This window comes from Humulus lupulus, chromosome 1 (genome assembly GCF_963169125.1).
Source record: "Humulus lupulus chromosome 1, drHumLupu1.1, whole genome shotgun sequence".
Classification (NCBI taxonomy): Eukaryota; Viridiplantae; Streptophyta; class Magnoliopsida; order Rosales; family Cannabaceae; genus Humulus; species Humulus lupulus.
The window spans coordinates 14,017,721-14,083,738 of NC_084793.1; the positions used below are offsets into that span (position 1 = coordinate 14,017,721).

Consider the following 66,018-nt stretch of genomic DNA (forward strand, 5'->3'; position numbering starts at 1 on the left):
GCGCAAACTTTGCCAATCTGTCAAACTTTATAGCATACGCTGTCACTGTAGATCGGTTCTGAGTTAGGTTGATAAACTCATCAACCTTCGCAGCTCGAACTTCCACACTGTAATACTTCTCGTTAAATAGGATTCTGAACTCTTCCCAGGTCATAACTGATACATCCCTTCTTTGAACCACCACGTCCCACCAGATGCGGGCATCCTCTCTAAACATGTAGCTAGCGCAGGCTACTGTAATGCCCCGAATTCTCCGATGTGGTTTAATGGCGGGATTAGTAGGTCGGGAGGGCCATGCTTGTTTAATTAAGCCATTAAATGATATTATGCATGTGTACGTGAATTATATTATAATATGATGTTAAATGTATGCATGTGAGTCCACATTTTAATTACAGGGGTGTGATGGTAACTTGGCCCGATGAGGGCATAAGTGTATATTTGTATGCATGCTGGTGATATATGTTGAGACCACATTATAGTGTGGGTTTGTTCGAGCCATTCGACATGAGACAATCTTGGAATGTTGATTAGCAGTTTAGTCACAACAGGTTTAAGATCGGGGCTCGGGTTGAGTCTCGGGGTGATTTTAATGATTAGAGCATTACCGGGTATTAAAGGGTAACGGGATGTGAATCATTGGTGTTTGAGATTATCGAGAATAGCGGGAATTGGAGAGCGTTAATTATGATTAACGAGATAGGTGGAAATTTCCAGATATGCCCTTGGGAGCCTTTAGAAACTTTAAATTGACCTAGGGGTAAAATGGTCATTTCACCCCTAGGATAGATATAAGCCATTTTTGGCTGAGGTTGAGGTAGAAAAACAGAGCACGTTTGAGAGTTTTCCCGTACCATCTTCCTTTCAGTTTTCTTTGTGATTTTTGAATCAATCTTGAGGATTCAAGCTTGGGAAGCAGGCCTTGGGAGTTTGGGAGTGTGTTCCTCCATTGAAGGGCTTCATAAGTTGAGTTTTGGGTAAGTTTCTAGCCATAGAATTCCTTGGTTTGCTCTGTTTCAGCTTTGTGTTTGCAGCTGTGATTTCTAGGTTGAGACTTTGGTTTTGTTGGGAGTTTTGGCTAGGATTCCTATGGTTGGGATGTTTGGGGTATGTTATGATGGTTTTTGGGTTCATTTGGCATCAAAAATGGGTTTTGGAAGCTTTGGAATTAGGTGGGAATCGAAGGAGATGAAGAGGGGCGTTTCAGGGCATTTCAGTGCTGGAGGTAGTGCTTGTTAGGAACGAGTTTCCTAATACGCAGCGGAATGGTGGTATGGTTGGCCCAGTGTACAACAAAATTTTTGTAACATATTTAAACTACCTTTAAATATGCGGATCCATTAATATACATACATTAATCATAAGCAAGATAATAATAGAAATCATACCTCTTGAAGCCTATCAAGTGTCCTTGCTATCTTTTCGTATTTAGAACGATCTTCCTGATAATTCTACAAAATAGAGTTATTTTACAACTTTTTATGTGCTAATTGTTGCTTAATTCTTGAGTTTTTAATTGATTTATTAAGTTTTTAAGTAATTTTGAATTTAGTAGTCTTATCATGATTTTATATACTTTTGTGTGTTTTTATAAGTATTTTGTTGTAAAATGTTGTAGTTAATTATTTGAATTATTATTGTTAAGTTAGTGGTAACAAATGTTGTATTATTGAACTTAAATATAAAATATAAATTAACTTATAATTAATATTTTCAAAGAATTAAATTGATCTATTTTAGAGTTGAAAATATTGTATTATGATTTATTTTATATTTATTTTGTAGGGAATGTATGCTCTTGAAAAGAAAGAAAAACAAAGGAATTGTGGTATTTTTAAGGAAAGAAAGGAAGAAAAGAATGACATTTTTAAAAAATCCATAAGAAAGCAGCCAGCAGGCCCGCCTGGCCTAATCTCACCCCAGGCCCACGCCACCTGCCCAGGCCCAGCAGCAGCTACTCCTTGCCTCGCTTGGCTGCCCATTGACTCCAAACCTCCTTCAGCTCTTCATATGCTTCCAACACCAGCCCTCCTGCCAGCCGTGTGAAGCTCTCCCAGCCGAAACCATCAGCTCTTCAGCAAAGCAAGCTGGGCCCATGCCTCTCATCACTTCCTGGGCCTGCCTATTGCATTCAACCCAGCCCCATAGCCCATTCGGCCCACATGCCAGAGCTGCCTAAACTAGCTGCCAAATAGCCACCAAAATGCCAAAAATCATGTTTTTCATTACCAATATTTTACACTCAAATATCAATTCACTCTTCCCTATTTTTCTTACCTAAATAAACATTCCTAATTCATTTTTTTTACCCTAGCTTTTCACTAATATTTTACCCAACCAAACATTTCATCTTTCCAATACTCTTACACTTACTCTATTTATCCTACCACTTCCCAACACAATTAAATTAATCAATTTATTTATTTTAATTTGATTAATTTAATCTCCATATTTTGCCTATAAATAGAGTCTTGTAAGACCATTTGGGGGGCTCTTCTTCATCTTTTCAACATCTTCTACACATATTTTTCTCTCTTCTTTTCAATATTTTCTCTCTACCATTTTCATCTTTTGAAGAGCATGTCAAGTATGTTATTTGTAATTTTTATTTCAATCTAGTTATGAACTTCTAATCTTTTTCAAAGGTTATTAAGATGATGATGAAGCAAAATGTAACTAGATAATATTTTTTGTTGTATGTTGATTTCCCATTTGTACAACATTGTTTATGGATTTTTCTATCAAAAATATGCATTTTTCATCTAGTGTTGATTGTTAAAGCATATTACACTTAGTTCTTCATTATGTAAAAATATGATATTCTTTGATTAAATGTTTTTCATTAAATTATTCACATCTAATTCTTAGAGCATAAGTATCATATTTTGCCTAAACATAATCTCTTTGATTTTTTTGTAGTTTCATTAGGTTGTAACACAACTAATGCTTAGAAATTATATCTTATATAAGTGAAGAAAAATTCTACATTTTTGAAAAAGTAACTTGTGCTTGAATAGAAAATGTATTTTGAAAAAAAATATAGTGTGATTTATTTCAACTATATCTAAACTTGGGAATCAATATACTTATAAATACTATCGAACTTGCATTTTGTGGATTCTAAAATCTTAATAATCTTATTTTACATATCTCATTTGAAAACCATTTTTCTATTTAATCATTAATCTTTTTATTACTGGTCTTTTATTTTTCTAAAGCAAAATCTCATCAAATATTTGGAACTAGGTTAGAATCTTCTTGCTTTGTTTGAAACAGTTTCTTTTGATGTTAGTCAACTCCCATGGGTTCGACCTCGTACTTACATGAACATTATATTTCGAAACGATTCGTGCACTTGCGAGTTTAAATATTAAAACACCCTCTTTTGGGATCAACACTTCATATCCAAGCCGCTCCCACGTACTCACACCAAGATCTTCCAAAGCGTTCTCTACACCTCAAGAAATGTGTGGGCACTTAGAGAATGAAGGATAGTTTATTTGTGATTCTTCTTGATGTTCTCAACACATGAGATCAAGAGAATAGGCTTGAGAATTGGTTTTTTATTTTCAGGGAGAGAAAACTATCGTTCTATTTTTCACAGAGCGAATGTTCAGAGTTGTCTCACATTCTCTTATCTTATCTGAATAATTTTCTGATCAGTCATACTTAACAGAAAATAGTCAAAATTTAAAAAATAAATTTGTAACCATTTTACAATTTACTTTTTAATTAATTAATTATTCTATTAATGAAAAAAATCCAAAAACCAAATTTTGAATTATCCATTAATTAATTAATTAAATAAATAAAATTAAAAATCTCATCCCTAAAAAAAAGTTGGCCCTACACGCCACACACAGTCCTGGACTGTGTGTGAACGTGTAGCTTCCTAATTTCTAGAGATATTGGTTTTTCAAATTTTATTTAATTATTTATTCAAATTACTTTGTCAGATAAGATCTAACAACCTGATAACTAATTCAAATTTGAATTCAAATTAATTATCTTTTTAATTAATTATCAAATATAATTAATTATTTGAATAGATATTAATCTTTTAAATTCAAATCCAATTTGAACTTATCAGATCATTATCTCCCACTCAAATAAAGATATTTAATTAATTCTACCAATTAATTAAATCCAAAATTTTCTAAAATAAATATTTAATTTATTATAATTTCGAAAATTATAATTAATTAATTATTTAATTAAATTTTGAAAATTAATTTAATTATTTAATATAATTTCGAAAATTATACAATAATTAAATATTAATTAATTTTGTTAACTACAACTAATTTGTAATTAATTAATTAATCACTATTATCATATAATTGCATATTTGGCCTGAAGAACAAATTTCTTCTTAAATATGTCTTTAAACTATTTTCCCTTCATATCAACTCTTACCTTGAACAGTGTTGATAGAGCCGCTATGGGGACCTATGGACCTATAATTCCAAGCTCCAATAAATTTGTGATTATTAATTAAACTCTTTAATTAAATTATCTTAATTTATTAATTTCATGATTGTTCCACTATAAATATGAGACTGCACTCTTGTAATTATAGACATTTCATTTACTGAGTACTTTATATTCATAAAGCGTCCATTGATATAATCATTGTATACAACTTTAATGGTTCATAATTAATTGGGAATAAAATTACCGTTTTACCCTTTTAATTATTTCTTGTTTCCTTAAGTACCATTGACTCTACTAGTGAAGGTTAATTCATAACTAAATTATGAATTTGAGCTCAATAACCTTTCAGTCCCAAAAGTCAACCCTTAAGAGAACCATCATTTAATCTCTTGCGAGAAGATATAGATTCCATATCTGTATACTATGTCCCCAGCCATCTATATTAATGAGTTCCCAAAACAAAAGTTTTTAGCCTGATCATTCTGACAGACCCTAAAAAGTGAATCAAAGAACTCATATAACATAAACAAGAGTTCATAGTAACTTCAGGATTAAGATCTATTTGTATATGATCATCAGTTGATATATTTAATTAATACTTCGAAACGGTATTTAACTAAGTATTAATAAACATATCTGGTCCAGTTCTATATATTCTCTAATATATAAAGCACCTCCACTAAAGTGTCCTACCACACTAGTGATCCGGATCTAGATCACATGTATTCATAATACTAGTGGACCGTACTTGCAGTAATTAATCTAAAGATTCCATAACTTTATTTTACTGCGAACTATTCAAGTTCATTTATCTCAAACACAATCCTCCCGTACCAATACGTGTTTGAGATTACATATATGAACTTAGGAATATTGCTGATATTTACATAATATTATCATAGAATAATACAGTCCATAAAATATATGCATAACAAATTCAATTTATATATTTATTTCAAAAAACAATGTCTACTACATATGCTTTCAGGGCACATTTCCAACAGCGCTATAGCGCCCACCTTAAGGCGCTACAGCGCTACTCAAGAGGCAAATGAGCATGTTGGGGGTTCTGAGTATAGCGCTGGGGCGCTAGGGGTTGAGCGTTGTAGCACTACTCTGTTCCTTCAAAGTCCCGTTTTGAGTGCTTTTAAGGGTTTTAGACTTGGGGTTTCAATCTTGACTTAGGGTTTCAATCCTTAAGGCCCGGGATCGAATCTACTCACCGTGTGGGCATGTTTCGAGGTCCCGAGAGTGGTGCTTAGGTTAAAACCCTATCCATGCTGATTCTCATTAATTAAGGTTATAATTGGTTGTGATTAGGTGATTTCTAAGGAAGCAAAGGTCGATCGTTCTCATGAGTCGTTCTTATTATTATTTCTCGCTCGAACCAGAGGTAAGGGAACTGCACCCCATATGTGACATGCATGATGATTCTTGAGGCATGTTGATTGTGTAAATGTGGACATGGATTGATCATCGAATGCTTAGGAAATCTTGCTCACTTGTGTATGGTACTGACTCATTAGTCAGATTTGGCAAAGGTGCTAGTATCAACTGTGAAGTTGTGGCTTATTAGTCAGGTTCGGCAGTGGTATTGGGCACTGGTCACATAGTGCTGACTCATTAGTCAGGACGACCTTAGCGTGTCCCATGCAAGCCAACAAAGATTAGATCTAATCGACTTTCCGCATTGAATGACTCAAAGAGCATTAATGCCGGACCGACCTCAAGTTCGATGAATATAATAAGCGCTTGTGTGGGTTACCCATCAGTCACTCATCTATTAAGTTAGAGACTTACCCATCAGTCTCTCATCTGTTCAAGGCTAGTGGCTTACCTAGCAGCCACTCTTCTGATTAAATTGGTGACTTGCTTGTCAGTCACTCAGTATGGTTTTCTAGAACCTCAAGTGATATTTACTCATCTGTTTAAGAGCTATAAGCTCTGTGTGGTTATAATGATAATCATTTGATAATGTTTATATGCAATACTATGTTTTCTTGCTGGGCTTTGGCTCATGGGTACTATGTGGTGCAGGTAAAGGGAAAGAAAAGCTCACCCAGCCTTGAGTGGAGAGCTTAGGTGGTGATGTGTACATATGCGACCGCTTGACCACCACAGCCAAGGAGTTCTCAGAGGAACTAGGGGGTTTACCCTATTTTTGCCGCTTAGGTTGGCGGGTTTGTAATTTTGGAACAGTAATGACCTTTTTGAGTTGTAAATAACTTGTAAATGTTCTTGTGGGCCCATGAACAGTTTATGTATTAAATAAAACATATCCTTTCCTTTTTGTTGGTTTTCACCTTAACCTGTTAATGACACTTAGAACACGTTTTTAACCAAAGGACTTGGGTAGCGAGTCAAATTTCCGGTTCATCGTTCACCGTAACGGTTCTGGGGTAACCAGGGCGTTACAGCTACCCTCTCATTTTCCTGAACCCTCATAAAATCCAGAATTGAGGAAATCATATTCATCCACTGCTCTGCCCGCAGTGGGTCTGGTCCACCCTTGAAGGTGGGAGGATGTTGTTTCCTGAACCTCTCATACAAATGTTCCCACTTATTCTCCATAGCAGACTGAACTGGCACTGGTGTTGCGAAAATTAAGCTACGCAAGTATACGTAATCGCAATTTGTAATAAATCTCGATAAGAACGAGTATCGTCCCGCGAAGACTGAGTTAACAATTACCAAATAATTAATTTTTAGTTTCTATTTGACTAATGAAAACTAGATTTGTGAATTTTTAAAACAAGAAAACAGAATTAAATAAAAATTGCAGAAATAAAATAATATCAAGAACACAAGGATTAAATTCACTGTAAAATAATTAGGAATCCTAATCTTCTCTACTATCCACTCTACTATTCTTTAATTCAATTATTACTTAGATGATAGGCATGCAAAAGTGTTAACTATTCGAGTTAAGAAATAGAAAACTCGACCTAATGTGAATTCCCTATATTTCTATGGTCAATTCAAACAATAGGAAGCAATGAATACAGCCATAAATCACATAAACCAATTTGATACTCTCGTTCTAAATTGAAATCTATGTCTATTCAATTTTAGCATATTCAAATCTCACTTTTCAGATTTTGATTCAAATTCATAAATCATATGTAAAAGGTGATCAATCAATTACATAAACAATAAACACAAACTGAATAGATTTCAGATGAAGAAGAAATAGATAAATGCATTAAATCATAATAGAGTTTCAAGAGAGCCAATTAGAAAACCTAAATAGAAATTTAGTTCATGTTTATCATTAAGAAATCCATAAACATGAAATTAACATAAACTAAAACTAAAAAGAAAAGAAAAGAAAAGAACTCTAGATGATCAATCCAAAAGCCTCCTTAGCCTCCTCTCTCAGTCCAGATCTCAAAAAGTGTCTCCTTCCTTCTCATTTATCGCATTTAAACCTAATTAGTATTTTGTTAAACATTAAATGACTAAAACACCCTTAATTAAACATCTGCGTTTTTCTCATTTGTAGACATATCCTGCGGTTGCAGGATGTCATTCCTGCGGTTGCAGGAATGCTCTAGAAATGCAAAAAATTCTCTGGAGTTGCGGCCGCAAGACACACTTCCTGCAGTCGCAGGAAGTGCTCCAAAACACCGTTTTCCACCAATTTTTGTCATTTTGTCGATTTTTCCACCATGTTTCCACACCTAAGTCGCCTAAGTCCTTCGACACCTGAAAACATACAAAAACAAATGTAAAATAGAACAAAACAAAACAAAACAAAACACCGAATACTTTACCTGAAAAACACATAGATAAATGAGTTTGAAACTCGTTTATCAATTGGCGCTGCAACCTGCTGCACTGGCAGCCCAGTAACCTGAGGTGGGGCTTGCTGCCTCAACTGTCGCAACTCTTCCTCTGATCGCTACAGTCTTGCTTCCATCTCGGCAAACATCTTTTGCCAATTCTGTGGGGCAGGTGGAGGGTCCTGACCCTAGTTGTCATCCTCGACCCTACTGCTGCAGAGTCTAGTTGATTGTCGAGGCATCTCAACAAATATGCCTGCAACCAACGACGTCGCTCATCAGGCATGATAACAACATCCCACATCTACTATAGTTGGGTGGCCGGCCCACCACGAGCCACCGTGATCCACCGTAGATCGACGGTCAAAACTTAGTTTCGAGGTTTCGGAGTTCGTTTTGAGCTTCAGAAATAATCATTTAACTCGTTTTGAAACCCCGATCATTGTGTAATTTCTTTGACCTATATATTGTGATTTAATCGTGATTCATTAGAGTAATTGTTATTATGTGTACATATAGTATATATTTATATATTCTTGATATACTGAATATTTTTCTGTAATTATACTGGTTGTCTGAGATTATATATATTTCTTATATAGGTTTTGATTTTGGGATTGTCCATTTTATAGCCGTTGTGCTGTTTAATATTTTAGAAAATATTAGACATTAAATAAATTATAAAATACATATTTAATTGATTTTCTATTAATATGGAAATTATTATGAATAGTTAATTTTTATAATTTATTTTTATTATTTTGTTTAGTAAATCAAGAATATAATTTTTATATGTAAAGTGTGATTGTGGTTAAATTATTATTTAACAGTTATTATGGTGTATTAATATTTTGGTTAATATTTGAATACTAAGATATAAAAAAATATATATTTTCATACAGTTATTGATATTTGTAAGAACATTAAATTTTGTAGAAATTATATTTATTTTATCAATGTGATCGATTTTATAGATGATTAATAGTAATATAATATTTATATTTATATTATTATCATTATATCAATAATTACAATTTTATGTTAAAAATATGATTTCTTTTGTATAATGATTATTCGATACATTCACACACATATTGTTAGTCATGTATTTTGTTATTAATATTATCAATATGTTTAAAAGTCGTTTAATATTGAAATAAGTTTATTTTTCACAAAAAATATTATTATTATTATTAATGTATCATAAAAGTACATTATATTATGAGCAAGGTTTAAGGTAGTGTTTTGTAAAGAGGATTATGATGCATGAAGAGTATTAGCATTATAATGATAATAATTATTATTATCATTTATGTGGTTTTTGGTATTATTAATATACACCATCAATAATGTATATTTACGATTTTGATAGAATTTAATAAATGATGTACCTTGAATATGATATGTATGGATTGAATTGATTGACTCTTGGTGAGTAGTTTTAAAATAAGCTAAGGACCTAAGGTAAGTAAATTTCACATTTTGTGCTTAAATGTGATATGCATGACTACATTGATTGTGTATGTCAGTTGAGTTAAGTATGGGATGAAGATGCATATGATGAGTATATGATGAATGGTTATATGAGTTATGTGTGGTATGTATATTTTTATACCCAGATTTCGAGCTATGTTAATTATGACCTCGAAAGTTGGATTCGCAAATAAGTGGACTCATAAGGTTGGAAACATGCTCCAGGATTGTATGTCGAGCTTGCAAGATATAGACGACCTCGAAGTATTCATGATCTCGAAAGTTAGCTTCGGGAACACACTCATCTTCAGGGACGACTTCGGATCAGGGGTCCCGAGCTTGACGCACGTACGATCTCGAAAGCCATGTGGCCTCGGGATATTCCTAGCTCGATAGATGACGGGAAACCTGGGAGGCTAAAACCTTAGAGATACGCGATAACCACCTTGAATATCTACAAGTGTTATAAATATGAGATGTAATCCTCATTTATTATTGTAAATCCCCTAGAATCGTGGGATATTATTTGGTCAGTTATACGTCTCCTGGTCTTCAGAGGAGGTTTCCTTTTATATCTGAATATAGGAATTTAAAGCCATTTATTTTATTTATACAAAAAGAGTAACTACCCAAAATATGTGGGATAGTATTCTACAACCTTCTCTATAAATAAAGAGGCCATGCATCATTGTAAAGGACCGAAAAAAATTATGAACCTTGAGAGAAAACTCTGAGGAATTCATTCTTGAAGAATTCCTAGAGATAATCTTGAGTTTAATAACAAAGACTCGTGGACTAGGCAGATTTAACTGCTGAACCACGTAAAAATCGTGTGTTTACATTGTTTTATTTCAATTGGCCATTATTAACCATTGTTTATGTGCTCTTCTTTCACTGTTTGACGAAAAACGGCGTTAACAGTTTGGTGCTTTCATTGAGAGCCTTAACCGTTCATCCCTGAGAAAATCATGGCCACAAACAATCAGAACACCCCTGATGAAAACTACCCAAGGCGTCCTGGAAAGCAACCAATGGAGAACCCGGATGCTGAGGAGAGAAGTGGGTCCTCTGTTTCCCGGGGACCACCGCCTCCACCAAGGGATGAGGATATGTACTACAATCCTGAGCGTTACGTTCCTATTGTAGAACTGGAAAACCGGCAGTTGAAATAGCTGTTGGCAGAAGCCAACAAACGGAATGAGGAGTTGACTAGGATAACTGCAGAGGCGCAGGTGGCTCAGCCCCCGCCTCCGTGCGAAAACCAAGTCCCTCCTCCAAGGGACGTGCATGTTCCTCCCCGGAGGCCCCGTGGGCGTACACGAAAGGATGCTGCCACAAGGAGGCCGACTCAACCTTCGGCGCCAACAGAGCCATCTGCTCCTCCTAGGCCTCAGAGGAGTACCCGAGCTCGGGTCCCGCCTAACCCGCCTGTGGAAGTGCCTGCAGGAACTGAGAATAACCGAACCCCTGCAGAGGCTCGGACTCAGGTACCTGGTAGCGCACCAAATGCGACTGACCCATCTCGGGCAAATTCAGGACCCTCTAGGCCGCGACAAGGGTGGCAGCCACCGTCGCCTACTCGTTCCCTCCGTCACCCATAAGATATCCTTCGCCGCCCCACAGAAATGCTCAACCTGTTCGAGATCAGGATCAAGGGCGTGCAGGGAATGGACAAGGGAACAGAGAGACTTTCCAGGAGCAGAGAGGTGCTCCATCTGAGAAAAGTCAGACGTCTCGGTCTCGCACCGCGGAGACGAGGTGACGTGGAAAGAATCCATCTCAAAATAACCGCGCAATGAGTTTTACCAGTGAAGATTCTGGAGATACCAGGTTGGTCAGTAAGCATGACCGAGGTCGTAAGAATACTGGAAGTCGCAAGAATCGTACCGACCTGCGCAATCATCTGAATCAGAGTCGGGGGAATGGAGATCAAACAAATCCGAACCTGAGGGATCGCTTGAATAGGCGTAGAGATCCCTCGCGGAGACGCGAGCCTGGAATCACGATCAATGACAGTCAATTCCAAATAGTACCTCCTACTAACCCAGTCCAAGAAAGAATCAATCAGCTCGAAAGAGCTTTTAGGCTTTTAAAGAATGAATGAGGAAATGGTTGATATGAGGAATCTGATGAGGAGCTCGAGCCGTTTGCTCCCCATATTTCTGACACTCAATTTCCTCAAGGGTTTCGGATTCCTCACGTCCCTACGTTTGAAGGAAAGACCGACCCGTGTAGTCATCTGAGCACGTTCAACACTATCATGAGAGCCAGTAACGTGGGTTACGAGCTCAGGTGCATGTTGTTTCCAACATCATTGGCAGGACCTGCCAAAAGTTGGTTCGAAAAGTATAAGATACACTCAATAACCTCATGGGATCAGTTGTCCAAAGACTTTAAGAAGCAGTTCAGAGCAATGGTAGGGGTCAGACCAGAAGCATCCACCTTAACTAACGTCCTGTAGCAACCGGGTGAAACATTGAAGAGTTACTTAACAAGATTCAATCTGGAAGTAGCCCGAGCTCGGGATGTGGATGACAGTGGACACCTCATGGCTATCCGAGCTGGTGTATTACTGGGAAGTGCCCTTTGGGAAGACATGCAAGGGAAACCGGTAGGGTCGATAACCGAGTTTAACAGACGAGCGCAGAGGTTTTTCAATGTAGAGGAAGCGAGGTCGACGCTCAAAGCGACCTCCCAGTCCGAAACTACAACGATAAACATCAACTCTGCCTCAACCTCGGTGGACCCAGCGGCATCAAAACCTGCCTCGGAGAACCCATCTAAGAGGAAAAAGAACGAAGGAAGTAATCCCGAGGCTGAGGGAGGAAAGAAAAAGAAAGGAGAGAGGTATTTTTCCGTGTATAAAGTGCACACCGAGCTCAACGAGTCTCGGGAAAACATATACCTGGCTAATGAAAACCAGGTCCCCTTCAGGCGTCCGGACCCAATGAGAAATCAAAAATCCAAGAGGGATTCCAGTAAGTATTGCCGGGTCCACAGAGACACCGGGCACACAACTGATGAATGTCGACAATTGAAGGATGAGATCGAAGGGTTGATCTCGAGAGGTTACTTCTGGCAGTATGTCAAAAACCAGAATACTGGTCAGACGGCCGCAAGCCAGAGAGTAGCCGCGCCTCCGACGACACAAAATAATAACTCTCGATCTCGGGAAGAGGACAGGCCCCCCCCGATAGATGGAGAGGACGTAATAACCATCTCGGGAGGGCCTCATCTCGCAGGAGGGGGCAGGAATGCCCAAAAGAGATATGTTAACGAGCTTAAGACAGGGGACGGGTCTCCTTATGAACCCGAACCTAGGGCACCTAAAAGCCAGAGGATTGAATCACAACCCATAACCTTCACTGATTAGGACGCCTCCCATGTTCAGTTCCCACATCATGATCCGCTGGTTATTACTCTTCAGCTCGCCAACAAAAGAGTCCACCGAGTTCTCATAGATAATGGGAGCTCAGTCAACATCCTTTACAAAGCAGCCCTCGAGAAAATGAGACTCTCCCTTCGCGACCTGAAGGCATGTGCAACTACTTTGTACGGATTTTCAGGAGAAGGAACTGCCTGCATGGGATCCATTGAGCTCCCCGTGACCTTGGGAGACTATCCAGTCTCGGTGACCAAGATAATGGGGTTCGTGGTGGTAGACTTGCCATCTGCCTACAATGTGTTGCTCGGGAGACCCGCCCTGGTCGGGCTGGGAGCAGTTTCATCAGTAAGGCATCTGGTCCTTAAGTTCCTGACCCCTAGCGGTGTCGGGACATTAAAAGGGGACCAACTGGCAGGGAGGGAGTGCTATAGCATCTTTTAAAGGGGAAAGAAGCAAACGAGCGCTCAGGCACTCGTTATTATACAAAATAAAGATGGAACTGTCTTAGAAATCGACGAGGAGATTGATCTGAGGATTGAGGAGAAAATTGACCTCGAACCTCTAGAGGAGCTCGAAGAAATTCAGCTCGAGGAAGCTGAACCCTTGAGAAAGGTGAAGGTCGGGAAACACCTCCCAGATGAGACGAAATAGAAATTAATTTGCTTTATGAAGAAAAACCAGGATGTCTTCGCATGGTCGCATTCCGACATGGTGGGGATAAGCCCGAATGTAGCAAGCCACACTCTAAACATAAACAAAAGCTTTCCCCCAAAGCAAAAAAAGCAAAGGCAGCTGGACGAAAACAGAAAGAAAGCACTGAAGGAGGAGGTTGACAGGTTAAAGGCAAACCATTTCATTAGGGACGCCTTTTACCCTGACTGGGTAGCCAATCCGGTGTTGGTCCCAAAGCCCAATGGGACGTGGAGAACCTGTATTGACTACTCGGATCTCAACAAAGCTTGCCCAAAAGACTGTTTTCCGTTACCAAGGATTGACCAGCTCGTAGATGCCACGGCGGGGCACGGCCTGATGTCGTTCATGGATGCCTATTCTGGATATAACCAGATTCCCATGCATGCCCCCGACCAAGAACATACGAGCTTCATCACAGATAAAGGGCTATACTGCTACAATGTCATGCCATTCGGGCTCAAGAATGCTGGAGCCACATACCAACGACTCGTAAACATGATGTTTTCAGAGCAAATAGGGAACAACATGGAGGTTTATGTTGATGACATGCTTGTCAAGTCTCAACTTAACAAGAACCATGTTGATGACCTCGAAGAGTGCTTCGGCGTGCTTAAGAAGTATAACATGAAGCTAAATCCTCAGAAGTGCACTTTTGGGGTATCTTCAGGAAAGTTTCTGGGCTTTATTGTAAACTCTCGTGGAATCGAGGCTAACCCCGACAAGATTAAGGCCCTAATTGATATGCCCTCACCTCGAAGGCATAAGGATGTCCAAAGTCTGACTGGCAGGATGGCGACCCTAAGCAGATTCATCTCGAAATCTATAGATCGTGGTCTCCCATTTTTCAACTTATTGAGAGGAGGTAAGAAGTTTGAATGGACGGAGGAATGCGAGCTGGCCTTTCAGGAGCTCAAAAAGCACCTTGCGGAACCACCCATCCTATCAAAACCTGAAAAGAGGGAAATACTGTACCTATACCTTTCAACTACCGAACACGCAATAAGCGCAGTGCTCGTCCGAGAAGAAGAGAGGGTGCAGAGACCCGTTTACTACATCAGTAAAAGATTACTGGGGGCAGTGTCAAGATATCCATTGATGGAGAAACTCGCGCTCAGTCTAATTCATTCATCTCGGAAGCTCCACCCCTACTTTAAGGCACATCTCATCCATGTGCTGACTAATCAACCACTTAGACAAGTCTTATCTAAACCAGAGGCTTCAGGTCGACTTCTTAAATGGGATGTTGAGCTCGGACAGTTCGAGATCACCTACCACCCGAGAATGACCATTAAAGCACAATCATTGGCGGACTTTATAGTGGAATGTACGGGTATAGCCGATGACGAGGTAATAACCACGGCCCACGAGCTGTGGAAAATTTATGTCGACGGCTCGTCAAATGAAAATGGAGCAGGGGTAGGGGTCATTTTGGTTACCCCCACAGGAAGCAGATTTCATTCCGCCCTAAGATTTGACTTTAAAGCATTGAATAACGAGGCCGAATACGAGGCTTTACTCGCGAGACTTCGTATAGCTAACGAGCTCAAAGCTAAAGCTATACATTGCTACAGTGACTCCCAGCTCGTGGTTAATCAAATCTTGGGAGAATATTAGGCTCGCGGCATGAGAATGGCAGCTTATTTGGAAAAGGCAAAATCCGCGTTAGAGTGTTTCAAATTCTATACAATCGAACAAGTTCCCCGCGAGCAGAACTCGAATGCAGATGCCTTAGCTCGACTCGCCACGTCCCTCGAAAACGAAGAGCTGAATGTTGTGCCCGTAGAACATCTATCAGCACCTAGCATTAACGAGCCAGAAGAGGAAGATGTGTGTATGATCGAAACAGAGCCGACCTGGATGACCCCCATAGTTGATTATCTCGAAAACGGAGTTCTTCCAAAAGATCGGAGCCAAGCTCGAAAGTTGATGTATCAACTTCCCCGTTACACAATTATGGAAGGAAGGCTATACTGAAGGGGATATTCCATGCCGTTACTCAGGTGCGTAACCTCTCCCGAAGCTAAGAGAATCATTAAAGAAATCCATGAAGGGTTCTGCGGAGATCACACCGGGGGGCATAGCCTATCCAAGAAGATAATACGCCAGGGGTATTTCTGGCCAACCATTAAAATGGATTCTTTCGATTATGTGAAGAAATGCGACAAATGCCAGAGATTCGCCACGATACCCCAAGCCCCACCATCCGAGCTGACCATGTTGACATCCCCATGGCCTTTCGCGGTATGGGGCATCGACCTCATCGGCTCTCTCCCAACTGGCAAAGGCGGAGTGAAATATGCTGTAGTCGCCGTGGATTACTTCACAAAGTGGACAGAGGCTGAACCATTGGCAACCATAACCTCGAAGAAGATCCTTGATTTCGTTGTAAAGAGCATCGTGTGCCGATATGGAGTTCCGAGGAAGATCGTATCCGACAACGGAACTCAGTTCGATTGCGACCTATTCACCAATTTTTGTGAGAAGAACGGTATAATAAAAAGTTTTTCATCAGTGGCTCATCCTCAAGCGAATGGCCAGGTCGAAGCTGTGAACAAAACTCTCAAGAGTTCTCTGAAGAAAAAGTTGGAGGAAGCAAAGGGACGGTGGCCCGAGGAATTGCCACAAGTCCTTTGGGGATACAGGACAACAACTCGGACCTCGACAGGACATACCCCGTTCTCTCTAGCATATGGCTGCGAGGCAATGTTGCCCATAGAAGTCGAAATCCCAACGATCCGAACTCAGACCTACGACCAAAGTTCAAACCATACTCAGCTCGAGGAGACCTTAGACTTGATTGAAGAAAAAAGAGAAGAGGCCCAGTTGAGAAACGCTGCCTACCAGCAACGAACTACCAGATATTTCAACAAGAGGGTTCGAGATCGAAAATTTGGAATGGGAGATCTGGTGTTAAGACGTGTTTTCTTGGCAACTCGAGATCCCGCAGCCGGGGTGCTCGTGCCGAACTGGGAAGGACCATACCAGATAGAGTCAGTCATCCGACCTGGTGTGTACAAACTTGCGAGATTGGACGGGAGCCTAGTACCGCGAGCATGGAATGGCGAACACCTTAGACCTTACTATCAGTAGTATAGGAAAAGTGTTGCCTATAACCATGAGTTTCTATTTGTATTAGCTTATTTGTTTTTGAATACCATCAAATAAAAGTTCCATTTCGTTCAAATATGTTATTTCTTTTCATTTTTGCAATCTCTCTTAATTTAATAACCTATGGTCACACTCATAGGATATTAAGGGGGCATCATTGGTACATATACCATCAGCTTAAAAAATAAAATAACATATGCAAAAAAAATATATATAAAGTATTTGGATATAACCAAATACGCGAGCCTAGATAGTTCGGACATAACCGAGTTATCAAAAACACAGTATTTGGATATAACCAAATACGCGAGCCTAGATAGTTCGGACATAACCGAATTATCAAAAACATATAGTATTTGGAGATAACCAAGTATACGAGCTTAGATAGTTCGGACATGTAGAGTCCAAGAACTTTACTTAGCTAATTGTTAGTAGTATTATAGTATATTTAGTGTTATCCTTGTTACTTTGGATTTTTGGTTCAGACCGGGAGTTATTTGGACACTCATAGTAGTACTTATAGATTTTCTAAGTTTAACCTATAGTTTAAGAATATTAAGTATAACCTAAGGTTTGATTAATGTGACTGATATTAAGGATTATATTATTATATTATAAGGTTTAGACATCAACCAATAGGATTTTAAGCACATGTTTTGAATGGTAATTAAGGATTAAGTATTTTTGAGGATTAAATTAAATAAGGGTAAAGTTTGAATGTTATAGGGTTAGTCAGCAGCCTTGAGTACGCTGAGGGCTTAGTCAAGGCTGTTTACTTCATTCAAACTTAGCTTAAAATGTGTAAATTCGTGTTTAAATATTCAGCGTATGCCGATATATCGCAGCTATAGGGGGCGATATATCGCAGCACGTAGATACGGAAAACATGAATCGATGCACGGTCGCCTCGGGAACAAAGGTCCAGGCGATATATCGCCTATAGGGGGCGATATATCGCCTCCACCAGCATGTTTTCAAATACTTTTGAATTCTTTTCCTTTCAGCCATTCAAACTCCTTCAACAGTCCAGCATCTTTTGAACGAGTCTTCAGCCTCTGCTGAACGATTATTCAAATGATTTTCACCTAAAAAGCCATTATTTTTATTCAAGTAAAATCAAGATATTTTCATTCCCAAACTCTATAAATAGGACCTAGTACCCAGCCATTATTCACCATTTGCTCTAAGTTCAGAAGCTGCTAGTGTTAAGTGAGTGTGAGAGTGTAAACACTTGGTTTGGGGAAAAACTATAAGCTTAAACATCATAAGCTTATCAAACACTTTGGGAAGTGAGTTCTATAGTATTTCGGTGGAGGTTAGATTGATCTTGCAATCTTTGAGGTAAACCCAAAACTCTAGTTCCTTTCTGTATTTTATGTTATTTCCTTTCTCAAAACCTTCTACTCAGTCCCCTAACCTTATTCTTATTTTGGTTAGGGAATCCAAGCTCTTAAGCATATAAGTCGGTAAGTATGTTTTTTTTATGGTTTAGTCTTTCCATCTCTTTCATTTCATCTCCTTTCTTAGACTCACTCTTTCTTATGGTTTTAGGAGTGTTCCAAAAGTCCCAACTCAGTCCATAATCCCGGTAACTTTGGTAAGGAAAATAGGCTAGAATCAATATGTTATGTGCTTATGTTATTTATATGTTTTATGTTATTAAATGTGTTATGATATGTATGTATGTTTGTAGGCTTGGGCATATGACCCATATGACTAACAAGACCCCAAATGGGTTATGGGCATATGACCTACTTAGCTAGTAGGACCCCACTAATCCCATGGGCATATGCTTGTTTAGTCTATGGGACCCCAAGTAATAATGGCCATTATAATAAGTGTATGTTATATGTATTATGTTAAGTCTTTATGTTTTCTTATGAAATTATGTATATGATTTTGTGTTAGATTTTCCTTGCTGGGCATTAGGCTCATTCCTTTCTGTTTTATGTGCAGGAAAATAAGCTTAGAGGCGGTAAGATTCGTGGCGCTTGGAGGATGTGTATCGATGATGAATGGAGTCAAGGGGTCGAGCGTTAATCGATTCGAGGATGTAGTTTCGGTTTTATGTCTTTTTATATGTATTTTCCGCACTAATTATGTAATGTTTTATTATTTTAAATTATGTTTTTGTTTTAAAGACAATGGGATCCCATATCCGTTTTGGTATTTACTTTGTAAATAACTCTTATTTTGCAAGTTATTCAATAAATTATGGTATTTTCGTAAAAATGTAAGTTTTATGTATAGTTTCGTTAATGGTCCAAATAGTCTAGATTAGTGGGCCATTACAGGACATAACCGAACTACCAAAAACCTAAAACGTTTGGAGTTAACCAGATGTGAAAATTTAACAGGTTTGGAACAAACCAGCCAAAAAATTAATCGATGATAAGTAGGAACCTAAACCTATTGCGAAACAAGTCGAGATCGAGGTTGGAATATCTTAAAGAAAAATAGTTTCGAACTCTTAACCTCAGAGCAAAAACTGAGGATGAGTAAAAGTGACTAAACAAAAAAAGATATAACCAAATCATTCACATTACATACCATATAAGTACTTTTGGGTTCATGGTTAAAGTAATACCCGACTTTGAAAAATAACGAGGTCGGAAGCGGATAACTTGAACAAACTATGCATGAATGCATTGAGCTTCGAACCTAAATCCACGATATGTTTGTATGAATAAATAAACATAAATGATTCATCCATAAAAAATGTGCAAAATATTTCGAACCAAGAAATGTAAAGCACATGTAAGTAATATTTAAAGAAATTGTATCAGCCCCGTGGGCATAAATTAAGATAGTTACAAAAATAGGGGGACGCAGCCCCAATAAATGATTTCCCCAAGATCAGATTTAAGGAAGAGGAGTCTCCTTGGCCTTCTCAGCATCAGTAGCACCGGACCCCCCAGGACGAATAGCATGACTATCCTTCTGAGCCGCCTCTCGAGCAGCTTCACTGGCCTCAAGACGGGCATTCCACCGCTCAACATATGTGGCCTTGAGAGGGCCCAGGAAGCTGGTATTGAGGTCGGCATTATCAGCCCAAAGCTTGTACATGGCTTGGTCGACCACTTTCTCCTTCTGCTCCTTATACTCGTCCAGGAGGCGGGCCTTCTCGCTCTCCATGAAGTTGAAGGTGACAGATTTCTCCTCTTCGAGCTTGGCATTGGCCTTCTCGAGCTCGGCATTCGACTTCTCCAGCTCTTCAAGACGGGTCTTCATTTTTTCAAGTTCAGACTTCGAGTCTTTGAGCTCGTCAGCCATCTTAAGCTCGAGATCCTTCGATTTCTGGGCCAGAGACATGCTCGTTTGCACCTCGTTGGTCAGCTTATAGTTGAGCTATGCCGAAACGACAAGGGCCTGAAACACAAAAGAACGAATTAGATCGCGAGTTGAGGTACAAACATTTAAAGGAGAGTTACGAAGGTTACCGCGACAGTAAGCTCGATACTCCTGTCGTAAAGAGTATTGCAATCCGAGGCCTTGTGCACGAGGTCCCAGTGGTCGACGCCGAAGCCTGAAAAGCTCTGACCCACCCGAGAGAGGACATCCGAGCTGAGCACAGCCCCTTGGGTCCCAGCAGTACCGTCAAGCACGAACTCCTCGATATGAGGTCGGGCTGTCGACAGTTGGACCTTGGAGATAGCAGGTTTCTTCGGGGGCCGACCGACTGTTATTTGAGTATCAGTCGGAGGAAGCGAGAGGGGGACAGTCGTGCCAGACGCATCAACCTGGACAGTCGGCTCTGTGGCTGTGCTCGCAGTAGTCTGGACCGTGGGGGTCGTCTCGTGGCGTCTGGGTACCTTGGGTGGTCGATCAGACCTCCGTGGTATTCTCGGACGTTTGCTCCTCTGGGCGCCAACTCCCCCATCGCTAAAGAGCACAGCGTCGAGGTCGGGATTCATGGCACCTGCGCAGTTACAATGAGTTAGACAATAATAATAAGTTTGGAAAGAGAGGGAAACCAGGTAAAGAAAAAACCTAACTGGAACTCTCCCCCGAGCTCGAACTTGGGGACCATGAAATTCCCCCGTCTTCAGAGGAGGCGGGGGGAGTGCCTTCCCTATATGTGGGTGATAACCTCGAGAGGTCCCTATAATCGTTGGTCCCATACTGAACGACTATCCCGTTCCACATCTCGTCCGTGGTGTACATGGTGTCGTATTTCCCGAGCCCACTATCAAACCTATGGACACAGTCATCTACCCAACTCCATATGTAGAAGTGGTATCTATCCTGTGGGCACGAGACTAACCTATTGGGCCTGTGTTTTAGTAAGGTCGGGGACCACATTCTTGAGGTAAGAAGGACTTTACCTTCATCCGAATCCGAGCTCAAGGCTTCATCATTAGCCTTATTCCCAGACAGCGGGCTCCTTGGGCGAACTGGAAGTGGCGGCCTCGTGTCTCTCCTCGAAGGAAGGGCGCCTGTGGGCAGTGGCACCTGCTCCCAGTTTTCATATTTTATATTGGACCAGTCAAAGGTGGACTGGCCCTCCCCCAAAAGTCCGCACTTTCAGAGCTTATCTTCGTGTAAAAGGTATAAGAGGGACCTCCTGCCATGTGGGAGTTGGAGCAGGGTCTCTCTATGCTCCTTCATTGTATCGTCGGGAGTGGGACGCTGAAAATTGGCTGAAAGACAACATATTTCTACTAAGTACGGGTCTAAGAGCTAAAGTCACGAGCACAGAAATAAAGATAACAAGAATGCTTACGAATTCGCCTGAACGAATAATGCCGAGATGGGGACAGACCATCTGTCCAGAAGAAGGCCCTTTTGAAATCGGGCGGATGATTGGGAAGATCTTCAAAGACCTTCTTCTCCTTGGGATAGCTTGAAAGGTAATAAAAGCCATCCCCTCCCCGAGCTCGGGAGGGGTTACTTTTCAGACAAAAGAGATACATGATCTCTTGAGGCGAGGGTCCTTTCCACCCCATCTCGTGGTATAAGGACCTCAGGGCAGACAGTACCCTGTAAGAGTTGGTGTTGAGTTGGAATGGAGCCAACCCAACGAAGTCGGTGAAGTCTTTGAAGAAAGACTTCAAGGGCAACAGAGCTCTTGCCCTCATGTGTTCCTGGCTCCAGGCCGCATATTTCACACTGGCGTCGCGGCCCTAGGGGCGAAACAGCTCCGTTCATGATTGGCCGGAGCTTGACACTTCAGGGAGCCTGATAGGCTAAGGCCGTGGAAAGCCAGGATGTCACTTATCTGGCTAGTTGTGGTAACCAAGCTCCAGTAGTGCTCGGCCTCAAACATTTCTCTCCCCGGCTGCGAGGAGGAAGGTTCCCCCATTAGTGAGAATTTGAGCTCTCTCGGATGGTATGCGACAGTAACCTTTAACAAAGGATCGAGAGGAATTGGCCTAGGTCCTGAATTGAATTCCGGATAGAGGGCCTCTCGAAGAACTCTCCTTTTCCCCTCTATGACCTCGTCAATCTGGCGGCGGTAGTGAGCTCGAATGTCCTCTTTCTCGAGCGTAAGCTCGTATTCTCTTATCCGACGTTGATTACGGGCGAATAGCGATTCTGGGCTCAAAGATTTTGGCTCCTAAGGGAGTGCCAGCAACGACCCCCACCGTCTTTCTAGATTCTGTGACATCTAACAAGAAAGAAAAAATGGTGAGGGCCATGCATGCAAGAGTTCCGAACTCGAACTTACGAGCTCGGGGTCAGGGAGCAAAATAAGTTGAATATTAAGACCCTTATTGAAGAGTCAGGGCGTGTATTCCACGGGAAACGAAGGAGAGTGGAAAGTTTTTTGAAAATCCCGAAAATCAAGGGAAAAGAGAGTGGCGGTTAACCAGGAAAGGCAACTTTGGGTTTCATGCATTTATCAAGGCCCATGTTTTTTACCCAAAAACTTAGTGTACAAGAAACGTCGCCTAATTTTTTTTTTCAAAACCCAGAAAATTGGAACCTCACTCAAGTATGAAAACTGGGTATAAGCCAGTGGTGTAAATCCAGTATGGAAGTCTAAAAAGCATAAGAGTCTATCGGATCAAAACCTCCTATCGTATTATGCTAAGGATGTAAACTAGTATATACACATACACAGCAAGAACAGTTTGAATAAAAACTGACAAAATGGGAAACAAAGATTGCATACTTACACAATAATGGCGATTGCAGAGAGATTGTCGATTGAAGAAGAGGTTGCAAATAAGAACTCACGGACTCGAACAGACCAGGATTTCTCTGTTTCTTTGACCGAGAAAACAAGCACAGATTGGAAACTTTACAAAGAAGTCTCTGGTTTCGTTGTTCTTCTTTTCTTGCTTTTGGTGAACGAAGGTAAAAATGAAGACGAAGGGTGAGGTCTTGTATATATAGGTGGAAAAAAGGAATTAATCTGGAACGTTGAACAAAATCCTTGCAAAATCCAACGGTCAGGGATCAATGACAAGATGGCGCCGAAAAGGTGTCAGATGGACGATCGTGGGCGTGTTTCCAAAGTACTCAAGTACCAACAATGAGCAATGCCCAATTGACGCGTGTCCATTTTCAAGAGTGTATGACGGTACAGTTCTCAAAGAAAGTAGTTCAAAAGTTTCCTTCTCTTAGGATTCGAACAAATACTTTTGAGGGGGCAAGATGTTATACCCAGATTTCGAGCTATGTTAATTATGACCTCGAAAGTTGGATTCGCAAATAAGTGGACTCATAAGGTTGGAAACATGCTCCAGGATTGTATGTCGAGCTTGCAAGATATAGACGACCTCGAAGTATTCATGATCTCGAAAGTTAGCTTCGGGAACACACTCATCTTCAGGGACGACTTCGGATCAGGGGTCCCGAGCTTGACGCACGTACGATCTCGAAAGCCATGTGGCCTCGGGAGATATTCCTAGCTCGATAGATGACGGGAAACCTGGGAGGCTAAAACCTTAGAGATACGCGATAACCACCTTGAATATCTACAAGTGTTATAAATATGAGATGTAATCCTCATTTATTATTGTAAATCCCCTAGAATCGTGGGATATTATTTGGTCAGTTATACGTCTCCTGGTCTTCAGGGGACGTTTCCTTTTATATCTGAATATAGGAATTTAAAGCCATTTATTTTATTTATACAAAAAGAGTAACTACCCAAAATATGTGGGATAGTATTCTACAGCCTTCTCTATAAATAGAGAGGCCATGCATCATTGTAAAGGACCGAAAAAAATTCTGAACCTTGAGAGAAAACTCTGAGGAATTCATTCTTGAAGAATTCCTAGAGATAATCTCGAGTTTAATAACAAAGACTCGTGGACTAGGCAGATTTAACTGTTGAACCACGTAAAAATCGTGTGTTTACATTGTTTTATTTCAATTGGCTATTATTAACCATTGTTTATGTGCTCTTCTTTCACTGTTTGACGAAAAACGGCGTTAACATATATCATAATGAATTATATGACATATAATAGATGAATTTCGTGATATGTGAAAGTTGTCTTAATTGGTTAAGTTTGATCTGAGTTATGTGCAACTATGTGTTCTCATGTTGATGAATATGTGCATTACCTTCTATGTTCATGATTTTGTTATATGTTATGATATAGGAAGCCTTTAAGTTTTTAGGTTGGAAACCATAGACCTGAGTCGTAGCTCTATGTTAAGGTATAACAATGCCACCAACCCAAAGTTTCATATATTATGACTAAAGATATTTTGAGTTATATGAGATGTGATACAATTCCTTGATTGAATACCATCAAACATGAATCATGAACATGAACATGAACATTGGCATTTCAACATTAGCATGTATGCATGGAATGTATAGTTATGTGATACATTATTATATGATATAAGACCATGCATAATAATATGAGAAAAGTTATGAAATGCCTTGAAAAGTCTTATGTAAAGTTAAACATTTAATAACACAAGGCTTAAGCAAAGTGATAATAAGACGTTTAAAAGGGGTGCCACTGTATCAATGAAGCAATTAAGTAAGTTCAGTAAAGATGACAGAGGTCTATAAGGTTTATAGTGCTTCCCACTAGTGTGGGTTAGGTCACCATGTTCCCGTCTTTCTCCTCCATTTATATGTGTAATAAGTATGACAGCTATGGCAACGATGAAATGAGTAATACGATCAGCCCAGATGCGTTGATGGCTAGCCGGAGAACCCATGGGATTTCATATTATATGTGTAACAAGTCCTGCAGGCAATGGCTAAATCGAACAGTGTGCACATAAGATAATCGGCCCATAACAATGTGAAAGTAAAAAAGAGAAAAAGCACAAAAGTAAAGTTTGAAAGTGCTTGATCAATAAATGTAATGCATAAGTATTATAAGTCAGCATATGAGTATATGTGCACTTCAAACTCACGACATTCATGTGTATGTGTATGCATGAGATTTACTTACTGAGCGTTAGCTCATTATGTTATTTTCCAACATTTTTTCCAGGTGTGGCTTTAGATGTTGAGCAACTTGTGAAGCACGGACTCAGTAGCAATGCAATAGTGGTTTAGGGTTTTTCATATTGCTACATTTAAACTTAAATTATTCATACGTGTAATAATTTCTATTAATAAGTTTATATAAAAGTTTTAATTTTTTTTGTATTTCTTAGTATCATTTTATTTAATTCATTTGGTCAAGTGCTTAACATACTCGTAAACATTGGAATTACGAGTATGTGGCAGATTGTAACGCCCTACCCTGGGACCGTTATGGTGTGCATTTTAAACAGTACTAAACTCGCAAATCGAGCTATTTGGTCATAATCTTGTAACTAAGTATGATTAACAGTTTAGGATTAAAAATTTTGGTCAAAGATACAATGTTTTACTAAAACGTTTACTGTATACATTGGGATCCCAAAATATAATTTAAAGATTAATTACAATAAAATATTTACAACCAGCTGACCTAAGCAGCAAAATAGGGTTTATCCCTTGTTCCTCTTAAAACCCTCGGCTGCGGCGGTCGAGCAGCCACATATGTACACATCGTCACCTAAGCTCTCCTACTCAAGGATGGTCTAGCATTCTTTTGCCTTTATCTGCACCACATAGCACCCGTGAGCCGAAGCTCAGCAAGAAAACTCAATATGCTCATGAACTTGTAATAACATGTTACTAAATCATAACAGGCATGCCTAGCGATAATAGCCTTAGTCATGCATGCAAATAAGTCCAAATAATGATTGTGGGCCCTGCCCTTTGTATAGCTGACTTATGGGCCCTGCCCTTTGTATAGATGACTTATGGGCCCTACCCTTTATATGGATGACTTTTAATTCATAATGAGAATAGATGGCTAATATGTCCATCTAAAATAAATGACTCAAACAAGTGACAATTAAGTCACACACTTGGGCTTTGCACCCTAATCAAATAAGTGAATAACCCTTTATGATTATGATAAATTAAGTATACCTTTATTGATCTTAAATGTCAAAATAGATTAAGTTTTGATTATTATTTTCATTTAATTAATATGATATATTTTATGAATGAAAATATTTGATTATAATTTAATTTATTGTTATTTTGTAGGAATTAAAGTTGCATTTTGGCATAAATAAAAAGAAAGAAGAAAAAAAGATTTTAAGCTGAAAAAGAATTGGAAAAGATGGTATTTTTGAAGAAAATGGGCTCACAATTCGGCCAAATAGCCTAGGCATGTGGAGCCCCAACTCAGACCTATAAGCCTCCATAACCCAATGTAATCCTTCAGCCTTTCACGCCCAAAGCATTCAAGCCATATGCCTTCTCCTCCTGCGTTGACCCAGTCAACCAAGCAATCCATCTCACAACCAGCCGCCCATGTATCTTCTTCCCATTGGCTGCGCCTGGTCAATGGCCCAGCTGCCACCAGCCACCCATGAGCCCAATCTTCTAAGCACTTTGGTCCTTACACATTGCCACTTTGAGCTTTAAAGCTCATCTTTTTTTGGTGTTTTAGAAAAATGGTATTTTGACCATACACCAAAATAAATAGGTTAATTTTTATAATAAGATTTTATTTTTCAAAATCATATTTTATTATTAATATTTTAGATTTATTTTGTAAACCCCAAATTGTTGTTTATTTTTTTAGTCATTTTCTCTCTCTATAAATATGAACTCTTCCTTCACAATTTCTATGTAATTTTTAGGTAGCAAAACTCTACAAAATTTTAGTCTCATTTCTCATATTTTCTCTCTAGAATTTCATGAGAATGTCTAGCATAATAGGCTAACATTCTTAGGAAGGTTAGGATGATTCTATATGCATTATGACTTTGTTTGGTATTTTTGATTCACCATGTGCTTAAAGTTTATATATTTGAGTGCTTTATTTTCTTTCATCTCTATTTCTTCATCTTGTTATCTATATTTATGTTTATTAATAGCATATAGATTTTGTCAAGCACTTTCTACGTATTATCAAATTAGTAAAAATAATATAGATAATATCTTTATCATTTTCTCCATCTCATTCATATATATTTACTTTTGCTAAATCTATATAGAATTAGTCATGCTTTTTCTATGTATTTTATAAATAGTAAGAGTAATATTTGTGTTAGGTTTTATGTCCAATCTTTTATTGCATTATTGCCAATGGTATAATGTCATTTTTAGATTTCTCATAAGGTTTATCTCATCCTTCCATGGTAAATAATAGTAATCACTTGAATACATTTTTGTGAAATATATTTGTGCTTCAATGTTAAATCTTCCAAATGAATAGTTGGGTTGTGAACTACTCATTTGTGTAATTTTTGCGAATCAAAGATCCAAATAAATAAGTATGCATATTGGTGACTATTGATCCTTCCTACTTGTTACCTATTGTTACATCATACTTTATTCTATCTTTATTTATGATCTTTAAATCTAAAAAATAACAAAAATATCACTCATTCTATTTTCCTCATATTATTTATCTTTAACATTTATTTATTGATTAACTTTATTTATTTGCCTCCTTGTGGAATCGACCGCCCGATCTATACTACAACCACCGCTTAGTGGATGCACGTTTTGGGCGTTAAACACTTGGTCCGAAAGTATTTATCTACTCATTTTGATGAGGTTTTATATTATGGTTGTGACTATGTTATCACTAGGGGCTTGGAAACATAATCGTGCTTGTGGCTCATTTATTAGTAACCTGTGCTTGGACCAAAGGTAAGAAAACTGCACCCAGTTTGTGATGCATAAGATACATGTGATTAGGGCATGACATAAATCCTGAATATGGAATTGATCAGGGCTTGAGTCTCTGTAATTATGCATGATCATAGTTATGCTAGTGATTGTTGAGTAAGCATGCTGAATGCCCTACATTTGAATATTTGACATATGATATATGCCTGGTTGCATTGCTTACTTGTGAGTGGAACTGACCTATGAGTCAGGAATCGGCAAGGGTGTCAGTATTGACTGTGAAGCTATGACTCATTAGTCAAGTTCGACAATAGTACTGAGCATTGGTCGTATGGAATTGACCTATGAGTCAAGAGCGGCATAGGCGTAATGAACGCAGAACCGAAAAGATTAGATCTAATCGACATAAGCATTATCAACATAAGCATGAAATGCTTGACCGACCTTAAGTTCGATGAAATCAAAAAGCGCTTGTCTAGTCTAAGGTCTAGTTACTTAGAGCCAAAGCCAAAAGGCTAAGGTGACCAACACGTCACATGGCTAAGGGAGCGGATCCCCAGAGATGGACTCATTAGCCATCTATTCAGGGAGCGGATCCCCAGAGATGGATTCATTAGCCATCTATTCAGGGAGCAGATTCCTAGAGATGGACTTATTAGCCATCTGTTCTCATTATGACTTAATAGTCATCTATATAAAGGGTAGGGCCCATAGGTCATCTATACAAAGGGCAGGGCCCATAAGTCATCTATACAAAGGACAGGGCCCATAAGTCAGCTATACAAAGGGCAGGGACCACAATCATTATTTGGACTTATTTACATGCATGAATAGGGCTATTATCGTTAGGCATGCCTATTATGATTTAGTAACATGTTTTTACCTGTTCATGAGCATATTGTGTTTTCTTGCTGAGCTTTGGCTCACGGGTGCTATGTGGTGCAGGTAAAGGCAAAAGAAAGTTAGACCATCCTTGAGTTGGAGAACTTAGGTGACGATATGTACATATGCGGCTGCTTGACCGCCACGGCCGAGGGTTTTAGGAGGAACTAGGGATAAACCCTATAGCGGTAGTCGTAGTATAGATGGGCGGTCGATTCCACAAGGAGGTAAAGAAACAAGTTAATCAATAAATAAATGTTAGAGATAAATAATATGAAGAAAATAAAACAAGTGATGTTTTTGTTGTTTTTGAGATTTAAAGATTAGAAATAAAGATAGATTAAAATGTGATGTAACAATAGGTAACAAGTAGGAAGGATCAAGAATCACAAATATGCATACTTATTTATTTGGATATTTGATTCACAAAAATTACACAAATAGATAGTTCACATCCCAACTATTCATTTGGAAGATTTAACATTGAAGCACAAATATATTTAACAAAAATGTATTCAAGTGATTATTATTCTTTACCATGAAAAGGTGAGATAAATCTTATGAGAAATCTAAAAATAACATTGTACCATTGGCAATAATGCAATAAAAGATTGGACATAAAACCTAACACAAATATTACTTTTACCATTTATAAAATACATAGAAAGAGCATGACTAATTCTATATAGATTTTAGCAAAAGTAAATATATATGGATGAGATGGAGAAAATGACAAAGATATTATCTATATTATTTTCACTAATTTGATAATACATAGAAAGTGCTTGACAAAATTTATATACTATTAGTAAACATATATATAGATAACAAGATGAAGAAATAGAGATAAAAGAAAATAAATCACTCAAATATATAAACTTTAAGCACATGGTGAATCAAAAATACCAAACAAAATCATAGTGCATATAGGATCATCCTAACCTTCCCAAGAAGGTTAGCCTATTATGCTAGACATTCTCATAAAATTATAGAGAGAAAATATGAGAGATGAGACTAAAATTTGGTAGAGTTTTGCTACCTAAAAATTACATAGAAAATGTGAAGAAAGTGTCCATATTTATAGATGGAGAAAATGACTAAAAAGAAATTAAACAACAATTTGGGGTTTACAAAATAAATCTGAAATATTAATAATAAAATGTGATTTTGAAAAATCAAATCTTATTATAAATATTAACCTAGTTATTTTGGTGTATGGTCAAATACCCTTTTTCAAAAGCACCAAAAAAAGATGAGCTTTAAAGCTCAAAATGGTAATTTTGCAAGGCCCAAAGTGCACAAAACATGGGCTGAAAGGTGGTTGTGGCAGAGGAGGGTTTTGACCCACTCCCAGCCAATGGGATCGCGCCACGTGGCGTTGGCTGAGAGAGGGTTACGTTGGGCTTGCTGGCCACGTTGGAGACTTGATTGAAGATGGTCACGTTGGGCTTCAGGTGGGCTTCAGCTGATGAGGAAATTGAAGATGGCTTGGGCCTTTGGCTAAAGGGGAGAATATGTGGGCCAAGTTTCTTAAAAAATGCCACAATTTCCATTATATTTCCAATTCTAATTCTTTCCTTCTTGCTTTCTTTTTTTCTTTGTTTCCAAATGCCAAAATACACTTTATTTCCTACAAAATAACAATAAATTAAATCATAATTAAATATTTTCATTTATAAAATATATCATATTAATTCCATGAAAATATTAATCAAAACTTAATTTATTTTGACAATTAAAATCAACAAATGTGCATTTTTCACCTCTAATCAAGGTCGGCTGGTTGTAAATATTTTATTGTAATTAACCTTTAAAATATATTTTTGGGATTCCAATGTATACAGTAAACGTTTTAGTGAAACGTTGTATCTTTGACCAAATTTTTTAACCCTAAACTGTTAATCATATTTAGTTATACGATTATGACCAAATGACTCGGTTAGCGAGTTTAGCACTGTTTAAAATGCACAACGTAACGGTCCCTGGGTAGTAGGACGTTACACAGACGTACCCTACCTTATGGTCGTCACATACAGTAAAAAAGAAAGTAATGAAAAAATTGATGTGATTTTTTTTTACATATAATGGAAAAAGCTATAATAAAATACAATAATAAAAGACAATAAATAAAAAATAGTAAAATAATTATGTAATGTTAAAATATGTGTAAAAAAGAAAATAAAATGAGAAAAGAATAAGTACAAAAAATGAAGAAAAAAGAAGGAAAAAAACCTAGGAAAACCATTAAAAAAATATGAAGAAAAAAAAAACAAAAGAAATGATGAAGGAAATAAAACAGATGAATGAATAAAAATGAAAATAAGAAGAAGAAAATAATAGAAAAATGGAAATAAAAAAAAATGGTAAAAAAAAAGAAAAAGAAAAAGAAAAAATGGAATAAGAAAAAAAGTTCATATGTGTGAAAAAAGAAAAAAAATGGAAAGAGAAAATAATAAATACAAAATGAAGAAAAAATAGAAAGAAAAAAATGAAAAAAAAGGGAAAAAAAAAAAGAAAGAAAACTGAAAAAATATGAAAAAACAACAATACAAATAAAAGAAAAAAATAGATAAATGAATAAAAATGAAAAGAAGAAGAAGAAGAATGAAAAAATGGAAATGAAAAAAAAGGATGAAGGAAAAAATTGGTAGAAAAAAAAAAGAAAAAGAAAAAAATGAAAGAAAAAATAAGTAAGAAAAAAAAAACTGAAAAAATAATTAAAAAATGAAAGAAAAAAAAATTGAAAAAAAATAAATAAAATTACCTTCAAAATAAAAGAAATCATAACTATGATAAAAAATGTGGCATTTCTATATTTTAGTTAGCTACTAATTGTATTTTCCATATTTTAATTTTTTTATTTAATGAATTTTCCCTTACAAATTAAGAAAAGTATAATTCCTATATTTTTGCACATTGATAGTATAAAAGCCATATGTTTTTTTCATGGGCTAAACCAATATATACATTTTTAGTTTTTGTTATTCAAAACCTAAATCATAAAACCATTACTATTTTATTAATACAGATTATAGTATGGTCGGAACCTAAAATTATGTTTAGTATAACATTCTTTCAATTATTTTACTTACCAATCAAATTTTTTTGCCAAACTTAACAATCATGTTTTTAAATTCCTAAATTTTGTATTTTTATATTTGTACTATTTTCTTTTTAAATATGTCACAAATTTTTAATATAGGAAATTTCTATACTAGGGGCTTCAGAAAGAGCCATATCGGTGATACTCTTTTGTGTTCTCAACCCGTAAACAGTTTTTGACGCGATTTTTTTATGACCGTGTATATTGTAGTTATTTAGAGCATCATGCAAATTTTCAGAAAATTCTGAATAATTTACAGTACCGAAAATTAGTTTAAAAACAGGTTGTTGCACGCTCGATTAATTTTTTTATGTGCGTGGAAAATAGCATGTTTAAACCTAATTTTCGGCACTGTAAATTATTCGGAATTTTCTGAAAATTTACAAATGCTCTAAATAATTACAATATACATGATTATAAAAAAAATCTTGTCAAAATTTTTTTACGGGTCGGAAATAAAGTTCCTACCATAGAATCCTCCAATAATATAATTGTTGAATGCATCATTAATTACCAAGTATATTTCTAAAAATTATATTAGTTATAAAATTTTATAATTTGAAGTTAATATATAATTAATTTAAATTGAATAATATAATTGTTGAAAAAGGTTCTAATTTGCTAATCGGGCAAATATTTATATTTCTCTGTCCAAAAAATAAAGAAGAAAATTAAACTTCAATAACCTTTTTCGTTGTTTTTTATTATAGTAATTTTAAATTTTCAACAACATACCGTTTCATCATTTTGGTGTACAAAAACCCATCTGTCTTATCTACCGGTGACACAAAACCCATCCAAAACCCCAAAAATCGAAGCGACCCGGAAATGTTGCAGAGCACCATCGTCTTCTCCACAATTTCGTACTCAGTCCCACCATCTCTGTACAGCCCCACTTCCTATCCGAGTCTGTTACCATTACCCTTATACTGCTCTTCAACGCACTCCCACCACAAGCAGCTCTACCTAGGCCTGCAATGGCGACCGAAAGAACTGAAGAAGAAGGCAACGTTTGTGGCCTCTGCCGCCACTTATGAAGTCGGAGGAGGTTACCCAGATGAAGAATTAGATGCGCAAGACAGAAGTAAGGTTCTCCAAGATCGAGGGACTAAGAAATTTGACCCGTCAGAGTGTGAAGCTCTACTTAAAGGAGGAGAGCAAGTCACTTCCGTTCTCGAAGAGATGATTATCCTTGTGAGATCTCTTTCTTGTTCTCGTTTCTATTATTTCATTCCCTTAAGTTTCTTTTTGGTTCCTTGTTAATGGAAGAAAATTGTATGATACTTGAAATAAACTATATGTCGTTTGTAAGTACAGTGGAAAGACGATGTTTATGTTTTGTCAATTCTCTATGATTAATCAAACAATTATGTTTTTTGATTGCCCATGACGTCTTAAGATTATTAAAACAATTATAACTATGCCATTTGATGGCATCAGTTTCTGTTTTTTCTGACGCCACCTTGTAATTGTGCGCGGTTGGTTCACTGAGATGATTTACAGTCTAAGAAATCTGGTTATTACGTATTAGATTTCATTTTAGCTGGAATTTTGATGTTATTTTTGAGTTGGTGCATTGGAACCTTGAATTTGATTTGTAAATTTAACTTGCAATAAGCGGTGTTTGTATGCCTGTGTGTGTATATGCACGACTACAGTTGGAAGATATGAATATGGACGAGGCATCTGAAGAAGTGGCTGTGGAGCTAGCTGCCCAAGGGGTCATAGGGAAGAGAGTTGATGAGATGGAATCCGGTTTCATGATGGCTTTGGACTACATGATCCAACTTGCTGAAAATGACCAAGATGATAAGGTTCTATTTCAGCTTTTTATGTTGCATCTTTCTATTTTTCCTAATATGTAAAATTAATCGGCTGTGTATACTGGAAATGTGTGGAAAGTTTTGGATAGGATATTCTGATGCAAACACTCCTCTAGAATTTTAAGTCAGCTTTAATTGAATGAAACCTATCGTTTAAGTATTCTTATTCTCCTTGCATTGGTATGGTTTTTAGATTGCACATGTTTTTGTTTGTTTGTTATTTATGGGTTGGTGGAGGTTCGGAAGGACAGGTATATATATATAAGTTTTTATGTGATTTATGCTCTCTGTTGGTAATGATGGTTGTTGACAACACAACTTCTGCTTTACTGATGTAAAAATTTATTCATAACATCATTATTGTTAGCTTATTTGTCTGGTTCTCGATCTTTTTCCGTCAGCGCAAGTCACTGCTGGAAGTGATAAAGGAGACAGTATTATCCCATCTGACAAAAAAGTCTCCCCCGCAAGTAAGAACTATTTCTTTGAATGGAATTCATTCTTCTTACCTGTTAATATAGTGATACATTGTCAGCAGTTATGATCATTTAAATTTGATGGGAGCTAATGCTCCTTTCTTCTATTCTTTTGTAGGTCCAAGTGGTAGGCCTGCTGTGCAGAACTCCTCAGAAAGAGAGCAGACAGGAATTACTACGCAGAGTTGCTGCTGGCGGTGGTGTGTTTAAAAGCAAGAATGGAACTAAAGTTCATATTCCTGCTGCAAATCTGAATGAAATTGCTAATCAGGCTGATGATTTACTGGAGGTAATTATCAAGAAAACACCTGCTTCATATTATATTGTGCATTGTATTGAATAATATGCTAAATCATAGGGATAATCCTTATGGCCAGAAATTTTGTATTGAAATTATAATAAAAACGTAATTGTGAATTTTTTTTTCTTGTTTTCTGCAATTACTTACAGAAGTTAGTGAATCAAATAACATATGAGTAGCAATTGGAGAAATTTGGATTCTCTGGTCAAGTGATGGACATGTGTTTATTTCTACATTTGTACAGAATGTCTACTCAAACTAACAATTAAATCAACTCTTGATAAACATAAAGCATTGCAGGTCTTACAGAATTTAGTGTGGTTGTATAGAGCAGATTCCCTTTTTTTCCTTATTGTGTGTTCCACTACATCATATTATGCACGTAGATTTCCTATGAGACTTGTATTTAGTGCTCCCCTTTTTCCCCACACTATTTTTTTTGGGTGTGGGTGTGTGTGTGGGGTGGTCTACTTTCCTGTATTGATTCCAAATTCATCATTTCTTTTGAAGACAATGGAAACACGACCTTTTGTTCCGGATCGAAAATTGCTTGCAAGACTGGTTTTAATTAGAGAAGAAGCTCGGAATATGATGGGAGGTGGCATATTAGATGAGAGAAACGATCGTGGCTTAAGTACTCTTCCAGAGGCAGAGGTATGTACCTATGCATCTATAAGGTCTTAAAGAATTTTCACATGGTATCTAGCTGAGTTTTTGACCTATAAGGCATTGTTGAAGAAAGCTGCTATCATAAACACTATGATGATGGCTATTATCATCTTGACATGGATTAAAAAGCTGTTCTCCCTGCAGGTGAACTTCTTAACGAAACTGGTTGCTTTAAAACCAGGGAGAGCTGTTCATGAGATGATAAAAAATGTGATGCAAGGAAAAGATGAAGGTGCTGAGACCTCTGGCTCTGATGAGGAACATACAACTGCTGGACGGGTTTCAGGTGGACTCACGGGAAGGGTGAGTTTGAGAACTCCGGCATAATGTGTCAATCAAAATTTACGATTTGTTAAACATAGTTAATACTACTGCGAATGGAAGCCATGATTATTATTCTTATTGATTCGCATGAATTATTACCAGGCAAGTGTGTCAGGAAGAAAGCCACTTCCGGTTCGCCCTGGCATGTTTCTCGAGACTGTAACCAAGGTAAAGCCGATTATTGCTTCATGCTTAATGAGTTTTGGTTTCATGGTTTAAAACAATGGACTTAATGATGCCTTGTGAGTGCGGATGGTTTTGTTTGGGGGATGTCATGTCCAACTGAAATTTTAATAAATTTCTGTGTGACTAAATTTGTTTACATATACCTTTTTAGGCTAGTTCAAGCTACTATAGTAAGTTAAAACAAGTATAGCTTCATCCAATCTAATATGGCTAATTCATCGTTCCAAATTTGCCAGGTCTTGGGTGGTATATATGCTGGAAATGTCCCTGGTATCACGGCACAACATCTAGAATGGGTAACTTTTGCTTTTTCTTGGCGCCCTCTCTTTACCCTGTCAAAATACTAGTGCTTCTTAAAATTGTAAATACCAAATGACAAAATTCCCTCAGGTTTTTTTTTTACCCTTTGATTAGGTATTACGTTTCTCATTTCTTTCCGGAAATTGTGTTTGAGTTATGCTCTACAATCTTTTTCTTTGGCATCAACCTTATGTTTTGCTATTCTATGTTTCCTTTTTCAAATGATTCACTCTGTTGCTTTATCTAATCCAGGTTCATGAGAAGACACTTCAGGTGCTCGAGGAAATTGCATTCTAGATGTATTATGGTAGGTACCACTTGATCCTTGATTACATTACAATTGCATTTTATATGACATTTGCAGTTGGAAATGGATATTTTGTAGGTCTAGTTTTGTCCATACTTTAATCTAAGTTAGTACAGAATTACAGGACGCCATAAAAGCAGTTGTTCAGTCTTAAATAGACCTTTGACAAAGAATGAAATATAGTGTTTACACTTTCATTGCCATTTTTTGTGAATCAAGATTTATTTTAAGTAACACTGAATCAAATCTTCAATGATTATAGGAATCAATTGCCAATATGCTTCAAATCACACTTTAGTTTGGGATCAGCTGAAGAAAAATGATGAAGATTCATAGTACTCGTCTAAACAATAGCAAAACACCATGTGAATAAGGGTCCCCACATAAACAAGGTATTTTTATTAGCTATTTTGCAACAAGTAGTAAGTGGGGTGGGGGCTTGTGATGATTTGAATGCTGTGAGTAGTCGAAGCATACACAGCAAGGATTGTTCTACATTCCCTAATTATATAATCTACAGCCTTTTCCCCCATGACCTCTTCATCCCAATCCATAATTCCCTTTTGTTTAAAGCAATAAACAAGCAAATGGGCAAAACCTTCCCACCGACTTGGATTTGGCACCACGCTATCTCATGGCCTCTATAACCCTACATTGGCCTAGAAAATATATGGCTACCCCTCTTATGATCTCTTCTCCTTGTTCTTCTCCATAAGATGAAAACTCCTTTTCAGAAGGAGAAAAGAAAGAGAAAAAATTGAACTATTTAGAAAAGTTTTGAGTTGCCCATTAGCCGTCTTTTCAAACATAATCGTAGTGCCTCACAACCATAAGAAGATATGGAAAATGATGACCCACATGTGTCTAAAATGATATTCAAGGCTCGCTTTTGTCAAGGGATCAAATAGTTTTTGGGTCACTGATTTATCATCTTATGGGTGTTTTCATTTATTTATTAAGTGTAATGATTTTGGTAAAAGGTGATATCAAAGTATGGTCTGTAATGATGACTGTGTTGATACCCTTCACATGAGAAAAAAGATGGGTTTATTTACATACAAACGTAATGGTTGTGTTATTCACTCACATGCCTCATTTACTTAACTTCCACCATGCCAACAGCTTAGTCATGAAGAAGAAAAAGACATTTATTAATGGTTTGTTTTGATCTTGAAAGAAAAAATAGTGCAAGTTTGGAGGAATTCTCATAAAGAGATTGCGAAAGTTGAAAGTAAAAATTGGAAAGAGAAAAAAGAAGGTTCATCTACAAAATCTAAAGAGTTGGAAGTATTTATTTGACTGCTTCGAATGGGTTAAAGGAGACAAAGACACTTGAATAACATAAAAGGTTTAAGATGCTTTTCTCTTCTCTGGACCTGGATTGATCAAATGGTGGGTCACATTCTCATCCCTATCTGATATAGTAATATTGATCTTAATTTGCTAAACATTAATAATAATAATTAATATTTCAATTCAAATAAAGTAAACTAGTCAAATCAGCTTAATTTAATCTATGTTGCTCCTCCACTTTTGTCTCTGAGAGACCTGATTTTTTCACCAAATTTTGTGTATCATTTATTTCTCTTCTAAGCATTAAATCACTACATTTATTGATACCCATGTCTAGCAAATGCACATACTTTAATGGGTTTTTATTTATTTTTATTTTAAAAATATATGAAAAGAGAAATTTGATTGAAACTGTCATAAATCGTAACAATAAACCAATGTGGCATGAGCTGTCTCTGAAAACATGACAGAATTGTTGTAATTATTGGTGAAAAAAAGATGATTAAGTTTATATAAATTGTATTAAACGATTGACATTTCTTACAAGCCAATTCGTAGAGGTAGAATCCCACTTTACTTATACGAAATTTTATTTAAGGGCAAAGAAAAATATTACCAACTTCATAAGGCCTAAAATAATTCATTACCAATATTTGGTGCTACTTATATGTGTTATATTCATAGAATATATTTTATAAGGAAGACTTCAAAAGCAAATGGCTCTATAATAGTACTAAGAAAACTTTTTAAAAAGGCACGCAAGCTTTTATACACTAGCTAGTGGATCTTTCCATTTTTTTTAATTCAAAAACCCAACTGAATTGACTGTTTTGCCCTTTTAAAAATAATTGACTTTTTTCTATATAAATCTTCTAGAACTCATGAATACATTATCCTAACGGTAAACAAAGATTTAAACTAATTATATACTAATTAAGATAAACCCTTTTCTTTAATTTATGAAAGTCATACAACTAATGAGTAAAATAATATCATTCCCAGTGATGTTATAAATAAAATCAGGATATTTATAAGTTTGAAATTTGAATGTGATTTGACTTTGGGTTTATTGGTCATCTTAATCTGTAATTACATTTAATAAAATACTTTATTTTTTTTTCAAAAAAAGTGTTCCATATAGATAGAATAATGAGAAGTCTAATAAAAGTTGTAACGGCCAAACCACAGTAGCAAGGGACACGAGGGTCATAATTTGAATTCTCTGCTAAGACATTGTGGGCCCAGGCCCAATTGGTAGGCAAACTCTTCTTTCTTTCTTTCAAGTTTACTGTGTTATTACTTTGTTAGAGAGAGAGAGAGAGAGAGGAGAGAGAACGTGAACATGGTCATACTCATAATTTGAATTCCTTATCAAATGAACAACTTTGAACACTGACAGCTCGACACCGTCCCAACTGTGTTGGCCCTTCTCATCTCATCTCACCTTCCCTCCTCTCCTACTACTTCTACTACTGTACACCACTGCCTTATTTCTTCTTCTCAAACTTCATTTAAAAATATTAACTAACAAAAGCCATAGAACAATTAGAGTTCAAAGCTTCAAGCTTTAAACAATATCTTTTTCTTCTTCTTACTATAAGAAGAAGAAGAAGAGAAAATCTTTATCTGGGCAAGCTAGTTTTGGAGCTTTTATGATGTCAGGCTACGTGGGCATTCTTGTTTCAGATCCATGGCTTCAAAACCAGTTCACCCAAGTTGAGCTTCGTAGCTTGAAATCTCACGTAAGTCATGGCCTTATTGTTCTTCTGTGATTTTCTTCTTTTGACAGAATTTTAAAGATCAGATGCTCTGTTTTTTTTTTTTTTTTTGAAGTTCACTAGCATGAGGAGAGAGAGTGGTAGGCTTACGGTTGGTGACTTGGCTTCGAGGACGTCGAGCCTGAAAGTTGTGGGAGAGAATTTGACAGAGGAAGAGAGAGCTTCTCTTATTCAAAATTATCACCATAATCTTGATGATGACGTTGATTTTGAGTTCTTTCTCAGGGTCAGTTTCAAGCTTTTTATGAATCTATTTCAATTCACTAATGGGATATTGTAGTTAAGCACTTTAAACTGATCTTATCATCTAGATCAAAACGCTTGGAAGTTAAGTTAGAATTGATGTTCTGTTTAACATGAAGAACATTTAAAAATGATCCGATTCTGTGATAAATTTCATTACTTTTTGATAAATATTGGACTATGTTGAAAAGGGTTGATCGATTCCTTTTTAGAATTTTATGTTGTTGGATTGGAATCTGTGTTAAGAAAGTATATGGATTGACAGGTGTATTTGAAACTTAATGGCCACGCTAGTGCTATAACTGGCGGCAGTGCTGCTAAGAACTCGTCTGCATTTCTCAAGGCTGCTACCACTACTTTGCTTCATACGATCAGTGAATCCGAGAAGGCATCTTATGTTGCCCATATCAATAACTATCTATCAGAAGATGAGTTTATAAAGAGATATCTTCCTCTTGATCCTTCAACGAACGATCTATTCGAGATCGTGAAGGATGGAGTACTTTTATGGTGATCATTATGTATTTAATGATGTTCTTTTAGTTTGGATTACAATTCGCTTGTTTTTTGGATGTATGTTTGACATACCAATCATTGTCTTTGGTTGCAGTAAGTTGATCAATGTGGCAGTTCCGGGAACAATTGATGAAAGGGCTATCAACACTAAGAGAGTACTCAATCCTTGGGAAAGAAATGAGAATCATACACTCTGTCTCAACTCTGCCAAGGCTATTGGATGCACTGTGGTCAATATTGGGACTCAGGATTTCATTGAAGGAAGGGTATGTTCATTGTATCCATGCTTTTGATTGTATGCAAACACCAAACAAATGCATATTCAATCTTTTTCTAAGTTCATGGTAGGTCTTAAAGATTTTGGTCCATTGTTTCTTTCTCATACTTGATGGATTACCGCGAATTCACTCCCACCTCCTTCAAGTAGCTCTCTATTATGCACTTTTCAGTTTTGCTGATCAACATGTTAATGACCTCTTTCTTTTGTCTTCAGCGTCATCTAGTCCTTGGAGTGATTTCCCAGATAATCAAGGTAAGATTTTTCATGAATACTTACTGTATTTCAGTTTACATTAGATACATACTCAACATTACTTGTTATGATGAATTCAAAACCATTCTTAACTTTTTTTTTTGTTTATCTATTTATGTTGTGTAGATTCAATTATTGGCAGACCTCAACTTGAAGAAAACACCTCAATTAGTAGAGTTGGTTGATGATAGTAAGGTAAAAGTGTACTATTGCACTGAGTTTTTGGCTCCTTGAGGAATAGAGTGCAGGTTCTTAAGTCAACAAATTCTCTGTCTGATATGCTTCTTATGTTCCAAATGATTAGGATGTGGAAGAGTTAATGAGTCTGCCACCAGAGAAGATATTGTTGAGGTGGATGAATTTTCAATTGAAGAAATCAGAATACAGGAAAATTGTCACGAACTTCTCCACTGATGTCAAGGTACAGAATCATAAGTTGAAGCTGTAGTCATGTACTAGACTATTCCTCCTAGTTCGTATTTGAGTTCTTTGGCATCAAAACTTACTGCAGGATGCTGAGGCTTATGCTCACCTCTTAAACGTTCTTGCACCTGAGCACAGTAAACCATCTGCATTGGCTGCAAAGGATCCCTTTGAAAGAGCAAAGTTAGTTCTTGCACATGCCGATAGGATGGGTTGCAGGAGATACTTAACGGCTAAAGATATTGTTGAAGGTTCACCAAATCTTAACTTGGCTTTCGTCGCACATGTTTTCCAGCATAGGTGAGGATTCTCTCTATCTCTCTATGAGAAATGTATGCAATGTGACTTTTGTTTTTTTTGCCTTAAAAAGCTTAATGTGTGTTCATTCACCTGTAGGAATGGTCTGTCAAGCCAAACAAAACAGATATCATTTCTTGAAACTATGCCAGATGACAGCCAAATCTCCAGAGAAGAGCGAGCATTCCGCTTCTGGTTAAACAGTCAGGGAAATTCAACATATATCAACAATGTCTTTGAAGACGTTAGAGATGGGTAGAGTATTTGTCCTTGTTTGACTCTTTAAAAGTTATTAATTATTCTCATCCTACTCAAATTCATTTTCAAACTCGGCATCACAATCTTTTTGAGTCCATTTCCATATGGAAAATAGAACTGTTTAATCTTTAGTTTTCTTTTGGAACTGAAGTGAAAAGTTGGTTCTATGCAGATGGGTGCTTTTGGAGACGCTAGACAAGATTTCCCCAGGGATTGTCAACTGGAAGATTGCAAACAAGCCTCCAATTAAAATGCCATTCAGAAAAGTAGAAAACTGTAACCAAGTTGTAAAGATAGGGAAACAATTGAAATTTTCCCTAGTAAATATTGCCGGAAATGATATTGTGCAGGGTAACAAGAAGCTAATACTCGGTATGTCCAATGCTATCATCCATAAACTGATATCTTTGAAACTCAATAAGCTATTTTGCCTTTTTATATTCTGATATAGTTTTGGTTGCTCTCTTCAGCTTATTTGTGGCAATTGATGCGTTGCAACATCCTCCAATTGCTAAGAAACTTGAGGTTCCATTCTCATGGGAAGGAAATTACAGACGTTGATATTCTGGAATGGGCCAACACCAAAGTCAGCAACTCAGGAAGCCAAAGTCGCATGGATAGCTTTAAGGTACCATTTCAGTTGTTGCTTTAAGGTATCAAAAGAGCATGCCATTACCACTCGATACCCTTGCATTAATGTATAAGCGTTGACTGAAGTGTTCAAATGGACTTGATCGTAACACTGTTTTGGTTTTCACAGGATAAAAGTTTGAAAGATGGTATTTTTTTCCTAGAACTACTCAGTGCAGTGCAGCCTAGAGTTGTGAATTGGAGTCTTGTTACCAAAGGGGCAACCGGTATGTCTTATTTCTCATGTGTTAACATGCCATTAAAGTATGTATTGAGAATGATTCTTTGATTAATTACCTCTCTTAAACTTGGTGAAATTCAGATGAAGAGAAAAAGATGAATGCCTCATACATAATCAGCATTGCGAGAAAGCTCGGTTGCTCAATATTTTTGCTGCCAGAAGACATAACTGAGGTACTCTTTTCTTTAAAAGTTTCCTAACATCACACAGCACTTTGCTGCCATTGCTCTCTCTTTCTCTCTTCATTACTCATTTAAGTCTTATCTTATATGCATTTTGTACCTAAGATTTGTATATGTGTGTGTTGTTAGGTGAACCAAAAAATGATCCTTACGTTGACTGCAAGCATAATGTACTGGTTCTTGAAACAACCTGTTGAAGAAAGACCATCTGGGATTTCAGATAGTGAGGCCTCCAGCCAGTTGGAGACCATATCGAATTCAACACTCGATGACTCTTCTTCTGAGTCATCAATAGACGAGAATGGACATCTATAAGTATTTTTATATATATATATGTATGTATATGTATGTATTGTATTGCTGTAGAGCTTTTGCTAAGTGCTGTCTCAAGCTCGTTTGATTTTTTTTTCTTTTAATTTTTTTTGTCTTACTTTGTGAAATCAGTGTATGACATAGTAGGAATTCAACTATTTTGAAAGAAAAATTTTGTTAAAGAAATTATATTTGTGAATAGCTAGCTTTCTCTGTTTTGCTTATAGAATTGTAATTAGTAGTACTATAATAACTTTATAATATTTAGTAATACCATAGTTATTCCACTTTCTAATTAATAAAAGCTTTTTCAAAATTAAATAAAAATACTAATGAAAACATTGTAGAAATTTCTAAATTTCATGAGATTATTCTTAGGGTGTGCTTGGAAACCATCTTGCAATTGAAATGTTTGTTTATTAGATTTGACAAATTTGTTTAAGAAGGTAATTACTCAGTAATCATGTAATTGAAGGTAATTAGAGGTAATTAAAATGTTTCAATTTCACTATTTAATTCTCATAGGAAAATTGTGTAATTACTAAATACTATTAATTTTAAAGAGTAATTATTACATAATATTATTTTAATGTGTAATTATTAAAATAATGTGTAATTACATAATATTATTTTAATGTGTAATTATTAACTAATTTGGCACACATGATAGGAATTTATATGTAATTACAATTTCACATCCAAATATACATTGTATTTTAAAATAGAACCCAATTACTTATCTAATTACCACTTAGTCTCAAACACACGCTCTTACTTTATTGAAAAATGCAATTTCAATCTCATATAGATATGATTTATAGAAGAACCTTTTTTATTTATTCAAAGTGCCACGATACCCAGCACGAAAACTTTATAAGGAAAATCAAAGAGTCAGCTTACAAAGAGGCAAACTAGAACAAACAGTCAATAAACAAAAGGATATAGAAACATGAAATTACATAAAACGATAGAGACTGAACTACAACTAAGATTTACTGAAATTTGAACTCAGCATCGTGCATCATGGATGTGTTAATGATATCCGGTGCTAGGTCTCCCTCCAACTTGTGAAGCCTTGCCCACTTGGCTATGTTATGCGCAACCCAATTGCATGAGCTCGGAATGTGATGGATTTCCCAAAGTTTGAGCTTAGAAACTGATTCATGAAACCATTTGAACAGTTTAGTTAGTCTTAAATCTATTTTAGAGGGGTCCTCACCTTTCGGCGTTTGGATTGCATTGGAGGCATCAGACTAGAAGACAACATTACCAGATCCATTAGTTGCTGCAACTTTGGCCGCTGTACTCAGGGCCCAAGTCTCACTAATGAGGGGGTCAGTGGGGTGGATTTTCTCTGTTACAACCTTGATCACCTCAGCCTTGTGGTCCCAAAAGATTGCTACAACCATCGAGTAAGCTTTCCCAATTGAGACATCAGTGTTGAATAACAACTAGTCCTTCATAGAAGGTAGCCAATTTGATTGGATAATTGCATAGTGGAGGAGTAGATGGTTGATTTCCAGCAATTTCCAATTTATCATGTTGATTATGATCCTAATATGAGATTTTTCTTCTCCATGAATGATTTGACTTCTCACCTTCCAGATGGTTTCAAGAATGGAAGCTGCTTCTGCTAAAAATTCTCCAAATGGGAGGTTTGGCGGTCTATGCCTGTCCATCTTAAACCAGTGCATCCACTGACTCCAGTCCCCAGCCTGATAGCAGTTGGTTCTAAATTCCCAACTACATCCAAACCAGAGAGCCATTGCAAATGAGCATTCCCAGAAAAGATGGAAGGTATTTTCCTCATTTTGTTCACACATTGTCAATGCAAAAGAAGCGCTCTAGACGGGACCTGGTGAGTAAAACGTCCCTGGCAACTTGCCACCAAAACAATTTACTTCTATCGTGCATCTTCGAACCCCAAATCCATCTTCAAAGCTTGTTATTCTCACCATTTTGTGACTCATTTCTTAACAACCTGCATGCGGATTTGACCGAGAAGAATCCCGATCTTTCTCCTACCCACATGCACTAATCATGTTTGTCATTGATAGGGAGTATAATATTTAGAATGCGTTTAGAGTCCTGTTCCTGGAACCACTCTTTAATCAATTGTGCATTCCACTGTCCATTTTCTATAAACTTTCTTACCCAGTTAATTCCAAGAGTTGCTTCCTTCATAGGTTGGGGTTCGAGATTGCCTTCCGAGACCCAAGGGTGGAACCAGATGGAAGTAGTCTCACCATTACCAATTCTTCTGCAAAAGCCCTTGAGGAGAACTTCCCTTGTCCTTAGTATTGCTTTCCACATGATGGAATCTGTTGTGCTCTCCTGGAGTTTCAAGAAGTCCCTGTCTTTTTTATATTTAGCATTCATAGTCATACTCCAAATGCTAGAAGTATCAATGAGACCTTTCCACACCCATTTGGTTATGAAGGCCTTGTTGATAATCTCAGTAGAATTGAACCCCAATACTTCTTCAGTTTTAGGCTTGCAAAGTTCTTTCCAGCTTAGCATATGGAAAGTTTTCCTGTTCGGAGTATCTCCCCACCAAAATTCTTTGAGGGATCGGTCAATGCGAGAAGAAATAGACATTGGAATCTACATAAGAGGAGAGCGAAGAACCCACATATTGGATTAGGCATGCTCTACCTGCCATTGCTTAGGAGCTGAGAACAGTGGGATTCCTTGTCTTAGACCAAGTGTTGGGTGTACATTCCCATCAATCTTTCCATTTGTGAGCAGATTCATCTCTTCTAACTGTATACAACTTCTAATCCATTCAATAAAAGGTGGGTCGAAACCCCTAGCCTCTATTACTTCAATTATGAACCTCCAATCCATTTTTTCATACGTCTTTTCCATGTCAAGCTTTATCATCATGAAACCTTTCTTCCCTTTTTTTCTAGCCATGGAGTGGACTATTTCCTTTGCTACCATAGAGTTTTCCGAAATGAGCCTTTCTTGAACAAAGGTTGCCTGATTTGGAGAGACTAGATTGGGGAGAAAATTTCTCTGTCTGGTGGCTAACAGCGAAACTCCTCAAGAACACATGATAGTGAGTCTAGTGACTATAGCGAAGCTCCTCAAGAAAACGAACATGTTTTGAACAAAATATTTCTATTTACTATGTAACCACAATAAATATCCTCAAATAATTTTACATCAAATATATAACCATTAATGGTTACATCAAATATATACCCATTAATGATTATATATATTAATTTTAACCATTTGATCACTATTGAATGGTTATAATTAATTCAATAGTTGACTAAAAGTATTTAATGAGCATTAATTAGTGACTTGTAACTGATACTAATATAATCATATAACATTTATTTAAATGTTTTATTTCCTTAGAAAAATATTAGTCAAGATTTATTTTATTTAAAAATAAATTTTATTATAATCGCAAATTAGTTTCTTAAACTTAAGTTTTTTAATCAAAATTTTGGATAGGGGAAGCAATTAAAATTCATAATTGATTCTATTCTTTATTGTTAGAAAGAGATTGCAGGGAAGAAGAAAGATCAAGAATGAGACAAAGTGTTCTGTTATTGATGAAAAGAAAACTCAGAAGAGTTTATATACGGAGGAAGAGAAATATAACAGAGCAACTGATTGGTTACAAGAAAAGCAAGTGTAACAGAAAACAAAACAGAAACTGTTATATAACAAAGCTAATCACAGCTATCCCTAATAGCCCCCCTCAAACTAAGGGTGGTCAAAGACTGAACCCTTAGTTTGTCTCTAAGTACTAGGAAATTGGAAGAGGAGATTGGCTTTGTGAGGCAGTCGGCTAATTGTGCAGCAGGAGGAACATGGTTGACTTCAATTTCTTTGGAGAGAACCTTGTCACGAACAAAGTACAAGTCGATCTTTATGTGTTTGGTGCGGGCATGCAGCACCGGATTCGCAGCTAACATGACGGAACTCAGATTGTCACACCAAATCCGTGGAATAGAAGAAGAGGCAAACCGAAGTTCAGTGAACAAAGACTGAATCCAAGTGATTTCAGACGCCACAGTAGCTAAACTTCTAAACTCAGCTTCGGTAGAAGATCGTGAAATCGTCGATTGTTTCTTCGACTGCCAAGCTACCAGATTTTTACCAAAGAAAATGCAAAAGCCCGAAGTTGATTTTCTGTCATCCGGATCAGATGCCCAGTCGGCATCACAAAAGGCCTCAATGTTTGTAGAAGAAGATTTCTGATATGTCAATCCATAGTCAAGAGTCCCAGCAAAGTACCTTAGGATCCTCTTCACAACAATCCAATGAGAAAGAAGTGGAGAATGCATGAATTGAGCCACTTTGTTCACTGAAAAAGCTACCTCTGGCCGTGTGATAGTGGCATATTGCAAGCCACCCACAATGGATCGGTAAAGAAAAACATCATCAACAGATTCACCACCAAATTTAGAGAGCTTAGAACTTCCACCCATAGGTGTCTTTTGACTGTTAGCTCCTAACATCATTGCTTTTGATAACAAATCAGTAAGATATTTCTTTTGAGAGATGTGGAGCTGATCTGAAGTCCTTGTAATGTGAAGCCCAAGGAAATAATGGGCATCTCCTAAATCTTTTAAAGAGAACACCTGATTTAGAGTGTGAACCAAGGACTGAATAACATGAGAACAGCTGCCCATAACCAATATGTCATCAACATATATTAAGACATAAGTAGTATGAGCAGTAGTAACCCGTAAAAACAAGGATTGGTAAGATTTTGAAGAGACAAAACCAAACTGTTGTAGAGCAGCAGAAAGCTTTTCAAACCAAGCACGGGGTTCTTACTTCAGGCCATAGATAGCTTTTTGGAGCTTGCAAACCTTATGCGGATATTGAGAACTCTCAAAGCCAGGTGGCTGAAGCATAAACACATCCTCTTTTAAGTTCCCATTAAGGAATGCGTTATTGACATCGAGTTGCTTAATGGTCCAGTTGAACTGCAATGCAAGAGATAGCAGAATCCGAATGGTAACTGGCTTGATTACAGGGCTAAAAGTCTCATGATAATCAATTCATGCTTGTTGATGATAACCCTTCGCAACCAAGCGAGCCTTGTGTCTCAAAATAGTCCCATCAGCCTTTTCTTTAATTTTAAAAACCCATTTACAACCAATAACTGGTCTGTCAATGGGAGTGTCAACCAATGTCCAAGTTGAGTTTTGAGTGAGAGCTTGAAATTCAGAAGACATAGCTTTGTTCCACTCGGCTGAAGTAAGAGCATCTTTAACAGAGCGAGGCTCTAAAACTACAGAAAAAGCCCGAGGCTTACGGATGCCAGACTTGGACCTGGTCTGCATCGAATGAGCATTGACAGGAGGTGCGGCTGGTGCTGGAACAACAGCTGGGGCAGTGACAGAAGGTGAGGGCTGATCAACCTGTAAAGATGCAGAAACTGGCAGCAAAGACTGAGCAGTATTGTTAGTATCAGAAACAAAATCAGCAGGTAAAGAAGATGTTTGTGCATCATTAATATTGGTCCTAGATAGTGAATAGGTGGGAGTAATAAGAGGTGAGCTTGTAGAGGTTGAAGGAGCAGCTGAGGGTACAGGTACAGTAGGAAGAGATGAGGATGTAAAAGTGAAAGGATTTTGAAAAGTAGTAACTTGGGACTTGAAAATGAGAGGAGGATGAGTAGAAGTGAAAGTAGTAGAGGTGGAAGGTGTAGAACATGTGGACTGCATAAATGAGGAGTAAGGAAAGGAATTCTCATTAAACAAAACATCCCTTGAAATATATAGGCGACCTTCTTGAGTGATACATTTGTAACCTTTATGTAGAAGACTATAACCTATGAATACACATGGAGTAGATCGATATTGAAGCTTGGTACGGTTATAGGGCCTCAAATTTGGAAAACAAAGACAACCAAAGACTTTGAGCATGCTATAATCAGGAATTTTATGAAACAAGATTTCAAAGGGTGATTTGCCTTGTAAAATAGGAGTGGGCATACGATTGATAAGATACACAGAGGTTCTAAAAGATTCATCCCAAAACTTCAAAGGTAAAGATGACTGAGCTAAAAGAGTTAGGCCAGTCTCAACTATGTGGCGATGTTTGCGTTCCACAACACCATTTTGTTCATGGGTGTGTGGACAAGATAGTCTATGTATGATACCTGATTGTTCTACAAGATTAGTAAAAGAACGGAATTCCCCACCCCAGTCAGATTGAAGACACTTGATTTTAAGACCAAATTGATTTTCAACTTGAGATTTGAATTTAGTAAAAGTAGGGAGAGCTTCATCTTTAGTGCGTAAGAGATAAATCCATGTGTATCTAGTATAAGCATCGACAAAACTAATGTAATAGCGATATCCATTGGATGAAATGACAGGTGAAGGACCCCATAGATCCGAATGCAACAATTGTAAGGGATAAGAATATTCAGTAGAAGAGTTAGGAAAAGGAAGCTTATGACATTTACCAAGACTACAAGCTGTGCAAATGTCAGAAAAATCTTTATTTTTATTATGAAACTGAATATTACAAGTTGAAAGAACCAATTTTACAATCTTGGCCGAAGGATGGCCTAATCTTTTATGCCACAAATCATAGGAAGAATTTTCTACAGATTTATTCGATACTAGACATTGACTGGAAGTGTGCAATATAGAAGACGATTGATGGGTGACAGAGTTTGGTGATGACCGAATCTGTGAAGAAGATGAATCAAGAAGCTGGAGTTGATTTGTGTCAAAGTGGTATAAACCCTTGTGAAGTTTCCCAGTAAGAAGAGTCTTGAGGGTAATCGAATCCTTAACACATCAAAAAGATGAGTGAAATTCAAAAAAGACATTATTATCTCTTGTGAATTGGGAAACACTTAATAAGTTTTTGGTTATAGAAGGCACATGAAGCAAATTTGTTAAATGTAAAGGTTGAGAAGAAAGAGGGGAAAGAAAGGAAGAAGAACCAATATTAAGGATAGACAAACCTGTTCCATTCCCCATATGAATTTGTTCATCTCCAAAATACTCATTGCTGGTGGTAAGATTGCTCAATTCTGGTGTCAAATGGTTGGTAGCTCCAGAATCCAGGTACCAGCTTGAATCCGAGACTGTTTCAGCTGTAGCAGACATGGCTTGTAACTCAGCAACTGCAGTAGTTGGTTGAAGAGGTTGAAGACTTTCAGGACCCGTAAACGACTTGTCGAATCGATAAAAGCATTGGCGAATCGTATGGCCAAGCTTCATGCACAACTGACATTGAGGTCGCTGTCCCCATGTGTTGGATTGACCTCTATTGTTGAAAAAGGATCCGCGATAGCCAGAATGAAAACCTCGAGAAGAGCCAGAAGGGGGACGACGAACAGCACCATACGAGTTGGAAACACCAGAGAAATGAGAGCCATTGTTAAAGACGCCACGAGAGGAGGAAAAATCAAAGTTGTTACCTCTATAAGATGAACCACCATGAGAAGGTAAACCAGGACGGCTATGGGAGGAGCTCGGATTGAAAGCCAAATTGGCTTCAGATTTGATGATGCCAAGATCTTTGACCTCTTTAGCTATACGGTACTCCTGGGCCATTAGCAAAGCCTCAATTTCTGCTACTGAATAATCATCCTTTTGTGTGCTAACAGAGGTAATAAAAACACCATATTCAGAAGATAACCCATTGAAAATGGCTTCAATGTGTTCAGAGGGAGACATCTTGTGACCAATAGAAGAGAGAAGATCAACCAATTTCTTGATCTTGAGAAGGAATTCAGAAAGGGAACCGGTCATTCTTGTGTTTCGAAGGGCTGTTTTGAATTGGCTAATCTTAGCCCGATTTTGAGCCGTGTAATATTCAGTTAGGGCTGCCCAAATCTGAGCTGTGGTATCACAGCCGACCATTCTTGTGAGTGTGTTATCGGACATTGAAGAAAGGAGCCAAACAACAAGACAATTGTCCTGTTGTTCCCAGTCTTGGTATTCTTCGCTGATGTTATCAATCGCACGATCGGCATCGGTCGCGTACATTGGAGGAGCTGAGTTCTCTGAAAGAAACTTTTGTAAACGGCTGCCTTTGATTGCAGCAAGGACTTGATGGCGCCATTGAAGATAGTTGTGCTCATCAAGTTTTACTGAAAGAGAATGCGAGAAAGAAAACGAATTGGTTTTGGGAAGAGAAAACTGACGAGAATTTGACGACCCACCATTGGCGGTGGTATTCCGAGCTTCAGTACCCATTTCAGACGAAGTATGCTCTGATACCATGTTAGAAAGAGATTGCAGTGAAGAAGAAAGATCAAGAATGAGACAAAGTGTTCTGTTATTGATGAAAAGAAAACTCAGAAGAGTTTATATACAGAGGAAGAGAAATATAACAGAGCAACTGATTGGTTACAAGAAAAGCAAGTGTAACAGAAAACAAAACAGATGCTGTTATATAATAAAGCTAATCACAGCTATCCCTAATATTTATACTCCCTAATCCAAAAAATGTAGCATTTAAATTCTTGAGCAAGTTTTTATTTATAATGAGAGAAGAAAAAAAAATCAGTGATCAAATATGCATATCATTCCTTTTTTAAAATATTCTTTGATTAACTTTTCTTTTCTTTTTTTTTTTAAAAAAAAAGAATTGTTTTTATTTGGGAATGTTCATAATTTCCCGTTCATTTAGTTTTTTTTTTTTTAAAATTTGAATATCCATATTTTAATTAGTAGAAACCAACATTAATTAATTTAATCATTTCATTTTTATTTAAAATGTGTATACAAGTTCTCTAAAAGAAAAAAAACATAGACAAGTATTCTATGTTCTTAGAGACACCTATATTCATCTCAAGTTTTCTTTTTTCTTTTTTACAAAAGAAGCTGTTATTTATTTTTTTTAAATTTTTACAAAAAAAACTTTTTAAATTTGGTTGAGTTTTGTCATATTGCAAAGTTTGGAAATGCAATTATTGTTTTAGAAAATAATTAAAAATACTTTCTGCAAATCTTTTATTAGGACTTTTTTTTCGGATTATTATGACTTTGTTTTAGTTACTCGTATTAATTGTTATTCAATCATCATTAAAATTTCCAATATTTTTTATTTTAGTGTTAGAAGTATATAAAACAAAATAATTCTCCAGTAAAAAATTCTTATAAACAATCAAGCATACTAAATTTTTAAATCTTTTACATTTTTTCTAGCCCAAATAAACAAATAATTTCTTAAAGAGCATCTAGATTTCTTTCATTTATGATTCATAGATAGTACACATCATTCTTCTTGTGATTTTTCAGTGTATGATATATCATAATAAACAGGAATAAGTGAAGACAAGGTCATATGGTTCACCCATACAATGAGCTAAAAAATCCAAGGGGCTCATACATGTAGTAAATAGCAAGAACTCAATGGCATAAGAATCAATTTCAGCCCAAAAATCACAAAATACCCCATTAAACCAGCTCTGTTACTCTTCCATACGCAGCTCTCTTTCCTCCATCTTGACGAGAAAGTGTTTGATAGTTCGACCATTCTCCAAGGTTCAGTTGTTTCAAGATTGATCTTCTTCCAAATTGCCACTTCAAAGGAGAAAAGTGAAACCAAAATATAAGTAATGATAAGAATAGTGAGAATGTATATGATTATTAAAGAATAGATTAAGCTTAATTTGGTCACAAATATAATTAAAAATAAGTTAGTATTTAGTTTCAGTGTAAGAATAAAACCATTTAAAGGTCTTACAAATCAACAATTATTAATTATCTAAATTATAATTATATAATTATTATATTTATAAATAATTAATTCAATTCTTGAAATAGAAATTTTTATATGATGACCTGTTAAACCTATTATAGAAGGTGATTAAAAATGTGGTTACGTAACTATTTAAAACACTTCCTTACAAACATAATAAAGAATAACTATGTACTAGTTATAATATATATATATGGAAGACTTCTCAATGGTTACTACCCATAGATGGGTACCAACAATTATGATGATGTGACAACATAGTAACTTGGTATAGCAAGTCACCAGCACGTAAATATTGTTTTTTCTACATTAATTTTGAATTTAATTATTTTTTTGTCATAATTAATGTTGTTTCCAACTAATGAGAGATAATAATTATATTTAGAAATTGACATATATTTGAAAAATGAAAAATTTATAATATTATATTTTCATAATAAATATACGTTTTTCATCAGGTAATCCTTCCAAAAATTTGAAAAAATCAAAATTTATTTTTAGAAATATTAATTAAAAACTATAAATATGGACTATTGATCTTAATCTAATGGTTAATATTAAAGTAACCATCCATGGGTAGTAACCATTAAGAGTGCACCCATATATATATAATATAAGTGTAATGCATTAGTTACTCCAAGATCGTTATTATGAACTTTAAACCGTGCTTAACTTGTTAAATGAGTCATTTGGTTATAAATATGCTTTTAGGTGTCATTAATAGGCTTAGGTGAAAATTTTGATCAAAAGGAAATAATATATTTTATTTAAAATATAAAACTGTAATGGGCCCATAAAAGTATTTTCAAGTTATTTACAATCCAAAATGGTCATTACAGTATAAAAATTACAACCCGCCGACCTAAGCGACAAAATAGGGTTAACCTCTAGTTCCTCTGAGAAACACCTTGGCCGTGGTGGTCAAGCGGCCGCATATGTACACATCGCCACCTAAGCTCTCCACTCAAGACTAGGTGAGCTTTTCTTTCTCTTTACCTGCACCACATAGCACCCGTGAGCCAAGGCTCAGCAAGAAAACTCATTACTGCATGTATATAATATCAATTGATGATTATGATAATCATATTGGGCTTGTAGCCCTAATCAGATAATATCAAGATTCTAATAATCATGCTAGGGCGTGTGGTCCTAATCAGATGGTATCGAGATTCTAATAATCATGCTGGGGCGTGTAGCTTTAATCAGATGGTGACTGATGAGGAAGTCACAAACTTAAACCAGATGAGTGACTATGGAGTTACAAACTTGAATCAAATAAGTGACTGATGAGTAAGTCACAAACTTAAACCAGATGAGTAACTATGGAGTCACAAACTTGAATCAGATAAGTGACTGATGAGTAAGTCACGCACTTGGGATCCGCACCCATAGCCGTGTGACAATGCAGTCACCTGGACCTTCTGGCCCCGACTCTAAGTAACTAGCCTTTATACTAGACAAGCACTTTTGTTTTCATCGAACTTAAGGTCGGTTAAGCATTTCATGCTTATGACGATAATGATTATGTCAATTAGATCTAATCTTTTCAGCTTGCGTTAAACACGCTAATACCGTTCATGACTCATAAGCCAATATCATACGACCAGTGCTCAGTACTACTGCCGAACTTGACTAATGAGTCACAACTTCACAGTTAATACTGACACCATTGCCGATTCTGACTAATAAGTCAGTACCATTCACAGATAAGCAATATTGCTAAGCATTTAATATGCAATCAATGTACACATATATAGCACTCAACATGCCTCATTAATAATCAAGCATGTCACATACGGGGTGCAGTTTTCTTACCTCTGGTTCGAGCGAGAAATAATAAAAGAATGACCCTTGAGAATGATTGATTCTTTGATCCCTTAGCAGTCACCTAGTCATAACCAAATATGGAACTCCATCAATAAAATCAACAATAAAAGGTTCATGACCTAAACCTCACTCCCGAGACCTCGAATCGTACTCAAACAGTTAGTAGATTCGATCCCGATCCTTAGGAATTGAAACTCCGAGCCAAAAACCTTCAAAAGTGCCCAAAATAGTACTCTGGAAAAACAGGGTAGCGCTACAGTGCTGCCCCCCCTGGCGCCTAGGTGCTACAAGCAGGGTTGACTTACCTTGGACAACACTATAGCGCCCTCCCTTCCCTTGGGTGCTGTAGCGCTAGAACCAGGGTGATTCAGCCCTGATTTTTCCCCTTCGACTTCTCTACTTTCCAAACTTCATGAACTGATTCCAAACCTCAACCAAACTCACAAATGAACCCAAATACCCATTCTACAAGTCCTAGGCATCAAGACCCAATCAATCCTTGCTAAAAACTTCCTTGAATTCTCACTATCCAATTCAAAAATCCCAATTGAAAATCAAATGGAAAATAGAGCAAAACCAGAGTTTCCATGGCTCGAATCTTACCTCAAGCTCATAATTAAACCATCTTCAATGGTAGAACACAATCCTAGGCCCTCAAGGCTTGATTCCCTAGCTTGAATCCTCAATTGGAACTTCAAAAATTCAAAAGAAGAAGAAGGAGAAATGATGATCGTGAGAAGAAGGAAGAATGCTCTGTTTTTGGTTCAGCTTTCTACAACTTTCTTAATTCACATATATCCTTTGGTCAAAAGACCAAAATGACCCTAGGTCATTAAATTCCCTCTTAAGGCCAACAAGGGTAAAACCGTCCTTTTCTGCCTATCTCGTAATCATAATTAACGTTCTCCAATTCCCGTTATTCCCAATATTCTCAAATGCTAATAGATCATATCCCATTACCCTTTAATTCCCGGTAATGTACTAATCATCAAATTACCCCGAGACTCACCCCGATCCCAGAAATTAACCCTGTTATGACCAAACTGCTAATTAGTATTCAAAGATCGTCTTATGTCGAATAGCTCGAACAAATCCACATTATAATGTGGCCTCATCAATAATTCATCAACATGTATGAAAATATAAAAATATGCCTCAACGGGCCAAATTACCAAAATAACCCTATAATGAAAAGTGGACCCACATTGATACGAACCACACCAACACTGTGATGAAACCCGACACCAAATATGGCACAGCCACCAAGAACACACGAAATTGGGGATGAAGAACCGCGACCCAATGCTTAGCCAAGCACGAACCTTGGTATGAGGAAGACGCCACAAACGGGGATGGGAATCCGTTTGATAAATCAGGTTGAACGCCACAAGGAACCCCTTGATAAGTTCAAATGTTTCTTCAAGAACTCAAGAAGAAAAACACTCACAATTTTCATTCCACATAATCTGATTTTTCCAAATGTTTTCAAGGCCTTATATAGCCGAAAATTACATCAAGACAAGCCCCTTTGTCTTCCTAATGAAACCGAAAAATTAAGGACAGCCCCTTTGTCTTCCTAATGAAAACTGAAATTAAAGACAAGCCTTTTGTCTTCCTAATGAAAACCGAAAATTAAAGACAAAAGGACTATTGGACTCACACAAGTCAAATGTTTGACTTATCACAAAAATAAACAAAGACTAAATAAAAAACGTGATTAAAAATAAAAAGACTCATTACAGGAAGCTAAATATTGATCAAGCTCCTAAACTGGTGTCCTCATCATTCCTCCCCTCTTGACTTGGATCAACTGGAACTTGACTTGGATTTTTAGTCTTGGTGTCCTCATCATTCCCCCCCTCTTGAGAAAGATTTGACCTCAAATCGTCACCTGCATCAAAAGGACTCAAATCAGAAACATTAAAAGTAGCACTAACAGTATACTCACCTGGTAAATCGAGTCTGTAGGCATTGTCATTGATCCTTTCTAGCACTTGAAACGACCCATCTCCTCGAGGTAGCAATTTGGAACGTCTTTGTTCTGGGAATCGCTCTTTCCTCATGTGTAACCATACCCAATCACCGGGATCAAAAACCTGCTTGTTAGCATCAAGTTGGTTAGTGTTTAAAAGAGCCTCCTTAACCTCACTTTTTTTTGCATAAAAATTATTTTGTTTTCTCTCTAATTTTCCCTCATTGATCGAACTCTTCTCTTTCTTTTCTCTCTCACTTGATTCGACCCTTTTCTCTCTTTGTCTCTTTTTTTTCTCACTCTCATTCATCTTTTCACTCTCCTTCTTTTGCTCACTCAATTTTTTTTTATCACTCAATCTTTGCAACCTCACTTGGTCTTCATATACTTGCTTTGGCGTCAATGGAGCTAGAGTGATTGTTCGTCGATGGAACGTGAATGAGTACTTGTTGGTGAAGCCATCATGCTGGACTCGCCGATCAAATAGCCAAGGCCTTCCTAGAAGGAGGTGTCCAGCTTGCATGGGAACCACATCGCACAATACCTCATCCTCATACTTGCCAATTCGAAATGATACCAGCACCTGTTTTGTAACCCTCACTTCACCACTATCATTCAACCACTGCAACTTGTATGGACAAGGATGTTTAAGCGTTGGGAGCCCCAGCTTTTCAACCATGGAAGAACTAGCAACGTTAGTGCAACTACCACCATCAATAATAACACTGCATACCTTGTCTTTCACATGACAACGAGTGTGAAAGATGTTCTCTCGCTGCACCTCTTCTTCCTCTTCTTTTGCTTGCAAGTTTAAGGCTCGTCTTGTGACTAGTGCAAGCATTTCACCAGATTCTGCCCCAAACTCCTCATCACCCATAGAAGCGTCCTCCAATGGTGGCATGTCATCAAGATCATCTTCCTCTTCGGAATCTATCTCCCCATTATCCCGAATTACCATAACTCGCTTGTTTGGACATTGGCTAGCTATGTGTCCTCGCCCCTCACATTTGAAGCATTTTATCTCACTAGAATGGGACGAAGTAGGGGCTGTTTTACCTTGAGGGGTCGTGGCTGGTTTTGGTGTAAAGGATGAAGTAGGTTGGTCTTCTTCCTTCTTTGGATAGTTCGACTGCCAAGGTGTTGCACTTGAATGGTGTGGGCTCGGTCTTGGCTTTGAACTTGTACTACCCCTCTTGAGCTGCCTCTCAACTTTGATTGCCATATGCACCAAATCTTCCAATTCCACATAATGGTGTAGCTCAATTGGATTAGCAATCTCTCGGTTCAACCCATTCAAAAACCTTGCCATGGTTGCCTCCCGATCCTCTTCAACATTGGCTCTAATCATAGCCATCTCCATCTCCTTGTAATACTCATCAACACTCTTGGAACCTTGACGAAGGCCCTGCAACTTAAGGTATAGATCTCGATAATAATGAGGTGGTACAAACCGTTGCCTCATCACCCTCTTCATTGCCTCCCATGTGTCAATAGGTCGATCTCCACTCCGCCTCCTGTTGATGCACAACTGATCCCACCAAACAATAGCATAATCAGTAAACTCAATGGCAGCTAGTTTTACCTTCTTCATGTCGGAGTAGTTGTGACAATCAAAAACTAACTCCATCTTCTTTTCCCACTCAAGGTATGCCTCAGGATCGCTCTTCCCCTGAAATGCTGGAATTCTCATCTTTATATTTCCTAAATAATCATCTACCTGGTTCCTAGCTTCTCTATCCCGACCATACCTCCTATGGTTACCCGCCGACATCCTATCAAACTCTTCATCAGAAACTAACCCTTCCAAATCCCCTTCATTCTCATCCTCCCTTTGGTACACCCTATTCCTCCGTGGCCTCCGTTGTGTTCCTTCTTCTACCCTATCCAACCTCTCATGTATTTGCTCACACTCCTCCCTCAACATCCTCCTTATCTCCCCCATTAAAGCTTCAATTTGCAGATTTGGAACTGTAGGTGGTGGAGCGTCATTGCCTGCATTTCTTTCTGTATTTTGTGACATGATGGAGAATCTGCAAAACAATAAGGTTAGACAATTATAGAAAGGACCTCATTGCACTCCCTCACGTGTTTCACTCAAAGAAAATGGTCACTCAAGTACACTCGTGTTTGCACTCAATGATGGCTTTTACCCTCAAATAAGCTCACACCTCTGCCTTTTTCCACTCTATTTTCTTCTTTAAGCTCTTTGAAAACTAATGAAACGGTGATATGGAGGTTCAAGCAGCAAATTCTACCAAACAAATCAACTGAAAACCGATGAAAAAGTGGCGAAAACTGGTGATTTTTGGAACACTTGTGTGGGGTTTTGGCAAAAGGGCCTCTAGACTATGGGGAACAAGAATAGAACAAATTTTTTTTTTTTTTGGCTCTCGGATCCCCTTCCCTTCCCTTTTCCTTTCCTTTCTTTTTTTTTTTACCTCTCAAATTTGAGAAACCAGATATGAATTTCTGAAAAGGGAAAAGAGAAAAAAAAAATGAATACCAAAGAGTTACCAAAACAGATTCAAGAACAAACTATTATGTGATTCAAGAACACTCCCTATAGCATGAAAACCAATCTGTGAAAACCAATACTCCCAATACAATCTGTGGTACATGCCCAATAACAGAGAACCAATATTCCCCAAAACCAATATTAGAGATCCAAACAACCCGTGGCACCAAAACAATCTCAGATTTCTCAACTAGTAAAGAAAATAACACAATCAATCCGTGGCACTAGAGTAATTTCAGATTTCATCAAGAAACAATTGAAACAAGGGAAAACAAATGAATTGAAATCAACAATACTAATTTGTGGCTCTAGAGTACTTTCGGATTTCACAACACAAAAACAATTGAAACAAGGGAAAACAAATGGATTTGACAACAAATAGATTCGAACTTGAAGAAAAAACAGATTCGGACTTAGCAATATCAACTAGTTTCGGATTTTCAAGGGATTTCACAAAGAAATAATGTAAACAAGGAAATAAGAACACGATTTGAACAAAGAAATAATCTGGAATAAAGAGATTAACTATAATGGTTTCGGATTTTTAGAAAGAAAACAAGAACAAAGACTAAGAAAATCAAGAACACGAATAGATAGATTTTTTTTTTTGATTTCAGAAACCCTAAAATTGAAATACGAATAGAATAGACACACAAATGAAAGTATAAAAAAAAGGATAGGCCAAACCGAATGATCCTAAGCTCTGATACCAACTGATACGAACCACACCAACACTGTGATGAAACCCGACACCAAATATGGCACAGCCACCAAGAACACACGAAATTGGGGATGAAGAACCGCGACCCAATGCTTAGCCAAGCACGAACCTTGGTATGAGGAAGACGCCACAAACGGGGATGGGAATCCGTTTGATAAGTCAGGTTGAACGCCACAAGGAACCCCTTGATAAGTTCAAATGTTTCTTCAAGAACTCAAGAAGAAAAACACTCACAATTTTCATTCCACATAATCTGATTTTTCCAAATGTTTTCAAGGCCTTATATAGCCAAAAATTACATCAAGACAAGCCCCTTTGTCTTCCTAATGAAACCGAAAAATTAAGGACAACCCCTTTGTCTTCCTAATGAAAACTGAAATTAAAGACAAGCCTTTTGTCTTCCTAATGAAAACCGAAAATTAAAGACAAAAGGACTATTGGACTCACACAAGTCAAATGCTTGACTTATCACAAAAATAAACAAAGACTAAATAAAAAACGTGATTAAAAATAAAAAGACTCATTACAGGAAGCTAAATATTGATCAAGCTCCTAAACTGGTGTCCTCATCATTCCTCCCCTCTTGACTTGGATCAACTGGAACTTGACTTGGATTTTTAGTCTTGGTGTCCTCATCACACATGCATACATTTATCATCATATAATAATATAATTTACATAAACATGCATATAATCATTTAATGGCATAATAAATCAATTATGACCCTCTCGGCCTACTAATCCGACCATTAAACCTCATTAGGGATTTTGGGGCATTACAATATGAGTATGGTATTAACATATAATCTACTTAATGTTAGAAAATTATAAATTGCCTCAATGAAAATGGTAAAAACCCCTTACAACTCTAAGCAAAATATACAAATAAACAAGGATTGAATAAATAAGGTTACAACTCTATAACAAAAGATACATGTAAATATAGAAAATGGTAGAAGAAGATAGTAATGTAAAATACAACTCTATGAAAAAATGTTACAAATAAACTAGAAGTAGTAGTAGACAAGTTGGAGAAGAGATTACAACCCTAAAACAAAAGATACAAGCGAAATAGTAAATAGAGAATAATAGAAGAAGATGAAAAACAATAGAATAAAAGAGAAGAACAAGAACAATGAAAGAACACCCTCACTTACCCCACCAAAGTGAAGAACATTGGGAATCACCAACTTGAACAAAGTTTGAAACTTATGTCCAAAAGCTTATTTCCCCTAACTCAAGCACTAAGGGAACTCTCACAATTTGGAAATAACTCTCTAGAATTATCAAACCTCTAGGTGTTTTCTAGACAAGCTCTCTAATGGATAGAAAAGTTGTATCTTACAAGTGAGCAATAGACTCCTATTTATAGAGTTTAGAGACACCATTTGAATTTCAAATTCCACCAACCCCCATTGTTGTTATTGTTATCCAAAAAACTGGCATAGATGACGTGGCAAGTGATTCTTGGACACGTGGCTGACACTTGGAGGAACTCTGCTAGGATATCGACTAGAAGGCACATTATAAGCATTAGGCGGCCTAGTCTTACCTGCGACCAGTCTGGTCGATGGTTCCGCATGCAACATGATGTTTCCATAAAGATCTTTGTAAATCCCAAAATTGACTCCCACAATCTCCTGAATATCCGATTATTTAGGAGAGAATATCTGTAACAAATTCATGTAATCCCCCTTGAGCCTATAAATAGAGAAAGATAGCTCAAGGAAGGGACTTTTGGCTTTCGAATCATTTGAGACTAGAGTAATTATATTTGAGATATTGTATTGTTCTTCGGAGGTTAGTGAAACTCATTGAACCCTAGTTCTTTGATCACTCCTTTGATCCTCACATCAATAACAATCTAAGTGGACGTAGGTTATTACCAGATTCTGGGGCCGAACCACTATAAAATATCGTGTTCTTATTATTTTCTTCATCACATTCTTTTCAACGCATTCATCCACGTCAAGCGTATTTTGACTCCGTGTCAGTTGACCAAAATCAGGGTCAACATTCTGGTGCTTTCAGTGAGAGCTTGATATATCACCGTTGAAAAAACCAATGGCGAAAACGGCAAGGAAAACTGGACAGGCGGGCGCTGCTGCACCATCAAACCCGCCTCCTCCTCCTGCAAGTGTGGTTGAGGATGAGCCACACTTGGACTTTGAGGAAGAAGAAATGGATGACGCGACGCTAAAGAGTACTCTGGGGGCGTTGCATGAAGAGCTGGCCAGTCTGAGGGCCAATCAAGAAAGTACTGCCGAAATCATGGCGCGGCAGCAACAAGAGATTGAACGGCAGCGCGCAGAGTTAAGTGAGAGGCAGGCGGAGATGGATCGTCGCCAGAGCGAAGCCATGGCAGCCCTCGAGGCAGCCTTGCAATTGGCTAGAAATCAGGCCGCACCTGTCTCGCAGCCTGATCAACCTGCGAATGGGCCACCGCACAGGGGTCCTAATCCTAGCCCGCCTATCCAACCCTCGAGCCCGCAAAGGCCTGAGCAGCCTCAGGTGCCTCGTGACGATGTCCCACAGGACCCTGAGGCACAGCCTCCATCCCAAGCTGGTCGCGGCAATCCCCCGCATCAGAGGCAAAATAGGACTGAGCATCAGCCTCATAGTCCTAGACGCCATAGGGGCGACTAGCCGAACCTTCCGAACAAAGATCAGAATCCTCCTGGTAAGAGGAGGAACTCAGAGTTAGGCTCTGCGGTCCGGGGTCCCCCACGGCATAATAATGCACGGGGACACAACGACCAGCGCAGGCCACCCTTTAACGATCGGGACGCTTCAGCCCGGGATGGAAATCGAGGGAACAGTCGATCCCACCATAGCCAATCAAAATTTAGAGATGGCCATGGGTATAATGATGCCGACTCAGGCAAAGGAAATTCCGGTTAGAGGAATGACGAAAGAGGTGGAGGCAGGAGCCAGATACCTCACGATGACCAACCCAATAGACGAGATGCTGGGGGGCAGCCCAGGAAAAATAATGTCTTCAACCGGCTCGGGACTATCGAGCAGCGGAGAAGAGATGAGGACTTGAGAGATGTACTCAACGATCGCCGCGAGCGACATGGCGAGAACATCCCCCCAGCGACAGAGGCCACGGCGATTCCTGTCGCTGTGCAGGCCCAGATAGATGCCCTCAACCAGGCAGTACAGCAGCTGGTCGGGGGAAGACCATCTCATATCGACCACGACAGGAGGAAAAACACTCCTTTCGTCCAGAGGATAGCTATGGCAGAGACTCCTAGCAAGTTTAAAATGCCTACGCTTCCGAACTTTGATGGGTACGGTGACCCGGTATCGCACGTCAATAAGTTTGAGATACAAATGGACATTCAGAAAGTGTCCGAAGATGCTCGGTGCAGGATCTTCCCTGCAACACTTTCTGATGCCGCACATGAGTGGTTTTTTAAGTTCCCTCCTGCAAGCATAGTTTCCTGGGAGATGTTCGTAAGGGAGTTTTATGGACAATTCTACGCCGGTCGTGTGCATCCGACCGAGGCAAACCAGCTGGTTGAAATTCGCCAGCAGGATGGAGAATCATTGAAGGACTACATCCAGCGCTTTATGCGAGCAGCAGCTGGAGCGAAGACAGTGGGGGACGAAGGCAAAATGATGGCCATAACCGCAGGGGTTAGGCGTCGCTCCCCCCTCTAGAAGATCCTCCGCAAAGATGGGGTTAGAACTACCCAGGAATTCTTGGATCGGGCTGATCGTTACATCAAGCTTGAAGATGCCATAGCTGACGATGGAAAACCTTCAGGCAAGGATAAGAAGGCTGCCGAGCCCGCCAAAGCCGCCAATGGGTCCAAACCTAACGGCAACGGCAACGGCAACAGGCACGGCAACGGCAATGGAAAGAATGGTGGAAAACGACCACACAATGAGCCTTCCACCTCCGACAATAAACGAGCCAAGGGTAACCGTTATGAACCTCGGTTCACTAACTACACTGCCCTTGTTAAGTCTCGGGGAGAGGTTTATCAGGCCACAAATTCCAGTGTGCCTTACAAGAAGCCTGTCCCCATTCGAAAGGATATTTCGAAAAGAGACACTACCAAGTTCTGTCGTTATCATAACGACTACGGACATGATACCAACGAATGCAACCAGCTGAAGGATGAAATCGAGTTCCTTATTAGACAAGGACACTTGAGAAGATACGAACGGGCCTCGGGAAATTACCAACAAGAAGCTCTAGGTGGCAACGAGCAAGCGCCCTCATGCCAGCGCTCGCCACCTTTGCAGGCTGCCCCGTGACTGGCACACTGTTAACCATTTGTGGAGGCCCGCACCTCGCGAGAAATAGCGGAAAGGCCAGGGAACGATACACTTGGACTCTGCGCCACGACCAGGACATCGAGATGATGACTATGGAGGACCGCGCACCAAAAAAGGCTTGGTCAGAAGAGGGCGAGATAACCTTCTTTGATAGTGATGCCCAACATGTCCGGTTCCCACATTCCGATCCGCTGATCGTGGATATCCAAATGGCCAACATGATGGTGAAGAGAGTGCTGGTCGATACAGGAAGTTCGGTGAATATCCTGTATAAATCTTCGCTGGAACGCATGAAATTGTCCGTTAAGGACCTGGAGCCCTGCAACCAGACAATATACAGATTCTCTGGTGAGGGACTCGCCCCCGCCGGATCAATCAGACTACCAGTGACGACAGGTACAGTGCTTGCTACCAGGACATTACTCGCTACTTTTGTAGTAGTTGATTATCCTTCGGCGTACAATGCCATCATTGGGAGGCCAATACTGGTTGATCTATGGGCCGTCATCTCTATGTGGCACTTAGCCATGAAGTTCCCGACAGACGCAGGGGTAGGACGCGTGTTGGGGAACCAGAGGGAAGCCAGAGAGTGCTATAACGCCTCAGTTACGAAGGCGAAAAAGGGAACATCAAAGAGCACTACCTCAGATAGATTGCAGATGGCAATTTCTACACAAGCCCAATCCGGTGAAGAGGTCACCAAATAGGGTGTTGCCCAAAGTGAGGATAGAGATTTAGATCCTCGCTTTGGGGATTTTGAAGGGAACGTTGGACCCGTCGAGGACCTGGAAGATGTCCAACTCGACGAAAAAGACCCGACCAGAGTCGTGAAGGTCGGGAAAAACCTAGAACCAACCGCGAAGGATGCACTGGTGGAATTTTTGCGAAAAAACCAAGAAGTCTTTGCCTGGTCACATAAAGACATGGCTGGGATAGACCCTGCAGTTATCAGCCATGTCCTGAATATAGACAAGGCTTTTCCACCCGTGCAACAAAAAAGAAGGCTACTCGATAAAGATCGGTCGAGAGCCTTAAAAGAAGAAGTCGAAAGATTAAAGGAGAATGGGTTCATCAGGGTGGCATTTTATCCATTGTGGGTCTCCAATCCAGTGCTGGTTCCCAAGCCTAACGGCAAATGGCGAACCTGCGTGGATTTTACAGACCTCAATAAAGCCTGCCCAAAGGATTGCTTCCCACTCCCAAGAATCGACCAACTGGTCGATGCCACTGCAGGACACGAGATCCTCTAGTTCATGGATGCATATTCTGGCTACAATCAGATTAGCATGCATCCCCCAGACGAGGATCACACCAGCTTTCGGACCGATACAGGCTTATACTGTTATAAAGTAATGCCCTTCGGACTGAAAAATGCAGGTGCGACTTACCAGCGGCTAGTCAATCACATGTTTAAAGAGCTAATCAGAGTAAACATGGAGGTATACGTGGACGACATGCTGGTAAAGTCTAAAAAGGCAGAAGGACATGTGAAGGATTTACAAGAATGTTTTGATGTACTAAACAAGTACCAGATGAAATTAAATCCTCTCAAATGTTCCTTCGGAGTTGGATCAGGGAAGTTTTTGGGGTTCATTGGAAATTCAAGAGGAATCGAGGCCAACCCCGACAAGATAAAAGCCCTGATCGACATGAAATATCCAGAGATAATTAAAGATGTACAAAGTCTAACCGGGAGAATCATAGCCCTGAGTAGATTTATTTCGAAGTCAATGGACAAATGTGTCCCTTTTTTCAATCTACTTAGGGGCAATAAGAAGTTTGAATGGACAGGAGACTGCGAACAAGCTTTTCAGGCCTTGAAGGCGCATATGGCACAACCTCCCATTTTATCAAAGCCAATCGAAGGAGAAACTTTGTTCATTTACCTGGCAATCACTGAAGTTACTGCTAGTGCGGTACTAGTACGAGA

At 38.0% G+C, this 66,018-nt stretch overlaps 2 protein-coding genes across 3 annotated transcripts; both read left to right on the forward strand.

Annotated features, from left to right (window-relative positions):
- The first annotated feature begins 32,697 nt into the window (after positions 1 to 32,697).
- LOC133785902 (protein PEP-RELATED DEVELOPMENT ARRESTED 1, chloroplastic) lies at positions 32,698 to 37,435 on the forward strand. 2 transcript variants are annotated; one of them, XM_062225118.1, is made up of 10 exons: positions 32,699 to 33,161; positions 33,626 to 33,781; positions 34,192 to 34,260; positions 34,385 to 34,555; positions 35,078 to 35,221; positions 35,381 to 35,539; positions 35,663 to 35,728; positions 35,983 to 36,042; positions 36,299 to 36,353; positions 36,616 to 37,435. In XM_062225118.1, exons 1-9 carry the CDS (start codon positions 32,796 to 32,798, stop codon positions 36,341 to 36,343), a joined length of 1,236 nt encoding a protein of 411 aa, XP_062081102.1. In that variant the 5' UTR covers positions 32,699 to 32,795; the 3' UTR covers positions 36,344 to 36,353; positions 36,616 to 37,435. The 2 variants fall into 2 exon arrangements, with proteins under 2 accessions (XP_062081106.1, XP_062081102.1); XM_062225122.1 differs by lacking the exon at positions 36,616 to 37,435 and having other exon boundaries at positions 32,698 to 33,161; positions 36,299 to 36,354.
- A 1,575-nt stretch (positions 37,436 to 39,010) lies between these two features.
- LOC133785897 (fimbrin-2) lies at positions 39,011 to 43,259 on the forward strand. The gene is made up of 14 exons (XM_062225112.1): positions 39,011 to 39,388; positions 39,480 to 39,650; positions 39,933 to 40,177; positions 40,278 to 40,449; positions 40,677 to 40,715; positions 40,842 to 40,910; positions 41,020 to 41,136; positions 41,227 to 41,438; positions 41,535 to 41,690; positions 41,866 to 42,065; positions 42,164 to 42,321; positions 42,454 to 42,550; positions 42,646 to 42,737; positions 42,876 to 43,259. Exons 1-14 carry the CDS (start codon positions 39,299 to 39,301, stop codon positions 43,059 to 43,061), a joined length of 2,004 nt encoding a protein of 667 aa, XP_062081096.1. The 5' UTR covers positions 39,011 to 39,298; the 3' UTR covers positions 43,062 to 43,259.
- The last annotated feature ends 22,759 nt before the right edge of the window (positions 43,260 to 66,018 follow it).

Excerpts from the sequence above, each read along its gene's own strand:
- LOC133785902 (XM_062225122.1), top strand. The coding sequence starts at position 32,796 with ATGTTGCAGAGCACCATCGTCTTCTCCACAATTTCGTACTCAGTCCCA. Across the intron at positions 33,162-33,625 it reads TCGAAGAGATGATTATCCTT|TTGGAAGATATGAATATGGA; the intron begins GTGAGATCTCTT and ends GCACGACTACAG. Across the intron at positions 34,556-35,077 it reads AGGCTGATGATTTACTGGAG|ACAATGGAAACACGACCTTT; the intron begins GTAATTATCAAG and ends TTTCTTTTGAAG.
- LOC133785897 (XM_062225112.1), top strand. The coding sequence starts at position 39,299 with ATGATGTCAGGCTACGTGGGCATTCTTGTTTCAGATCCATGGCTTCAA. Across the intron at positions 40,178-40,277 it reads AAGGATGGAGTACTTTTATG|TAAGTTGATCAATGTGGCAG; the intron begins GTGATCATTATG and ends CTTTGGTTGCAG. Across the intron at positions 41,691-41,865 it reads TTTGAAGACGTTAGAGATGG|ATGGGTGCTTTTGGAGACGC; the intron begins GTAGAGTATTTG and ends GGTTCTATGCAG.